Below are 63,649 nucleotides of genomic sequence, written 5' to 3' on the forward strand. Positions count from 1 at the left end.
ACCTTAGTTTTTCCATAGAAACTTTTTTAACTCACCCTTATTAGTTTGAAACTATAAAAGATCATTTTTATTATTTTTCTAAATTTATTATTTTTAGTTATTAATTATTTCTACATATTTCTAAATGTGAACTTTTTATGGATGTATATATATGTGGCATATAATAATTATTTTACACATTTGCATGAAGTTGTTAAGAATTAAATAAACGTATATTCATATGTTTTAATTGTGTGTATTGTACTTAGGTACAACTCCATAACAGAGAAGATGTTGAGAAGCTAATAGCCGATCACAAGACAGATCAAAAGCTAATTGTCCTTGACGTTGGCCTAAAACATTGTGGCCCTTGCGTGAAGGTATACCCTACGGTGTTAAAGTTATCAAAACAAATGGATAATGCAGTTTTTGCAAGAATGAATGGAGATGAGAACGATAGTTGTATGCAGTTCTTGAAAGATATGGAGGTTGTTGAGGTCCCAACCTTTTTGTTTATTAGAGATGGAGAGATATGTGGGAGGTATGTTGGGTCAGGGAGAGGGGAGCTTATCGGAGAAATTCTTAGATACCAAGGAGTTCGGGTCACGTACTAATTACCCCCTCCTTATGGTGAAGATCGTTAATTTAAACAGATTTTAGATGATTGTATGCTATAATATATTTAATTACATAATATTTATGAACCCTATAAGTAAAAATATAAAGATATTGTGTTTGAAAGAAGACAAAGCTCAAGACGTGTTAAAATAAAGACTCTCGACCTGAACGTAAAAAAAGGACCTCATTCACCATTAAAGGTTCATCAGGATTAATGTAGAAAAAAAATGATATATATCGTGTTTTGTTTATTTTATAGTTGAATGTTTTGCATTGGACCTCATTCACCATGAAAGGTTCATCAGGATTAATGTAGAAAAAAAATGATATATATCGTGTTTTGTTTATTTTATAGTTGAATGTTTTGCATTGGAAGTCAAACTTAACAAATGAACGAAGAATGATTTTCACAATGTTGATGATATATGGTTTTCTAAGGCCATCCATAATGGTCTTCACAACCACCACCGTCTTCCACCACCACAACTCTTCCCCTTGCAATCGGGATAGTGTGCACGGGAGGAAATCGTGGTCAAAGCGAGAAAGAATACAAGAAGGAGAAAGAATGCAGAGAGAAAGAGTTTGTGGTCAAATGTGGTGGTGACCACAATCCTCCACGACAACAAGCAACCACGGAGGGTGGGGATAATGTGTACGGCCGTTGTTCGTGGCCACGTCGACCTCGACGAGCCTCGTGCGTGCTCATTATACCTGAAGACCTAAAGTCAAAAACATTTTTTAAATTGCGTTTAAATAACAAAAATGTAACACCCGAAATCTGAAAGGTCAAGAAAGGAAAGGAGAAAACCTAAGTTAAAGAGGGTTGACTCGGCGAGTCTAGGAAGGAACTCGGCGAGTCGGAGCAGGATCCGGGTGTAAAGTAAGTGACCGACTCGGCGAGTCGGCAAGTGGACTCGGCGAGTCTAGTCTGGGTTGGGAAACCCTAATTTTGGGACTTGGTACCCTATTTAAGCATCTTATTCTCTTCCCTAGGGCTCATTTGCGGCCCCTATAGTCCAGAACTAGAAACCCTAAGCCTCCATTGTTGCTCATTCAAGCTTTCTTGCCATTTTGGGTGATTTGAAGGAAGAAGGAAGAAGACACCCATTGGGGATTCAAGGATTGGCAGTAGATCCAGAGTTTGTGACGTCTTCCAGAACATTTGAAGGTAATGAGTCGCTACCTTCCCTCTTTTGCATATAGATCAACCTTTATCATGAGATTTGGGGCTTTTAGGACAAGTTTATGAACCATTTCGAGTTAGAAGCCCAGATCTGAAGTTGCTACTTCAGATCTATGTGTATATTGGCCTAGTGAATGATAAAGCATCAGTCTATGGGTTGATTGTTAAGCCCCTTTGTCTCAAACCCTAGTTTATAGTGTTTTGAGCCTAGATCTCCTTAGCTACACGTAAAGTTTGCCACTTTATGTAAGGAATAGGGTTTAGAAGAGTGGATCTATAGTTTGGAGTCCATGCATGACTCAAAAGCCTCTGAATATATGAAGGACTGAATAGACTCGACGAGTCCTTCGAGTGGACTCGGAGAGTAGTATGAAGATGGAGATGAACTCGACGAGTTGGACGAACAACTCGGCGAGTCTGTTGAAGATTGCCTCGGACTCGGCGAGTTTGTTCTTGGACTTGGCGAGTCAAGTCGCGAAACCCCAACCCCTTCGAGTTAAGACTCGGATCAATGAGTTGAGTGGGGACTCAGTGAGTTGGTCAGGTCAGGACTCGGAAATCGGTAGACTCAGCGAGTCAAGGGCTGACTCGGCGAGTCGAGTCGCGAATGAAGGGGTTTCTGAGCTTATGAAATCGGCGAGTCAGTAGGCTGACTCGACGAGTAGGGTCAACCCGGAAGGTTGACTGTGACCAGGACTTTGACTTTGACCATAGTTGACTTTTAGAGGACTGTCAGACTAAGTGTCATATTGATATTGGTAGCTCGGAGAGCTGGAGGAGCAGCAGATCAAAGGATTGTCGGTTAGCAGCCAGAGGATTATCGGTAGAACTCAGCAGTTCAGGTGAGTTTCCTTCCAGTAGGAACGGGTCTACGGCCACAATGCCGGCCCGATTAGCTAGCAATAGTTTTCGGACTTCGGTCCGATGCAGTAGTTAGTATGTTTGATGCCTTCGTGGCTCAGACAGGATTTATGTGTTATGTGTTCCGGGCTACGGCCCGATGCAGTATGCAGTATATGTGTGTTCATGCTAGTTGATACGTTTATGTTATGCTTTGTTCAGTGAGTCCGGACTTCGGTTCGATGCAGGGGACAAAGTCCCAGTCAGTTTTCCAGACTTCGGTCCGATGCAGGGGGCAAGACCCCAGTTAGTCCGGACTTAGGTCCGATGCAGGGGATAAGGTCCCAGTCAGTTAGTCCGGACTTCGGTCCGATGCAGGGGACAAGGTCCCAGTCAGTTTTCGGACTTCGGTCCGATGCAGGGGGCAAGGCCCCAGTTAGTCCGGACCTTGGTCCGATGCAGTGGGCAAGGCCCAGTATGTGCTTTATATGTTATTGTATGGTATGTGGTAGATTGGAGGAGCTCACTAAGCTTCGTGCTTACGGTTTTCAGTTTTGGTTTCAGGTACTCAGTTTTCAAAAGAGGAGTTCGGGAAGATTGCAGTGCACACACCATAGTCAGTTAGCCTGGGAATGTTTGACTCTGATAATGAGATTATGTTTTGAATTAATACTCGAAAAATTATGTTATGACTTATGATACAGTTTTTATAAATATGATTTTAGTAATGTTTTTAAAGAAAATTTTAGTCGTGATTTTTGGGTCGTTACAAAAAAAAATCAAGTAATACCCAATATTTTAAAACTCTATAAAAGTTAGACAACTCTCAAACTCTTGATCATTTAGTTTGGTTAGTGGCTAATACAATATAAAATAAGATCCCATATATGTTATATCTTGGTATATCATTTTGATGTCAAGCTATCTTCCTAATCTTGCTACTAATACATGTACCCACAACTAAGGGTGTAGCATTTGGACCGGACCAGATCGGCTCTTGGACCAGACTGGTTTCGGAGAATCTTGTGGACCTTGGACTGGACCAGTTTGAAGCTAATCGGGTCCGGGTCCGGTTTTCTGGTTCTTATACCCGTTGAACGGGTACAACTTTAGGTGTGGTCTAATAGACTTGGTCCAAGGTCCAGCAATTTTTTGACAAACCGGTGTGGTCTAAGATTCGGTTCGGTCTGGTTCGGTCCAAATGCGCACCCCTACAGTCATAATAGATAAACTAACTTTCGGTAGGGCTTCAACACGTTGTACCGGTACTACTTGTATAAAAACCGAAAAATTCAGACCTAGAAATGGACCTGATAAGCCTCAACAGGTCCGGTCGAAGGTACACTAATTTCTGCCAAACCGATTTTGTCCAAGATTTAGTCTGATTTGGTTTGGTTCGGTCCAAATGTTCACCCACACCTCTTAGTGTTCGTTCTTTCATTTGGTCTAACAAGTAGGGCTTCAAGACAAGGAAGTTTGATCAATTTCTTATATGAAAAGGCCTTGTTGTTATTTTTCAAAATATTATGGGGTTCATTTTGGATAAAAAGTGTCTATACCACCATTCGATTCTCTTACAACAATTGGTTATCGATTATGGAAAAGTAATTTTAGACTTTTTCAATCACTGTTTCTCATTGATGGGTTTGAAGATGTGGTAGGAACTCGTGGAACCAAGACACTATCATCGAATAATCACATGATTATTTTTTTTTAAATAAAACTGAACTTCTAAAAAGTAAATTGAAGTCTTGGTATGTGGAACAAAAGAAGATTCAATGTGAAAAAAAAAAAAAAAAAAAAAAAAAAAAAAAGATGACGTTCGGAAGAAGCTTAGTGACATTTATGATAGCTAGATAAAATAGTTATGACAACCAACATGAACATGCAGATTAATTCCATGAAAGATTTGAGAGATATTAAACGCATTGAAAACATCGATGTAGCTCAAAAGTCTAAAGTGAGTGGGGGTATTGAAGATGATGAAAAATCTAAATATCTTCATGGACTTACTAGTAGAATGAAAAAACAAATTTGATTGGTGGCATAATGGTTGACATGGAATGTGTTATAGACCCACCATGTGTTAAAGTTAAACACGAAGCTGATTCTTATTAATCCTCAACCAGCACAACAAAATGTTTTTTATTAATCTATCCGTTCAACTTATTGAATATCCTTTTACATGATTGGAAACAAAAATCCATATAGGATCGTCGGATTGATAAAGCTTGTCCTAGACGACTTCATGTTTGAGTTTTTCAAGTGGTTTTGGAAGCTAGTTAAGAACGATGTTAATGTAGTCATGCAGTTTCAAGAAAACAATGTCATAGCAAAATGGTGTAATCCATATTTCATAGCGTTAACCAAGAAGTTTCACGACCTATGATTTATAAAATAATATAACCATTAGTTTTATTGGTTTCCAACATAAAATTTATGTATTTGATGTTATTAGGGATATGATTAGCATGGCTCAGTCAGCATTAACAAAAGGGCATCAAATTTTATACGACAGTTTGATGTTAAAGGAGATAGTCGAATGGTACAAATTAAATAGATTAAAACTAACGGTGTTTAAGGATGATTTCAAAAATGCTTAGTGGGAACGAAGGTAGCTCATGTTACCCCTCAAATTTTTTGGGGGAATGAAAAATTTTTGAGAAAATTTTCAACATAGTGCAATTTTTCTGGTGTGTTACTATTAAAGTTACGTATGATACCTCTACATTTTTTTATTGCCCGCTACTTCTTGGATAAAGTCTTTCATATGGGTTTTTGGTCTAAGTGGAGAGGTTGGATAAGGTGTAACACCCAGACTAAATATTTCATTGATAAAATGTATAATTAACTATTAATTTATGAATCACAATGGATAATTTCCATGTTGCTAGTTCGAGTGGAATCAAAATCAATCGGGTGGTGGCCTGATCTGCCATACGGATGTATTTTCATGGATAATTTCTTTGTTGCTCGTTTGAGTGACATTAAAATAAATCAGATGACCAATACTATTCTCAGGGATATGGTGTGGGTGATATGGAGCTATAAGAACAATCAGATCTTCAACATAGCGATGTTCACATCTCATCACATTCGTCAATGGGTTATAAATTAGAGCTTAAAGTGGTGTTAATGTCAACCGACAAAATTGGTGTATTGACCCTAAAAAAGATTTTATCAATTGAATGTACTCTAGTTTCTTGCTAACCTCTGATCAATAAATCTTTCTTCTTAATGTTTAAAAAATATATTTATGAATAATTAATTCATTAGTAATGACTATTATGATATAAAAAATGGAATTAAGTAATCTAGCCATATTTGAATTTGAATAACTCAAAAAAATAGTTTTTAGCAAAAATAATCGGTCCAAAATGTGCATTCCAAACGATAAAAGAAACATTTTTCTGAAAAAAAAAACATTTCAAAATGACATTTCAGAGTCTAGACTGAAATTTTGGATTTCGAAAAAATACATTCGGAATTTCAAGAAATCTAAAATCTGATGAAAATTTCCAAAATTTCGAAAAAAGAAATCGTTTTTAGTTATATCTAACAAAAAGTTAAACTAATATAATAAATATAAACTATATATGATAACTGCATAAAATAAGACATTTTATTGAAAATTGAAAAACAATGACATAAACATTGCGAAATGGATATTTCAAACATAAATGAAAAAAATAATAATAATAACTCCGGAATTTGAAGTCAAACTCATAATGCAGCATTTAGAATGGAACATTTTTTGAAAAAGTTATGAAAAAAAGTACTCCAGAATATGAACAATAATCTGGAATGAGGCATCCAGAATAAGGCATTTGAAAAACTCATTAGATTCCTTAATTTCCCAATAAAAATGTATTATAGGGTAAAGTTATTAAATCAAAACTATAATGAAAAAGAAATAACCAAAATTAAATTATGTACATACGATGAAACTTGAGGGGGGCAAAATAGGAATTTCAAAAAGTATAAATGATAAAACGAAATTTGACATTTGGACAAATACGGAGAAGGGAGAAAAGACCGGGACCAAAGATGTAAATATGGGATTGAATCGATTGAATGCATATCAATTACGGGATTCATGCTGTCAAGTGTCAAACCCAGTCTTACTTTTATTTCGTGTGAAGCGACCTTATGAACCCCGATGCAGTCAAGTTAAATCTATCTCTGATTTATATCATTCGAAGTTTCAAACAACAAGATGCTAAAACATTACATGATTAAAAACACATTAAAAAATATAAAGAACACATAAATTTATCGAATGTAATCAGTTTGTCATTGGAATAAACACGTCAAAAATAATTTAGTGTGGGCCCACAAAATCTAATTTGTTGGTTATCTACTTATCCATTATACATGACCAAGTACAATACCTTGCCCACTAACATTCTCTTTAAAGTTATCATGAGGGTATTATATTAGATGGGATAGCCTGATTTAAAAAATCGTCTGAATGTAATAAATAAACAAAAGCAATCTGCGTTTATTGGTTTGTTTTAAATCAATTGAATGTGAGAAATAGTATCTAATTTTATTGATTTCTTTTGAAACCCTATATGCTATAAATATTTCCAATTGTAATATCATCTGAACGAGGTTTTCCAGCCACGCGTTGCGGTGGAAGTTTAAGCATTAATTTTTCAATATAATATGTTATTTTAAAGTTTAATTTTCACATTTTTTGATAGATTTTATTTTACAATGTTATTGGGAAATACATAAAATGTGTATTTTGGTATGTTCTATTTGTTGAAGGATAAACAAAGACAAAATATACAACACTTGTAATATAAACAAAAGCCAAATATGCAAATTTACATAAACAAGTTTATATAGCTCTAAATGCTCACCTAGTAAAAGTAGGATGCTCTAAGGATCCTACTTCCATTTTTAACACCCATATCTTGAACTTAATGAAAAAAATAACTCGCACAAAAAAAGTTAACCTTAAGTATGTGTTGGGAGTATCAGATCACCAAAATTAGATGGTGTAAATTTTTTTACATAAAAGAACATTGAGTAGTACTCAAATTTAGGGGGAGTGCGACGTTACATTTGACTCTCACGACGTGAGCAAATGATTCTCACGACATGAGACGCGATGAATCGACGAGACACGTGACGGGAGAGTGCGACGCGTGGTAGGAATATGTCTGGACACTGCTCACGACGTGAGCTAATAATGCTCACGATGTGAGAGCTTGCAGAGTATAAAACGAGTGTTTTGATGTCATTTGGAGGATTTTGACGCATTTGAGCGGAGATGCTGCCCGGGAGTCGTTTACGTGATATCATATCGGTGGAGTTATACCGATATACGTGTGATACTGGCCGAGTTATGAGACCGTGGAGGTATAATTTACCACGTTATTATGTAATTGTTTTATACAACATTATTGTTGGTATTTGATAGATTTGAGTATATGTTGTGTATATATACTCATATCCGTGATATGGTGTTGTTACGAACCTGTTGGTGAGATTTGTAAGTAAATATCATTGTAAGATAGTTAGTTGGGACTGTCAAGGTTATAAACCCTAATCTACTGAAATGTCCCGATATGGTAGATTTGGTTATTGGCTTATGGGGTAAGCCTAGTATTGATATATTATTGTATTTAATGAGCTTGGTGACAAATAGTCGTGAGGTGTAGTTAAGGGTAAATTATAACAGGTTCTAAGGAACTTGGAAATTGTTGGTTAGGTACCAGTTTGTGACGGACGCGAAAGTTGTATAGGTCAAGGACCGAAGTAGTGTGTCAACCACGTGATCAGGTGAGTAACACTACTGTAACATCTGTTGTTGTTGGTACCTGCACATTTTGGTATATGTGTATTGGTGATTATTATGATATTATATGGTACCTCGGGATGGTATAATTATTTGAATATGTTATCTCGGATTGGAGATATGGTACTTGATTAATTAAATTGGTTATAATGAAATATTGATATATTGGTTTATATTTATCTCGGATGGGAGATGAAATATTGATATATATTGGGTTATATATATCTCAGATTGGAGATAGTATCATTTGACATGTTTGGGCTTAGTGCTTTACTAAGCATGGGATTATTATGCAAAAAGATTTATGTTAGATCTCTTAGGAGATATTGTGAATATATTTGCCTGATGAATTATTTGTTATTTGGATTATGTGTTTTTGTTATTGTAGTTGTTATTTACTAAGTCGTGAGGCTTTTAACCTAATGGTCGTAGGTTCAAGTCCTGTTATACCCAAAATTGTTTGTAAATGTTTTGCAGGTTAAAGATTGTAGTGCCCGGCTCGATCCTGTGCTTGCTGCCAGCACGATCCTTGTGATAACTTCTTGTGCTCCAATGTGCCAATGTATACCAAAATCTTTTGTAAACATTTTTATAATTATGGAATGAATTTTGGGGTATACCTGGTGTGAAAAATCTGGGGGTTACATTTGATTTCCTGATCCTTGTAACATGGTCAGTCCTTATATTCACCATGATCATGTTTAGCTCCCCATGCTTCAATCTTTTACTTTCCATTAGTTCCTACAAATATGATCAAATGTGAGTACCACATCCAGTATCAAGACCCCAAGAGCTAGAATTCAACATACTACGGAGTTCAATCATAAAAATACCTGAAGTGCCAATTCCCTTGGCTTTTATCTTATTCACATCTTCCGGTTACTTCAGTCAGCTACATCTCCGATGACCCTTTTCTTGGTAGTAAAAACATAACCTCTTTGTGATTGATGTTTGGTGCTATCGCAAACTTGGTTTTTCTCTTAAGAGTTTGGTTGGAAGATATAACCTTGGTCTTACCCTTATGGTGAGAAAACTTCTTCTTCTTATTAGCACCACCATTCCCAGTGGTCAAGACGAAAGTAGGGGTTTTGGATCTCTTAGTATTAAGCATGATAGCTTCGGCAGTTTTCAACATGACATGAAGCTCCATGAGGGTCTTGTCTAGGTTTTTCATATTATATTTCATAATGAACTGATGATACAAACTAGAAAAGAGTTAAGGACCATGTTAATGGCTAACTTTTTTGGAAACTTGACACCCAAGTTCCCTAATCTGCCAATGTACAACTTCATTTTATGAACGTGTGCACATATAAAATTCTCGTCTTGATGTTTACAATCCATCAAGGAAAAGGCTCTCGAAGCTATTTTAGAGCTCGGAAGACATGGTTTCCAACATTAGGAAATCTACTTTAGTAGATTCATCATAGTGCTTGTTATAAGCAACCACTTCTTCTTTGGATGAGTATCATCCAGTAAGGGGACATATTGGTCGAGGACATACTCTTTGTGTAACATCCTATTTCGGATCGTCCGTGATTAGGGTTCGTGGGCTACAAACCGGGCATGAGGAAGTCTCAGGGTTGTGACAAGTGCTAGGAGCGTAGGGTATCTCGTCACCTTCCCGTAGGTATGAGGTTCATTGGAATCGGAGTTATATCGAGGAAGTGATGGAAGTTTGAAGTTGTGGCAGGATGGGTCCCTTATTTGAGAAAAGTGGCAGCTGAGTACGTTGGACGTACATGTGTGTACGCTTAGCGTACTCATGTGTGTGAAATTAAAGCGAAGTCACCCAGTACGTTGGGCGTACCAGAGGATACACTGGGCGTACTAGGTCCAAAAAGAAACCCTAATATTTTCGAGTGTCCCTATTTAAGGAACATTATGTCTTCATATCCAGCCACCATTTCCAGAATTCAACCCTCTCAAAACCCTAATTCCCATTCTTTGAGCTTAAGTGTCTATAGTGAGCTTATAAGTGTTCTTGTGGGATTTTCGGAGTGAAAAGGGAGCATGGAAGAGAATAGAGTTGGAGTCCAGGCTTTGTATCTGAGCTTTTCTGTGGATGGAGCATTATTTAAAGGTATAAAGCTCAAAGCTTTCCCATCCTTTTGATTTGTTCATGATATGGTCCATTTTAGGGTTTTTAGTCCCAAAGCTTGAAACTTTATGAGTTGTTGCACTCCAGAGCCTAATGTTTGTCCTTTAGAGTGTTTCTAGTGGGGAGGATCCATAAAAATGAGGTCTTAGACGTTGGAATCAAGCCATGCATGAGTTATGAGCTTTTTGAGATAAGAGAGTGAGTGTTTTGGGTGTTTGTGACCATTTCAGCCATGCAAAGGCTTAAAGTCACTGACTTTATGGAGTAAAAGCCATTAGGGAGTCCAAATCTGGGATTTGAGTTGATGTCTTAACTGATTAAGACCAAATGAGTAGAAAAAGTGACTCTGGGGAGTATGTTGAGCGTAATTCCTGTACGCCCCGCGTACTGCCCCAGTGTCCCTGATGGCAAATCTGGATTCGTGAGTACGTTGAGCGTACCAAGAGAGGTATGCTCCGTGTAACCTCATTATGGACTTTTGGGCTAAGCCTCATTTTGGGCCTTGAGTGTTGGGCTTGTTGCAATAGAGGTTCGAACCAGAGGAATATGTATATGTGCTTTGGGCCCTTGAGTTGGGCTTGCCATTTAGATTTTAGAGTTTAGGCCTCAAGAGAGCCCATATATTATTGGGCCTTGGTGGGCCCAATGGGTTTTAGGTTAATGATGGGCTGGTTAGTGGACTACCTTTAGACCTAATGAGTGATAGTTTAGACTTAGTTCCTAATTGGGTTAATTGTGGGTTTGGCTCAGAGTTAGAGGTCGGTGCGTAGCAGCAACGTTTATAGGGGTTGCTCATCATCCGAGGTAAGTCTTCTCACTATACTTACCATGAGTGGTATCTTTGTGTGACTGAGATATCTTATGTGTTTATATTAAGAACTGAGATATCCTGCATTATGTCTTTGTGATTAATGTTGTGTATTATTCTGTGCTTACTAAGTTAGGACCGGAGGGTCCACCCGAGTTATGGGACCGGAGGGTCCCACCGAGACACATTGACCGGAGGGTTTTATTGTGTTATAGCCTCGAGTGGCTAATGATCTATGCGTGGTATTTTGGGGAACTCACTAAGCTTCGTGCTTACCGTGTTATGTGATATGTGTTTCAGGTTTTTCTCAGGATCGCGGGAAGGTGTCGGCTTGATAGTACACACCAGAGAAAGAGTTATATTTCGAGGATCCTGGATTATTAATCAGAAAATTATGGAGTTGCGTTGTAAATTAAATAAATGAGTTTTTGTGAAATGAGATAATTATGTGATTTATAAAATGAAAATTTTTTTTGAAAATTTATGTTGTTACACTTTGCCCTCGTACCTTAAGGTGATCCTTAAAGTACGAATCCAGACCAAGTATTTTTTTACCAGTAAGCTTCTCCCTTGAAAGGACGAAGAGGATTAAAAAGTTTTAGTGAGGTGGAGGAGGAGGTAGAGGAAGATTGATGTTGTTCTCGTTTAACATCTACAAGACATAAGTTTAGTTAGTTTCAGTTTCATCCTCAAAATAATTATTAACCCTAAATGAATTATTAATTAACGCTAGGATCCATATTTGGCTTCGCAGTGTGTAAAGGGATGGCATAAACATACCACAAATTTATTTAGGTAGACAATGCACTTTGTCAGTTTCAAACTCTTTGAAACTCCTAGATCGTTTAATATTCATTGACATTCATTGGCATGTTAATCTCAAATTATGTGCATCTTGATTTATGGCATGGATATCGCAGATCAAAGAATAGATGGTGAATCAACCATGCAAAATGATGGGTTTCACACAAAATAACATCCTATGTGCTCATGCAAACCCTAATGCGTGGATCTAGGCTTCTCTATTGAACATGCAACTCATCCAAGACTTCAAAACCCTAGATCTAGTGTATATAATTCGAAATTAACATAACAAAACAGATCTAGATGATTACCTCTTCTTGAAAGCTTGAATCTTCTTGTCCTTGGAGCTTAGAGTCACAAATATCACTCCTCTAATGGCTTACAAACACCACAAGCAAGAGGATGATCTTGGAGAGAGGTTGGAGGCTCTAGAATTCGCCTCTGGCACTATTGGGAATAGGGTTCGCCGATTTCTGAAGCCTAAGGGGTTTATTTATACTTGTGCTGCTAGGGTTTCAATCAAAACCCTAATTGGATAGCTTAGGCCTTAAGCAGTCCAAAGAACCTTCCAGAATAAAAGCCTTGGACGAAATTTAGATGGGCGCCCACTCTAATTTCGTCCACCCCTTAATTCCAAAGGATTCTCAGCCCAAATCAACTATCACACAATTGACAGTTCCAGTCCCCTTTATTTAATTAATCTCTTTTAGCCACATAATTAATTATGAATTAATTCTTGTCTAATATTAATTAAACTATAGGATTTCTCTTTTAATATATTAATCATATAACATATTAATAAATCATAATAACCTCTTTATTCATAAATCATCCTATCATGTTGCTTTGGTGAAGGCAACCCAAAAGTGACATGTAGAGTTGATATTCGGAGTTGTGCTGTGTTCATCTATCTTTTCAGACTAAGAAGTGAGTTTTCCCTCACTGTACTTGTGGGTCGAAGACACCAATGGTGGCCCACTAGGTTATGAATCATGGTATATAGGATGTTGTCATTTGATATAGTAATCTATAGATATGCTTGTTAGTCCGTTGACTGGTTACATGATTATTTGTTTAGTGGTTATATGTTATATGTTATGTATATGCCGACATAATATGGTTGGGTTGAGGCAATGCTACTTTGTGCGAAATCCAACAAACCTGGGAGCAAGCCAGACATAAGTTGTGGGCCCGAGAGGCAAGCCAGACTTATATTGTGGGCTCGGGAGTAAGCAATGATTTCTCTTAATTTAAAAATGAAAATGTTTACCTTGATTTTGGAATGTTACACATAAACCCTAATCCAAGGTTAATCCTTATTAGCATTTGGAGTTGTGGGTCTTACTACACTAGAGCGATTCAACTTTGGGTCCTTCATCCTTTGCAAGAGTTGGAAGTTACGAAATCGCAATCAAAGCAACAAGTGGTCAGTATTCCATCTTTTATTCATTTTTAAAGTAGGTTGCTATAACCTGTAAAACCCGGATCCTATGGCGCATGTACACATAGGTTTCTGTTTTGATTATGTTGCCTTGATCATGTGTATTGATGCCATGAAAACCCAAAAGTAGTTTGAGAGTCATTAGGTTTTAGTTGTTTGCACTACTTTGTAAAAAATCAAAAACCTGCAAATCCAAAATAGTGACGGATGAGGTGCAGCCCCTTACTGGACGTGGCACGTTTGAACGAGTTTTTTGAGATTTCAGATTTATCTATTTTTTCGAAAATTTGGGGATAAACCTTTTGATTAAAATATTATTTTAATTGTTTAAATATGAATTTCAAATCCTAGATTAATTTGAAATATTATTTAACAAGAATTTAAATTTAGATATGTAATTAATTTAATTTGATTATTATTTAAGGTTGAATTTAAAATTTGAATATATATCTTGAATATTATTTAATAAGAGAATTAAATTACAATATTTAAAATGTTTAAATTTACTATATGGTATAATTACTATATGTATAACACTCATATAACATGTTTCCTCACATGTTTAATTAAAATATTATCGTTGAACCAAGACTAGGCTCACCCGCTCTAATACTATAAGAAATGTTTAAGATGCTCTCCATGATTCCGAATGAGGCCAGTTTCTAAAAGCATCATTACTTACCATCCTCACCATTTTTTTGTATTTTTAGAGTGGAGTTATAGAACTGGTTCGATTGGAATTGTTAAGGATTAAAAGTATTAATCAAAGCAGTAAAAAAAAGTTCTCGTTTTATATTAAAAAATGTGAGTCTTGTGCCACCCATGAAAGCACACGTTTTATGTATAATTTGATGGCGGAACGTATGTGGTTACTTGGCATGTCATGTAACATCTTGATTTTCAGGTATTCCATTTTGACCCTTGGTTGGAATTTTGTTTGCAAAATTATTTCCGAGTGGCATTTTTGTAATTTTGAGCCATGCTTGCGTATGCTGGGCATACGTGGCCAAGGTGAAAACCCTAAGTTTTAGGGTTTGGACCCTATTTAAGCATCATTATAGCCCCATACCCTTTTTTTTTTAACTCTAGCCTCCATCTCTCTTAGCCTCCATTTCAAAACCCTAAAGTGTGTGAGTGTGTTTTAAAGCTTTGGAGTGTCATTTGGTACCATTTTGGTGATCTTTGTAACGCCCGGGTTTCAGGGCTAAGCATTTTTGTCAATGTAATAGTCTAGGTCAACTCTTGTAACTCTTTTTGAAGTAATAAAGATGAAATATTTGAGTATTATGTGAATTATATGTGTTTATTATTTAATTATAAATGTATAATTAATAAAGAATAAAAATGAGCGTCAAAATTAAAGTGTGAGATAATCCCGATATCTCTACATAAAGTTGTAGAATATGTCTCAAGGTTTCCGTGCATATAAGGAACGCCAAAATCCGAGTTATAACGAAGAAGTTATGACCCGTCGAAGTTTCACGACAGAACCGGCACGATACCGGGAAGCGTGAATAGTGAATTTACGATAGAAGGAGATTTAGCCTTAGTGATCTAAACAAAAGTCGTAGAATATGTTAAACTAAGAACATCGATAAAAAGAACGCCCAAATCTGACTTCGTATGAAGAAGTTATGAGATTTTAAACAGACCAATCCTGTCCCGGCTTGTTAAAAATATAACTTTAAAAATAAAGTCAAAATTAGCCGACGGAGTCTAAACGAAAGTTGTAGAGTACGTCTTCACCTACGCGTGGATATAAAGAACGTCAAAAACGGAGTTCGTATGAACGAGTTACAAATTATAATAGCATATTTACGTATTAAAATAAAGTATAAATCATGTATACGTACACATATATATATACATATGTATATATCATTAGAAAGGTATCGGCGATGCGGTCATTATAAGACTAATGTTGAGTTCTTTCGACATTAGTTTAGTACAAATATCATTAAATCCATTTATAATAGTATTATAGAGGGGTGTTTAGTTGTTTATATAACTAAAAGGTCATTAAGTAATTATGGAGGGTAGTTTTTGAAAATTCAATTAGTATAAATAAAAGCCTTGGGCTCTCATATTTCTTGCACCATTCTCTTGATTCAAGAGTCTTTCTCTCCTTATCTCCCGAGCATTTCGGTCCCTCGTGATTCGACTTCTCTTTCTGTAGTTTAGTATAGTAAGGTGAGCGCTGAAGCGCTGCACAAATCTTTCTTAGAAAGATTCAGCGACGAAGTTCTGCCCCTGCAGAGCCTGATTCCTAGCGGAGTATGGATGACGACCACGGACTCTTCTAGACAGTCCAGTGGAACACTAGCAGGCTCGCAACCTGTAGGTGTTTGTGAACGATATGTTCACTGGTGTACTCCATCCCCCACATGGTTGCCTTTAGGACATTTATTGCTAAGGAATCCCCTTAGCAGTAGTGTCCGTCCCGATGATGATCCTTAGGCTAGGTCCCTTATGATAGGTGTTTAGGGACGTAAAGTGAGGATAACGGGAACGGGTAATCGGGTTATTGTTGATCAATGAAATTAATAAACTTATTTATTGTGGGTTGAAAACCCTATATGCTCACCAGGCTCCCAAGCCTGACCCACTCAGTTTTATGTATTACAAGTAGTGGCGCATGAGGGATTACGGATATAGGCCTGTAGATATGAAATAATGTAGTAAGGCTTATATTGTACTGTTTATGCTTTTGATCTGTACGAACATGACATCCCGAGTCTTTTAATGAAATACATTTCTATGGAAATGCTTTTGATAAATCTTTATCATATTTTTGTTTTGGGACAAATTCCGCAACACTTTCATTTAAAATGTAACTCTGATTTTTAAACAAAGCATAAACAAACCGGTCTTTTCTGGCCGTGATTTTGGGGATGTCACAATCTTGGTGGTGAAGGAAGACTCTTGGAGTTGTGGTGTTTCGCTTAAGCTTTTGGATCCAGCAACTACACTCCCTTGTGCATTTTCTGGAGGTATAAAGCTCCAACCTTGATGAGTATTCTTTTAGAACTTGCTCTAGCTTAACATTTGCACCTTTTGTCCCAAATCTTGGCCCTTGTGAGTATGGAATACTCAAAGACCTTCGAGTTGTCTTTTCAGATGTTTGAGGGTATGTTAAGTCATAAAAATGTGATCTTGGGCATTAGTTTCCTTCCATGCATGATCTAGGTTGTCTTAATGAGTTAAGAAGTTAGGGTTAGATTTGATCACTTATTATCCATGCAAAATCATAAAGTTGGAAACTTTATGATAAAGGACATCTTAAGAGGGTTAGATCTGGATTTTGGTCGAAAGGGCTTAAAAGATTAAGCTCTTAATGGAGTGGGAGGTTAGCAGATGCATACGCTGGGAATACCATAGGGTATGTTGCATGTACGTGGTCAATCCCTCGACTTTTGCACAATGCGTAGTCCGCCCCACATATGTTATGAGTAAACCCAATGTACTCATCGAGTTGACCCAATTGACTTTTGGCTTTGACCTGGATTTTGAGCTACGAGTATTTTAGGTATTTTTAGTTGTAGTCTGAGCTTTGGTCACAGTTATTTGTAAAGGTGACCGATAAAGTTGGTTTTTGGAGCAACATATTGTTTAGCTTTTTCATCTGTCTATGAGGTGAGTCTCCTCACTGTATCCATGGGTCGAAGGCACCAATATCTTCCCATTATTTGGTTATGTAGAATGCTAGCCATTATATGATATAGTTTTTTATGTGATCGGGTTGAAATACACCCATGGTGGGGCCCACTATTGTATGATCAGGTTGAAATACACCCCAGGGCGGGGCCTACTATTGTGTGCCGGGTTGAAATACACCCTAGGGCGGGGCCGATAATGACATATTTGGGTTGAAATACACCCCGGTGAGAGGCCCCATGGCGGGGCCCATATTTTTTCTTTATTTGGGTTGGAATATACCCCAGGGCTAGGTCCAGTTGTGATGTTTGGTATATGTTAATTTGGGGAACTCGCTAAGCTTTGTGCTTACAGTTTATGTTTATGGTTTCAGGTACTTTCGGTTCGAAAGGGAAGGGCCCGACGTGATGGAACTGATGGGTTTTGGTCCTAAGAACATCCTATGTGCTAACCCTAATGCTTGGATCTAGGTTTCTCTATTGTACATGCAAGTTATCCAAGGCTATAAACCCTAGATCTAGCATATGACAATCAATATAACATATAATTAGGGTTTAGATCATACCTTGATTGTTATGTAGCAATAACAATCTCAATTCCTCTTGAATTGACTTTGGAAGGTTTAGAGTCACAAGTGCCACTCCTCTAATGGCTTACAAACACCATAAGCAAGTGGAGAAGGTATAAAGAGAGAGGAGAGAGGTAGAAATTCGTCCTTAGATGCTCTAGGGATCAAGTGCACGAAATCCTAAGGCCTTAGGGGTCTTTATATAGGGTTGGGATTAGGGTTTCAGTCCTTATCCTTATCTAGTTACTTGCCCATCAAGCAACCATAAGATAAGCCTTGAAAATCCCTATCTCTTGGACCTTGGACGATTTTAAGGACATCCTTATCCTTGAATTCGTCCATCCTTTAACAAGGATAACCATTGCCCTATTTTGCAACTATCACATAATTACGATCCAGCCCCTCTAGTTTAATTAATTACACTTGATCACAAAATTAATTCTTAATTAATTATTGACCAATATTAATTAAACAAATATGATTTCTCCTTTAATAAATTATTCTTATAACATATTAATAAATCATAATAGCCCCTCTCTTTATTTATTTCTCCAATCAAGTTGCTTTGGTGAAGGCAACCCAAAAGGACCATGCACCATCGGGTCAAGTACATACCAAAATAGTTATGGACTTAGACACTAATCCAACAGGAACAACATTTTCCCCTCATGATTTCCTAATTTTGAATAATTATACTCTGACATTTTGATATTTTACTTGGTGATGATTTTCGAAACATTTAATGAATGAAATTATTGGTATTTCAAATGAAAATTTGTATCACTGTTTTTGGGCGGTTACAAATGGTATTAGAGCTAGGGAACGAGTCGATATGTTCAACAGGGACGTCGAATCCTATCTTGGGGGGTGAAGGTGAGTTGCACCTGATCCCACATCATCTTGAAAGGAAAACGAAACATTTCCTTATAAGGGGTGTGGATACCTTCCTTAATACAATGCGTTTTAAACCCACGAGGGCAGCAGATCCCATAATAATTCTATAGTTAGGCGTGCCTGAGTGAGAGCAATCCAGGGATGGGTGACCTCCTGGGAAATTTTTGTGTCGGGAGCCCAAAGAGGACAATATTGTGATACGTGCCAGAGGGGGATGTTAGATGTCATTGCTCAATTATAAGTTAAAATGACGGGTTACTCATTAAATTATTGTGTTGATGGACCATGTGTGGTTAACCGACACGTTAATGTGAGAATAATTTGAATCGATGGGGCACACGATTTTGTGTTGGATTAGTGTCTAGGCCCGTAACTATATTTGGTAAGTACTTGACCCGGTTGTGCATGGTCCTTTTGGGTTGCCTACACCAAAGCATCATGATAAGATGATTTATGAATAAAGAGGTTATTATGATTTATTAATATGTTATATGATTAATATATTAAAAGAGAAATCATATAGTTTAATTGACCTTGTCTCAAACTATTGTCCAAAAAACCCAAAATACCCTTAGGTCAAGCTTGGTTAAAACCTTGGTCAAAGGTTAAATTCAACAAGTCAAGAAGTCAAACTTTAGGCTGAGTACGCCCATCGTACTCAGCTCGTAGGCATTGCATACTGAGCATCCAAAAACGAGACTCCACAAGAGTACACACATCATACTCAAAAGTACGCCCAACGTACTCGATTAGATGACATTTTTCCATTAAGTGCTTATCCTCTTAATTCCTTTCGTCCAAAGCCCAGATCTAGTCCCAAATAATGTTCTAAATCATAAAGTTTCCAACTTTATGACCTTACATGGCTATTAAGTGCCCAAACCTTGAAAGCCTAACTTCTTAACCCATTAAGACATCATAACCTTTGCATGGAAGGACTAGAAGCTCCAAGCTAACATTTTTATCACTCTAGACACTCTAAAATCTCCAAAAGGACAACTCCTTTGGTCTAGAGTAGCTAATACTCAAATAGACCAAGATTATGGGGCTAAAAAGCACAAAATTCCACTTCTAGCAAGATTATTGAAATAACCAACAAGTTCAGAGCTTTATACCACTAAATGAAACATAAAGGCAAGATGCTTTTGGATCCAAAGAGTTCTTAAGCTTCTAAGGTAAATCCACTTTCTTCTTCCTCCTTCAAGAACACCAACAACACACTCTAAGGCTCAAAATGCTCATAAATATGGATTAGGGTTTGTAAGATATGAAGTGGGATTGTAGGCTGATGAGGGAAGGAGTCTTAGAGAGTTAATGATGCTTAAATAGGGTTCAAACTCTAAGAATTAAGATTTGGCCTTCAGCCACGTACGTCATCAGATCCACGTGTTTTATTTAAGTGCCACATTTTACCATTTTACAAACAATTTACATAATAAGGATCAGAATGTAAATACATGGAAATCAGGTGTTACATTATGCAAAAATTCAATAACCCTAGAAGAGAGGTTATAGTTTTCGCAGAGATGAGAGGGGGAGAGAGTATGGACGATTTTGAGAAGGTAACAAGAAGTTAGGTTTTTTATCACTAACAGTCTATTTATAGGCAACAGATAAATCCTTAGGGGTTTCAAAATCTTAGGATAATCCTTACCTTATTCAAAAACTTGTCATATCATTATCCATGGATAAGCAGGATCGTCCCCGGTTATGATCCAAGAGTTGCTAGAATATTCCATTTAATCTCTAAGAATTACTTAATATTCAAGCCTTTTAATTAATTAAAACTATTTAATTAATTGAAAAACAATTTCCAATTAATTATTAATTACTTAATAAATTAATAACTTATTTTTCTCCATTTTCTGTGTTATAAAACCAACCCAAAATATCATGTTATTATTAAAAATATTATTAAAGAATTAATGACCTTAAACACTATTTTCAAAAAAAAAAAAAAAGTTAGGGTTTTTATTTGTTGATGGCTAAAAATGGATAATCAAATATATGAATCGAAAATTGTTTTGCTTAATAAATGATAAAAATACCATGCTATAGATTACAAACTTGTTCTTCAATGCTCGTTTTCTCAAAAACTACGTTTTTTGCCATCCAAAGTCGAGGTAATCCAAGATAATGACCTAAAGGGTAATCTATAACCTTGAAAAATATGCAGACCAAGTAAGGTAGTCGACTCGACCGAGTCAAGTCTATCTTAGAAATCCACTCGATCGAGTGGATATATTTCTTCTTATCCGACCCGACCAATTATATTTTAACTTTCACATTCAGTCAAGCAAGTGGTCTTCAAACGGAACAAGAATGATTTTTTTTCAATGACTCGGCCAAGTGGAGGCCAAAACAAATGCCCGTACAGTCGAATAGCTTTTTGTTTCGCTCGTTTTTTTCAAATTTTCAATTCAACTATAATCTTCATGAAATTTGAATTGAAACTCCTCATCAATATGCTAAGCATACTCCAAGCTGTGATGATCAAATTAATTAAAATCAGTAAAATAATGTTAAAAAGTTAAGTAGGAGAATTTTAGTCATTTTGTACGTTACACTAAACCACATGGACCTTTTTCGAAACAAAATAGAAAGTTAGAACCAGATTGTGAATACAAACTTTTGAAACCCATCTAAACCGATTTTGATGCAAACGCAATTTTATCCCTTTAATCCATCAATTCTACCACCTTGAATTCACTCCGACTTTTAATATAAAAATTCAAAACTTGTAAATTTTCTAAAAACTGTATTATCTAATTTTTGGCATAACTTGTTGACGAGATCCATATAAACCGTCTTTTTTTTTTCAACATTTAAAAAGGCTTGAAATTTGGATGGAGGAAATTATTTCCGAATACTATATATACATGTTTACGATTTAAATATTAAAAAAAAAACACAGATACAGAGAAACTTTTCTCTAACGACTTTGATCGTTTCTCTGTCTCTCTTTATCTCCTCCGTCGGCCGTCGCAACGGTTTCCCGTTGCTTAACGGCGGCGTCGCTGCATTGCCTTCTCCGTATATAATAAACGATCTTCATTTTGTTAACACTCTTCAATTCCTTCAGATTATCAGTAATCCGTAAGTACATTTTCAATTTTCACTTCATTAACGATTAATAGCGATTGAATTTCTAAATGATTATCGCATTATGTGATTTTACGATCTCATTTCTTCATCAGAATTTCTTTCGATTGTACTTTCAATTTCAACGTTAATCTCGTCTTCATTTTTTTCTTGCTACGTATGAATTCGTGATTCGTGTAATCGGTGAATATATAAACATCATAATCTGTATTAATTGTGGAAGGTCGTAATTTGGTAGAGTTTTATCAACGTGCATTTGCCACCAACGAAAACGTGTCAATAACCGCTCGTAAATGCAAAACGTGGAAATTTCGTTATCTTAAATTTTATGTCGATAGATGCAGATAAGATGAAGAAATTTGCAATCTGTAGTTTGATATGAATCATATGATTGTGGTTTTCTTAATTTCGTGGCTTATAAACCGTTTTCCTGATAGGTGTATTTCTGTATTATACGAATGTCTGGAAAATGTTATATGATTCTATGATGTTTGGTAATTATAGTTTGCAGACTCTGTGAATTTTAACATTCAATTTCTAGGTTTCTTATGTTTCCATTTGAAATTCAAGAGTTTCCTCTTTGTTACTATACGCTTTCAAATAGGAAAGAAGGTGATTGAAATTCTATAGTCTATCCACTTGACTGAATCTGTTAATCATATTGTTGGGCAAGAAAAAGAAAGGAATAAAGGAAAACGAGAAAAAGAGTTTTATGCAGTTTTAATCCCGAAGTAATCACACACTTCATTGATTATCTATAATAAATGCTCTAATAGTTGATAGGCCAAAAAGTTTAATGAACATATTCACATATTGTATCTAATTTCTCATGTTACTTCATCATTGATTATCATCATTGAGTGTTCATCTCCTTAATCACTGTATTGCTTGTGACAGGGCAAGATGTTGGGATATATGCTCAACCGACTCCTGATGTATGTTTCGATCAAATATTCTTTTTTTTTTCTTAACATAATATATAATCTCAACATAATCAATTATAATTCTCTTAAATTATGTGCAGCTTGCTTCTTGCATATGCATATCCAGCTTATGAATGCTTCAAAAATGTGGAGAAGAATAAACCAGACCTTGAACTACTTCGTTTTTGGTGCCAATACTGGTATCATAATCGTATCAAGACAAGTTATTTACTTATTTCCAACTTTACCCTCTAAAACTAAAACCATATGATCACAACATTTCAGGATCTTAATCGCTGCAATGACTGTTTGGGACCCGTTTGGTGATTCCATAATCGGATGGTATAAAAAAGATTTTTTTTTTCTTTTTTTAAACATAACTTTCATATTCTTATATATAATATATATTGATATTTCTTGTTGTTTTAACTTTTGGTTTTCACTTGTGTGTTTTAGGCTCCCAATGTATAGTGAAGCCAAGTTGGTATTTTGCGTATACTTGTGGTACCCCAAAACAAAGGTATATATATATAATAATAAGAACTATTAAGATTTGTTTTTAATGGAAAAAAATGTATAGGAATGAAAATGTGTTGATTTGATGATTTCAGGGGACAAAATATGTGTATGATACTTTCTTGAAACCATATATCACAAAGCATGAAGCAGAGATTGATCGAACCTTGTCGGAATTGAAAACTAGGGCTGGAGATTCTGCATCTCTTTATCTCTCAAGAGTTATGAGTTATGCTCAGACAAGGGCTTTTGATATTCTTCAAATAGTTATGTCACAATCCATCCAAAGACCTCCTCAGGTATATATATGTTTCATTTCACTCTTCTTACTTTTTTTTCTTTTCAACTCTTCACCTATAAATGGGTTGGGCTAAAAATGTGATATTGATACTATTTTATTTTGATATGAAATTACAGGCAGCTGCAGCAGCTCCTGCTCCAGCTGCACAAGCGGGACCAGCAGCTGCTTCTGCTGAGTCACAAGATGCTGCTGGGGCTCGTAACAGGTTGAAGAAAACTGGCGGTGCTGGTGCAGCTCGCTAAATCTGAGGTATTATATTATATGACGGGTCATCTTCTCCACGTGTTAGTCTGCAAGCTGTGATTATTTAGGCATTGGAGCTTGATGTAACCTTTTTGCTCTCTTTATATATTATATTATATATTATTCATTTACTAAATGTGTATTATTTGTTTGTCAATAAAACAATATTTATACAATGTTGTTTTGACACTATATTTGTGAATATATATCGTCCCTCGAATATTGTCTACACCCAAAAAATAGTAGTTTATAGAAAATGAATGATTATCGATTATATTATATCAAAATATTTCATAAACCAATCATATGTATTGTATTGTATTGTAGAAATGGGTTAATATTATCATTGTTTTAAAACAGAATCATCATATGGTAAGCAACTAAAATTTTGTGTTTATAAAATATCACTATTTTAATGGTATTCTCGAAAAAAAAGTAGTTGGTTACTCATCTATTATATCTATTATAGTATAATATAGAAACAAAAAATTCATGCAGTTAGGTTTTAATTTAATGTTTGTTTGGTAATTTAAAAAAGCCATAAATTTTTTTACTTATTATTTTATAATGCTTTATATAAATACATGTGATTGTAAAATTATGTTTGTAAATGTGATTTGTGATAATGTAATACATCCTAAATAATTAATTATGATTTTAAACTATAAAGTCAATTTTTATGTAATTTTGTTAAATATTTGAAATTTTATAATTGTTTGAAATTTAAATATATGTTATTTGATGTTGAGTTGTTAAAATAAAACACATAATTTGAAACCGTGAATAAATTGTCAATATTTATGGTTCCGTGTCATTTATTAATGATTTATAGATGGATGTTTACTATACGTAACAATAAGGAACACAATGAGTCTTTTATATAAAAAGATATGGTTTCTTTACACATATTGTTTTTAGTGAAAGGGAAAAATAGAAAAACTAAATGTAACCTCGTTGCTTTCTTTATATATTATATCATTCATTTATAAAATATGTATTATTTGTTTGTCAATAAAACAATATTTGACATTATATTTGTGCACATATATATCGTTATGTTGTCGAACACCCAAAAATATCAAGAAATTTTGTGTTCATAAAATAAAATATCAAGATAATTTTAAAACATATGGTAAATAACTACAATTTTGTGTTCATAAAATATCAAGAAATTTTATGAAATAACCAAATTTTAAGAGGTGTTTTAAGTAACTAGTTTATAACCCTTTGCGCATCTGGTGGTCATTTTACAATACTCATAATTTCGTGGCAAAATACTTAAAACACCTCTTAAGATTTGGTTATTTCATTAATTTCTCTAAAATATCATTATTTTAATGGTATTCTTTCACAAAAAAATAATAATTGGTTACTCATCTATTATATTTTTAAAAACCCAATAGTGTTTTATAAAGTAACTAATTTATAACCCGTGGAAACCATGGTTACAAAATTAATTCAACTTTCATAGTAAAAATTCAAAGTTATTAATCAGTTATTTTAAATAAATTATTAATTGAGAGATTTTTTTAGTTATATAAAATTATAATCATTGATTTAAATAAATATGTGAAATTATATCACTTTATAATTTGTATTAACTTTATTTTAAATTTTATTTTTAATGCTATTGATTTAATATAGATAGAGTGAGAAATTTAAAATTTAAAATTTAAAATGAATAATCAATAGGTTGACAAATTACAAGTATTAATTAGGAGACATAATAAAGTGACACATAACAAAAGAAGAATAAAATATGTATTAATTAAGAGATTTAATAAGATTACACATTTCAAAAGAAGAATAAAACTATTTTTTATTAGAATATGGATATAATTAATTACTCGTTTAATGACATTAACCCTGTATAAAAACAAAAACTTCATGCCAATTAGGTTTTAATCTAATGTTTGTTTAATAAATTCAAAAGCCTTAAATTTTTTTACATAGCATTTTGTAATCCTTTATATCTTTACATAAATACATGTGATTGTAAAATTATGTTTTTAAATGTGATTTGTTATAATGTAATACTAGGTGTAAGACTCATATATTACATGAGTTAATTAAAAAAAATTAAATATAAAGGTCTAAATATTTAAAAATTTTGGATTTATAATCAAATAAAAATAATAATTAATTATTAAAATTGATTTTTTTATATTTTAAATTTAAATAAATAAACAAAATAAACTCATAAGCTTTAACTTGGGAATTTTGAAATAAGAATATAAGTCCATTAATGAAATTGATATTTATTTATTACTATATTTATTATAATTATTACATTAAAGTATTATGTGGAATTTATTAAAATAGATAAACCCATAAAATGACATGTGGAAAAGAATTAATTCAAAATAACCACAAAATGACATTTGCCAAATTGAATAAGAGTGTGACATGTAACAAAAAAAAAACTTTTATTTATTAGAGTAGATGTGACTGTAAATAATTAATTATGATTCTAATTTGTGAGGTCAATTTTTATATGATTTTGTTAAATTTTTGAAATTTTATAATTGTTTGAACTTTAAATACAGGCTATGTGATGTTAGATTGAAATGAAAAAAATATTTTTATGTTGATTATATGTGCATCAATTGAATTTTTCCAAAGCCTGATTTGAATACATGAATAAATTGGCAATATTTATGGTCTCGTGTCATTCATTAATGATTCATATGTGGATGTTTATTACACGTAACAATAGGAAACACAATGGGTCTTCTATATAAAAGGGGTGTGATTTCTTTACACATGTATTGTTTTTAATGTAAAGGGAGAATAGAAAAACTACATGCAGCTATTATGTTGGCTCAACAGAGATTGTTTTGTCTACACAAGGTCCTTGAACATCTTTATGTATTTTTTTTTTCTTTGGTCCGTTTTAGCCAAGTTCACCGGTTAGATCATCTGTTACATTGTAACAGGAAAAAGTCCAAGGAACTATTGACCACAGGGCCGATCCTGAGAATGTAAATATACTCAAACGCCCAAGACGAGTCAAAGAAAAATGGACTCCAACGCCCCTTATGATGGGTGTGTTGGTACATGTTAATGTTGACGTCGTGAATGAGCTTGACATATTAGTAATGATTATGCTAATTTGTTATATTACCAAGTCAATAATTACGATTAACAATCCCAACTGACGAAATTTTGATATTTTTTTTACTAAGAGATCCTTCCACTTCCATTCTTATTTTGTGAAGATCAACATCAATCTTAATTTTTGTATGCTACCATTTTTTTCTCAACATTTTCAATATTAGTCATAAATTTAGTTAAAACTAGGAAACGGTGGAAGACCCGTTTCTAGTTTGAGTTGGTTAGTCCGTATGTATCCATTGAAGATATAATTTTTCTTGGACTTGGTGCAAGAGCGTGATCTTTTTTAGTTAAACAATTAAAAAGAAAATATAATAATAATAATAATAATAATAATAATAATAATATAAGACAAAATTATATAAACGGTCTATGTGGTTTACCAAAAGTCAGAAGTTCAATCCTTGTGGTTTACTAAAAGTCAGAAGTTCAATCCCTGCAAATGTTCTTTTGACAAACTCAATCCTTGTGGTTTCTGAAACTTGAGTGAATGGTCCTTGAGCCTAATGACTTCATTGCCCTTTCTTAAATTCTTTTAGGTTTTTCTTAATTAATTTCAACTTAAAAAGGAATGGAAATTAAAACACCCCCACCTTCATTTATAATGTTTATGAATTACTTATTATTAGAATATGACATTGATAATGTTTTATTTTGACATGAAATTGCAAGCATCTCCAGCTCCTACTCTAGTTGCACAAGCGGAACTAATAATTGTGATCGGTGAGTCAGAAGATGTTGTTGGGGCTCAAAACAGGTTGAAGAACAATTAGTTTATGTTACATTATAAATTTATAATTTTTATGAATTACTTATATTAAAATATGACACTAATAATATTTTATTTTGACATGAAATTACATGTGACATCCCCAATTTTCATAACCGAAAAAAAAATTATTTACACTTTCAAAATTCAAAATATCTTTATTTGCGAAAATCCTCAGTATATTACAATCCTTGTTAGTACAAATGATTATCTCAAATTTATAGAAACTTTAAGGATGTCATAATCGATACACTGCATATATTACAGGATAAAGACTTAACGGTCCTCAACATTATTGCATGTATTCTCTTAAATCACTCAACATCCCAGTCAAGTCTTCAACAGTCTAAACACCGCTACTTATGACGCATATAAAATGGGTAGGTTAGGTTAGGAAACCTGGTGAGATACTGATCCATGCATGGATCATGAAAGCCCAAAATATGATGGATTAGTGATTACTAGTGGGCTAGAAGGTGGTTTGGGCTCAATGGTTGGGTTGTGCATGGTAACCCACAAATTGAATTAGGGTTGCATGAAGACTAGGTCAACATTTTTAAGGATTCATAAGTGCTAAAAACGTTACTATTTGCTTCATAAAGCCTCCTAGCCGTTTTTGACACTCTTTGGTGGATTAGGGTTACACTTTAATGCTTATGATGACTCATTAATGCTTCTTATGGCTCCTTAATGAAGCATAGCCGTTTTTTTTCATTCACAAGTCTCATGGACGTTTTTTTTGTGTTCTTTCAAGAGTTACCTTAATTTCTATTTACTAGTTTTAATGAATAATTGGTTGGTTGGCTTGTAACCACCAAATTTGTAATAAAGGCTTCATATAAAGCCAAATTATGCATGGAAAAAGTGTTACACGAATTTTAATCAAAGAACCATTATTTTCACTTTGAATTATTGTTATAATTCTCAAATTATCTTGTTGGGACGTGTTCTTGACTTGATAGGAACTCAATCCAATAGGTCTTGGATTGTTTTCATCGGTATACAACTTAATAGGTCTTGAGTTGTTACTAATCTATCTATTTCTTTCCACTCACATATCATTTGTGGTTGCTATTCTCTCTTAATTTACCTAAACACTACCCCACTCACTAAATCAAGCCCATACAAAGTGCTAAAATCTTTTTTGGGCAGGTTTGTGGTTGTGTACCTTGATGATATCTTGGTATATAGCAAGAGCTTGGAGGATCATTTGGTGCACTTAAAACAGGTTTTCGAGACGCTTAGAGCTCAAAAAATCTATGGGAAGCAAGAAAAATGTTTGTTTTTGGTGGAAGAAGTGGCATTTTTGGGTTTTGTGATGTCAAGAAATGGCGTGTCTGTGGACCCATCCAAAACTGAAGCAATCAAGTCATGGCCTATTCCTACTAATATTTCTGAAGTTAGATCATTTCATGGTCTTGCTTCTTTCTATAGAAGATTTGTTCGTGATTTTAGCACCATTGCAAGTCCCATAACAGGTTGTTTGAAGAAAGGAGTCTTTGCATGGGGAGAAGAAGCTCAAAAGGCATTTGAGAAACTCAAGGCATTGTTGTGTGATGCTCCTATTTTGGCTCTTCCTGATTTTTCTCAACCATTTGAAGTGGAGTGTGATGCAAGTGGAGTTGGTATTGGGGCTGTTTTGATCCAATCCAAACGTCCTATTGCTTATTTTCTGAAAAGTTGGGTGGTGCTCGTTTGAATTATTGCACTTATGATAAGGAGTTTTATGCTATTGTCCGTGCTTTAGATCATTGGAGTCATTATTTGCGTGCAAATCATTTTATTTTGCATTCTGATCATGAATCCTTAAAGTACATCAATGGGCAACAAAAGTTGAGCACAAGACATGCAAAGTGGGTGGAGTTCTTGCAATCCTTTCATTTTTCATGCAAATACAAGGATGGCAAAAGCAATGTGGTGGCTGATGCACTCTCGAGGCGTTACTCATTGTTGGTGACTTTGGATGTTCGTTTCTTGGGATTTGAAACTCTAAAGGACCATTATCAATCTGATATGGACTTTGGAGATATGTTTTTGAAATGTGCAGGTGGTCCTAATGGTGAATTTGTGATTCAAGATGGCTTTCTATTCAAAGGCAATCGCCTTTGTGTCCCAAAACATGCAATACGGGAGTTGTTGATTCGTGAAGCTCATGGCGGTGGTTTGGCTGGTCATTTTGGCATTACCAAAACTTTGCAGGTGCTTAAAGAACATTTCTTTTGGCCGAAGATGTTGGGGGATGTAACTAACATAGTGGGCAAGTGTGTTACATGTCATATGGCGAAAATAACTTTCAAGCATGGTGTTTACACTCCTTTTCCGGTTCCTATTCGTCCTTGGGAAGATGTGTCCATGGATTTCATTATGGCTTTGCCTAGAACTCAAAGGGGGAAGGATTCCATTATGGTGGTGGTGGATAGGTTTTCAAAAATGGCTCACTTTGTGCCATGTCATAAAACAAATGATGCATCTAACGTGGCTGATTTGTACTTTAAAGAGGTGGTTCGTTTGCATGGTATTCCTAAAACAATTGTTTCTGATAGGGATTCCAAGTTTCTAAGTTACTTTTGGAACACTTTGTGGAGGAAAGTTGGTACTAAGTTACTTTTTAGTACATCCCATCATCCACAAACGGATGGGCAAACGGAGGTGACTAATAGAACTTTGGGTACTTTGTTGAGAGGGTTGGTTAGCAAAACTCAAAAAGATTGGGACATCAAACTTGCACATGCTGAATTTGCCTATAATCGTTCTCCTACTTATGCTACAGGTCACTCTCCTTTTGAGGTGATGTATGGTGTGAATCCTTACATGCCTTTGGATTTGATTCCATTGCCAAAGGATGAATTGGTTCACAAGGATGCTAATGACAAGTTGAAGGCCATGATGAAACTACACCAACAAGTTCGTAAGAAGATTGAAGCCGTGAATGAGTTGTACAAACAGAAGTCCAACAAGCATAGGAAACCACGTGTCTTTCAAGATAGTGACTTGGTGTGGGTGTATATGAGGAAAGAACGTTTTCCTAACAAAAGGAAAAACAAGTTGATGCCAAGTGCTGAAGGTCCTTACAGAGTGGTGTCACGTGTCAATGATAATGCTTATAAGGTAGATTTGGGAGGAGACCATGGAGTGCATGCTACCTTTAATGTAGGAGATCTTTCACCTTATCTTGATGATGATGGACTTGATGGATTGAGGTCAATTCCTTTCAAAAGGGAAGGGGATGATCCATGCATGGATCATGAAAGCCCAAAATGTGATGGATTAGTGATTACTATTGGGCTAGAAGGTGGTTTGGGCTCAATGGTTGGGTTGTGCATGGTAACCCACAAATTGAATTAGGGTTGCATGAAGACTAGGGCAACATTTTTAAGGCTTCATAAGTGCTAAAAACGTTACTATTTGCTTCATAAAGCCTCCTAGCTGTTTTTGACACTCTTTGGTGGATTAGGGTTACACTTTAATGCTTATGATGACTCATTAATGCTTCTTATGGCTCCTTAATGAAGCATAGCCGTTTTTTTTCATTCACAAGTCTCATGGACGTTTTTTTTTGTGTTCTTTCAAGAGTTACCTTAATTTCTATTTACTAGTTTTAATGAATAATTGGTTGGTTGGCTTGTGACCACCAAATTTGTAATAAAGGCTTCATATAAAGCCAAATTATTCATGGAAAAGGTGTTACACGAATTTTAATCAAAGAACCATTATTTTCACTTTGAATTATTGTTATAATTCTCAAATTATCTTGTTGGGATGTGTTCTTGACTTGATACGAACTCAATCCAATAGGTCTTGGATTGTTTTCATCGGTATACAACTTAATAGGTCTTGAATTGTTACTAATCTATCTATTTCTTTCCACTCACATATCATTTGTGGTTGTCATTCTCTCTTAATTTACCTAAACACTACCCCACTCACTAAATCAATCCTATACACGTATCAGATACATAGGGTTTTCAATTCTATAATGTTTTAATGATAATATCTCTAACCTACAAAACCAACTGTTATCATCAATATTGATATATCATATCTATAAGACCATCTACCTCCCAACACGTCAATCCTCACGTATTTATCCTATACAACGATCTTAGAAGATCTAACCTACAGGATCAATATGGACAACAAGTTGACGATACTGCTTTGGGGATTCCCTAGCAGCAGACGAGTATCAATAAAGACATCAAATGAGAGGAATGGAATAAATCTCATTGTTGAACCTCTATTCAAAAATACTGCAAGACAATCAAGTCATGGGTGGTTATCGAGATAAATATTCCTAGGAGTGGTCTGGCCCTAAGGTATTTGTACTTGAAGTACTACCCCCAAACTCACCCTAACTGGCAAAATAACATCAGACATGCCTAGTATTGGTCTATTACTGACGCACCTTAGTTAGCAGTCTACAAAGTGCCTTAAATTACTTCGTGAATGGAAACGCTAAAACCCAAAGCTCATAAAAAGAAGAGGGAAGGGATTACGAGTATATTCTAATCTAAGTGTATGAGATGATTCATAGCCTTCAGATCTTAAGAAATCGCTAATCGTCTTCATAAGTGTTTTCTAGAATTGCCCTTAAATGATGTACAATGCTATTTTTGAAGTTTCGAGAGTTGCGAGACAAAAATGCCATCACAGAAGTGCTATATGCGATCGCAGTTTTTGTTTTTTTTTCTTCACATGACTTATTTCGACCCTAGGAAACTACAATACATTTATGCGATCGCATATATGAAAATTATGATAGCGTTTTTTCTTTTTGGCATGTTTCGGTCGCGATTCTTTAGTTTCTGTAAACACGAAAGTTGTCCAAAATTTTGTCTAGTTTCAGGAACATTTTAAATCTCATCAATCAGAGTTACGAGTCATGAGATAAGGTCAAAATACTGACAGTGGGTCAAAGCTTCCAACAACATCATTTAGGATTTAAGATTATACTAATCTATCTTTGTAAAATCAATTCGATCAAATGTTTCTTGACCAAAATAACTTCTAAGCATTCCTTATAATCATCCTTCAGTTCTAACTCCATTTAGGCTCCAAATATGCATCCAACTGCTTTCCAAAATACCGCTCCACTAGAAATATCTGAAAATGACACAAAAAATGCTAGCAGTAGGAGAATTTTGATAAAATGCATGAGCTGAACATTATTTAAACTAATTACATGCAAATGTACAAAATATGATGCTAAATGCTAATAAAAACTACCCTAAAAGACGCATAAAATGGCATCTATCAAATCTCCCTAAGTTTGAACCTTACTTGCCCTCTAGTAATAAAAAGATTAAACATTATAAAGAAATAGAAAGACATAGATGAACTACAAATAATTTAGAATAAAATAAAGGAAATAACTTGAACTAAAATTACTTCACTTTTTTACTCATGTGATCAGATTTCACACCGAGAAAGCTCCAATGAAATCACTACCTAGACAATAGTCTCAATACCTTTATTGTATATTTAGAATTCATATTTAATAAGTCAACCCAACCTTCAGTAAATAATTTTTACGCTGAATTAAATTTGTGATAATAGTGTATTTTTAAAAATAATTTCATGAAAATCCAGTAAACGTGGTAAGCTCCATTATGGACAGAAAATCCATGCTTACCTTTATGATTCCACTATCGAGGGATCAATCTTATTATATCACACATCTTCTTTCTCTTGATCAATTCTTCAGATTTAATTTTGCTTGCTTCTTGATTTCGACTTGAACTTGACTTGGATTTTGACTTTGAATTTCAGATCGATTTCCTTAAGTTGCTTGATGTACCATTTCTAACAAATATATTGATTGGATGCAGATTTTACTTTGAGGCCCACCATATCTTCAATACTTCAAAAACGATAATAAATTGTGTGGATATAACAAGAATTCTCTCCTAACCTCAAAAGACACATAAACTATAAAGTTCAGTACTTCAAGGAAAGAAATGGTTATTCAATCTCGGTTCTTTTTACAATATTTAAGGATGTTATATTTAAAACACTGTTCATTTTTCCATCCCACATTTTCATTGTAAAAATTATCCGACTCTTATGTTGGTTCATATTTCAAAAACATTTAAAGCACTTTCTGATATGAAAGATAATTCTTAAAATTGATTATAATGAGACTGTTATTTTTGGGTCCTATCACACTTCATTTTTACAGAACTATTGAATGTAAAAAATATCCTCATCTCATCTAAAAATTTTTAATTTTTTTATTTTCTATGCAAAAAATAAAAACTAAAATAACTAGAAATAAAATCTTTTTAGGTCTTTTTTATTACGAATATAGAAATATAAAAAGCAAAATATTTATTTGAATTTTTCAAATTTTTTATACAAAATGCAAAAAGGAAAATAAAATTTGAAAAAATTTAACCCAAAAAATGAAAATTTTAAAATTTATAACAAAAAATGCAAATTTTTACTAACCCCCTTCCCAAGCTTAAAATGTTGCAATGTCCTCAATGCTCAGAGAGTAATGAATAGCTCAATAAACCATATAAAAACAAAAAGGGTACAACTAGGAAAGAATGCACCTGATGGATTTGCAGAAATCTACTTTCGACGAAGACGTGGCGGAAAATCTAAATTTTAGCAACTTTGAAGATTCTCTGATTTTGGAACTACGACCATCTCTTTATTGAAAGCATAAAAACTAAAAAGTACTCATTAGGTTGCCTCCCGAAAAGCCGCTCATTTTTAAAGTTGTTGGCTCGACTTTGCCCAACCAGATTTGTTAACTGGTATGGTTGGGACTTCTTTGAAGCTCAACTTTTTACCTCGTGACTCCAGATCCTTTCAACAAACCGGAAAGACTTCATATTTTATCCAGATAAGTTTTCTATATTTTTAAACTTCTTTCGTTTTTTGATCTTCTTATTTCTAGAAAGCTTCTCATTTTTTGATTTTTCTTTTCATAAATCTTCTCAACAAAAATCATCACTTTTTCTTTGATCCTTTTTCCAGAAATCTTATTTTCTTCTTCCCCAAGATTATCTTTTTCTTCCAGCTTCTTTTCTGATGTTTCTTTAGTAGAAATCAACTAAACCGTCACCTCCCTAAGCTTATTTCGTTTCATCTCCTTGGATGTATTTACATAAGTCTAGGTTGGTATATAAAGATTAGGATGTGTATATATATATATATATATATATATATATATATAGGAGAATTATTGGTGGGTGTTATGAGTGGGATGTGACATGGTATGTTGAGAGATGTTTGACTTGTCGGAAAGTCAATGTTAAGCATCAAAAGTATCATGACAAGTTTTCAGCCATTAAAGTTTTTTAGTATGGAATTGTTAGCATATCACCATGGATTTGATCTCCAGGTTACCAAAGCCTCTCAATAATGTGGATACTATTTGGGTTATTGTGGAAGGATTAACCAATATTGCTCACTTTATAGAGATTCGCAAGAGTTCCTCATTAGAGAGTCTAACCAAAATTTATGTCAAAGGAGTGATTGCCAGTTATGGAGTACTAGGTTCAAAAATTTCAAATCGAGATGTCAGGTTTACTTCTCGGATTTAGAGGAGGTTTCACAAGGATTTACATTATGTTATTATGTTATGGAGTTTTGTAGACGTGGGTTCGATTAACAAGGTGATTGGATTAGTGGAGGTGTAGTGGCAACTCTGGAAAGGTTTTGAGTGGACTTGGGAACCCAAAAGGGATGTGTGGAATATCCGAAGTTATTTGCAAAAGCGAATATCGAGGACGAAATCCAGATAAGTAGGGGAAAGTTGTAACACGTGTTTTCCGAGTAGGTTTTAATTGGCAAGTTACTTATTTAAAGGTTTAAGGAAGTATTAATTTTATGTTAGGACATGCCGTGTATTCTGTAGGTCACAGTGCATTGTTGCAATTTGTCCAAACCCTAATCACTGGACTTGATCCCTATTTAAAGGCACTAACTCCTAATTTTTCTTTCTTATCCGCCTCCATCATCCAAAAAAACTATAAGCTCAAACCCTAGCCTTTTTCCTTGATGTCTTGAAGATTTTGTGTAACTTAAAGAAGACACTAGTCATTTAGTGCATAGGGAAGCAAGATCCAATGAAGTTTCAACCTTCTTGTCACTTTGTATTACTTGTAAGCAATAAAGCTTTAACCTTTATGTGTTTTCTCCATAAATATAGTACTTAGAATTGTTTTGGGACATTTTTAGTCAAGTTGGTCCCTACTTGCTTGGAGTTTCGAAAACTCCTGGCTTTTAAGTTGTTGAATGATTTCTCTGGACTTATTGAGATGAAATGAGAGCACGTGTGAGCTCTTTTTGAACCATGAAAGGAGCTTTAACCCTTTTGGGGCCTCTTTATTTATATAGGGTTCGTGTTTGATTTGTTAGCGGCGTGGATATGGATAAAATTGGAAATTTTAACCATTAAGAACCTCATTGGATGGTTTCTAGAATAGTTATGGCCTTTGACTTAACTAATTAAGTGCTTAGTGAAGAAGTTGGTCTATCTAGTAAGCACAAAACGTCTATCCTTGGACGCGACACATGGGAGCATGTCTAGCATGACTATCTTGTCCTTTAGTAGACACGACACTTATATCTGTAGGCGTGATGCGTCGGTGCATTGACCGTTGACTTTGACTATTAACCAATGACTTTTGAACAATTTATATTTTGGTCAAACTTGGATGTATATGAGTATTAGACTGAGGATCGACATTTTTTTGGTATTAGGTGGTTTGTGTTAGCTGTTTGTTTGAGGAGACTACTTTTGAGATTGTGGTTGCTAGATGCATGTGAGTTTTCTCACTATATTATAGATATGGGAGTACTGTTAAAGTACATATGTATGATTATACTATAATAGTATTTTGTATGTTGATTGATAGGTCATATGATATGTTCTTATGAATGGTATGAAATGATGGCGAATTAGAAAAATACATGAGTCTATAGGTAATAACAGATCATTGAAAGGCCATGAGTCTACATATTGTAACGCTCTATTCCGAATCGATTCCTAGTCTGAGGTTGTGGCCCAAAGAATCGGTCATCATAAGGATTAGGGCTTTTAAAATATAAGATCTAGGTCCATTTGCGTGCGAGTGATGCATTAGAAGTGATTCGGATGTTCGGTTCGTGTTTTAGAGCCTAGGGGTATTTCGGTAAAGTGTCAGTTTCGGCTTTTATGGAAAATGAACTTTTGTTCAGAAGGTCTTAAGGAAGGTATGAGTTGATATAATTGTAGGGCTTCTCATCACCTTTTCGTGGATATAAGGATCGTCGGAATCGGGCTTATAACGAAGAAGTTATGACCTTTTAGAAGTTTTGTGGTTTTCAGGACTTAGCCAAGTACACGGGGCGTACACAAAGAGTACGCGGGATTTACTAGTGAGGAAGGCAGTACGTGGGGCGTAACTTGGAGTACGTTGGGCATACCATATTTACGCTGGGCATACGCCAGTTAGATCATAACCCTATTTTAGGGTCTTGGACCCAATTTAAGCTCCTTATCTCATAACCTAACCCTAATATCTTCAACCTCCACCCTCCAAAACCCTAGAAATTGACCCTTAGCCCTCATTTGAGTGATTTTGGAGCTTGGATGGCCATTAGAGGAGTATTTTGATGATTTTGAAGAAGGTGTTCATTCTTGAAGACTTATTGAAGAATATAGAGCTTTTGGATCTAGAACCACACCAGCTTTTGGCTCTCATTTGATGTATAAAGTATTAAACTTGGTGGTTATTTCCTTAGATCCCTTATGTTGAGTTTTTGGACCTTTTTGGTCCCAAGGATGAAGCTTTATGGTTCAAATTCGATTCTTAGGCTTAAGGTTTCCACCCTTGGTGCTATTTGAGCCCCTAAGACAGAAAGTTGCAATCTTGAAGGTCTTAATGGGTTCATGCAAGAGTTAAGACCATTTTTATGGAAGTAGAATGCTATTTGGTCTTTTGGAGCATGTAAAGGCATAAAGCTGCCAACTTTATGCCTTAGGACTCGCCAAACGACCTAGATCTAAGTTTGGGATGTAAAGTCTTCAAGTATTAAGTACTTAATTGATTTTGTGCATAAGTTGGTTGTACGTTGGGTGTACTATGTAGTACGCTACACGTACAACCTTTCGCCCATTACACTAAGCGTACAGAAGAGGTACGCTGGGTGTACGCTCTCAAGAGGACTTGGGCCTTAGTGGACTTCAGACCTTTGGGCCCTAATGATTTTGGGCTTGGAATTGCTGATAGTTAGGACCGAATGTATCTTTGGGCCAATTCTGGAATAGTTGGGTCTATTGGGCCTTGTGGCCCAATATAGAAATGGACTTGCATTTGTGGGCCTTAATTTGGTCCAAATCTTGGGTTAGGTTGTTGTGGGCCTTTGTGGGCCAATTGGAAACATGATTATGGACTAGGGAAACTATTGGTCTTTAGGATAAGGCCCATTAGAAAGGTTTGGGCCCAATTTAGAAAATTGGGCCATAGGTGGGTCATAACTGGGTTTTGATGATTATGGGTTATTGGACCATCGGGATGCTAGGTGTGTTGGACTGAAAAAAAGGATTTAGGCCTCATGGAAAGACCATATAGAGGTTTGGGCCCAATTTGGAAAATTGGGCTGTAACGCCCGTGTTTCTGGGCTAAAGAATTAATAATGGTGTAATAGTCTACGTCAACCTTTGTAACTCATTTTGAAGTAATAAAGAGGAATTACGTGAATATTATGTGAATTATGTGCTTATTTGCTTGATTATTATGATTTAATTAATTAATAATAAAAATAAGCATTGAAAATAAATATTAAATAAAGTCGATATATTTTAAGAAAGTTGTAGTGGTCGAAACAAGGATTCCGGAGATATAAAGAATACTGAAATCCGAGTTATAACGAAGAAGTTATGACATGTCGAAGTTTCGCGACGGAACTGGCACGGCACCCGGAAGCGTAAAAAGTGAATTTACGATAAAGTGATTTTTAGCCTTAGCAATCTAAACAAAAGTCGTAGTGTTCGTTAAACCGAGAGCGTGTATAAAAAGAACGCCCAAATCTGACTTCATATGAGGAAGTTATAATTTTTCTAAGTTTCAGCTTAGCAGTAAACAGCTAAAAACTCGAATTTTAGATCGAGTGATTTTTAGCCGACATAACTTAAACGAGAATCGAATGTCTCGTCAATAGTAGTACAACGGTAAAAAGACAGACGAAAACGAACGTCGGATGAAGAAGTTATGAATTTTTAACATATTTTTATGTCCCGGTCTGTTAAAAATAATAATATAAAAATTAAATTCAAAATTAGCCGACGGAGTCTAAACGAAAGTTGTAGAGCATAATTTCCCCTACGCTTGCATATAAACAACGTCAAAAACGGGGCCCGTATGCGGAAGTTATGGATTTTAGAAGTTTGAGACACAAAATTCGAGAAAAAAATGCTAAAACCGAGGAATTTCGCATGGCTGGGGTTCGGCCACGCCACCCTCTCATGCGAGCGTACGTGGTGCCCCTTTGTTGATTCGTCTGAAGCATGGTCCGGTAGAAGTTCGACGTGTGTCGCATACGTGGAGGTGTCCGAAGCGAGCCACGTGTCGCCTACAAGCTTCTAACGCGCCCTTCACATCCGAGCCTCGCAGCTGCCGCGTGGCCTTCGCACCTACTGACATGTAACGTCCCAAAAATACGAGCCAAAAATTTCATTTTTAAAACATATACTTAGCAAAACATTAGAAATAAAACGTTCACCGATCATATCATTTCGTAAAAGATATCATATGTCTGGAAAACATTTTATAAAAACATAATAATGTCAGAGTACATATCCCCATGAAGATCTCTTAGTGCGGAATACAAGGCATGTGTGTGATGTGCCGCTACCGCGCCAGCTTTTTCCCCTTCGAAGAAGAGGTACCTGAAACCAAAACTGAAACTGTAAGCACAAAGCTTAGTGAGTTCCCCCAACATACCACATTCCGTACAATCACATAACATACATATACTGTCAGGCATATATGGGTGCCCGACCTACCCCTTTCGGTCCTCTCGACCGGATACTGTCTAGTATATCTGGGAGCTAGCCTCCCCTTCGGTCCTCTCGACCGGATACTGACCAGTATACATGGGAGCTTGCCTCCCCTTTGGTCCTCTCGATCGGATACCGACTAGCATATCTGGGTGCTGGTCTCCCCTTCGGTCCTCTCGACCGGGTACTGGGGACTATTTCACCCCCTACTACTACCACATAACACATATATCACATAATCTATCTAGCATGGCTGGGCATGACCGCCCCTTCGGCCCTATCGACCGGTAATCTGGGGGACTATCTCCCGCTACTGTCACTAGCACATAGCATCATATCATACTAGCACAATAACATATCACAGGTAGTAGCAACCCTAGATGAATATCACAGAGACAATCATCTATCTTACAATTCCTACTGGTGGGCCGGCATCGTGGCCGTAGATCCACCGCTACTGGAAGGTAACTCACCTCAAAGTAGCTGCTGATCTGCGTGGGAACTGACTGTTTTCTGCTGCTGCTGCCCCGGAAATCCTCCGGCTATAATTCCCACGAAACACTCAGTCAAATACTGCTAACCGACCTCGGGGTAAAATGACCATTTACCCCTAACCAAGCTAAGAGTCAAAGTCAAAGTCAACTTCCAGTTGACCCGACTCGTCGAGTTGGCTTGCCGACTCGGCGAGTTGTCCCTATCCCTTTGTCGGACCATAATCCCGTCTTCACTCGTCGAGTTAGGCATTGACTCGACGAGTTTTCCTTCTAAACCAAAGTCCAATAGTCCTTCATCCTACTCGCCGAGTTGTATGAACAACTTGCCGAGTCTGTTCTTAAGGCAAGAAGATTGCCTTGGACTCGCCGAGTCAGGGCATTGACTCGCCGAGTTCCTTCATGGGTGAGTCTGGCTTCCGACTCACTGAGTCACACCCCATGACTCACTACTCCACTCCGTAAACACGAAAAGGGGGAAAACTCGGGGACTCGCGACTCGACTCGCCGAGTCCGATGAACGACTCGCCGAGTCTTTCACATGAAAATACTATATACTCAATTTTGCTCGAATCCAGCTCATGCCATACATAAATCTGGGTTTCTAGGGCTTGATTAACACGTAAAGTTTCCAACTTTACGTGTAAATAAACACCAATGAAGGTTTTAGGGCTCAAAATGCACTAAAAGAGTAGATCTAGGGCTTTCATGCAATATGACTCCATAAAGGTAGCAGATCCGAGCTCCTGGAGCTCAATCATGCCTAGATCTAAGGGTTAATCAACTTATTACAAACCCTAATTCATAATCAAGCTTGGAAATGGCTCAAGAAGGACTTTACTGAAGCTAAAAGGGACTATATGCATGAAAAACAGAGGGAAACAGAGTTATACCTCAAGGAAATCACTGAAATAACACCAAGATGTCTGGCTTCCTTCTTCTCTTCTTGATCTACTCTCCTTTCCTCTCAAAATCTTCAAGAAAACACACCAAAGCACTTCAATCTCACAAGGAACAAGGGTTGGACGATATAGGGAGCTCTGAGGGTGAAGGGGGCGAGCTTGGGGGCACATAAGATGACTTAAATAGGGTGCAAACCCTTGAAATTTAGGGTTTCATCAAACAGCGGGGACTCGCTGAGTCCAGAATATGGACTCGCCGAGTTGCCAACTTAAACGTGTTCCAAATCTCGTCTCTACTCGGCGAGTCGGGCCTACAACTCGCCGAGTCCAAAGCTGAAAATGCAAAACACTTAGATAAAATTTACATACTAGGAACCAGGTGCTACATGACACCTACCCTCTCCGAATCCGAAGCCTCCCCTATAAATAGTGCATGCGAGATCTCCCGGCTAGATTTAGAAATTTGGCATTTTTCACCCCTAAACTCATATTTCCACTATTTCAACCTCCCCCGAAGCCCCGATATCATTTCCAACACCCAAAACACGCCATGAAGTTCCCGAAGACCCGGAAAAATTTATCTTTTCGGTTTTGAAGCTCCAACCTCGCAGAGCCCGATTTTTCATTAAATCCCCCGGTTTTATCAGAAACGATCATTTTAAGCAACGAAGTGCTGCCTGATTATCATTAAATCAAGTGAGTGTATAGTCACTTTCATCTTACATATAAATATGAAGTATTTTCTATAAAATACGTGCTATGTGTATATATATTGTTTGTTTATTTGAGATGGATGTTGAATGGATGTTTTATACAAGTTTTAAACTGTATATATATTTTTATCTACAAATATATTGGGTAAAACATGAGTAGATGAAATAGTTGATGTGTGTTAAAACGATGAGTGGCCTCGATGTTGTTGATGTTCCAATCATTTAGTGGAGTATGGATGACGACCACAGACTCTTCTAGACAATCCAGTGGAACACTGTCAGGCTCGCAACCTGTAGGTGTTTGTGGGCTTGATGTTCACCAGTGTACTCCATCCCCCTCATGGTTGCCTTACGAACATATATGGCTGAGGAATCCCCTTAGCAGTAAAGTTCATCCCGATGATAAAATCCTTAGACTATGTCCCTTGTATAGGTGTTTAGGTACGTAAAGTGAGGATAACATGAATGGGTAATCAGGGTTATCGTTGGTTGATGAAATTAATAAATTTATTGTTGGTCGATGAAATTAATAAATTTATTATTATTTGTGGGTTGAAAACCCTATATGCTCACCAGGCTCCCAAGCCTGATCCACTCAGCTTTCTGTTTTACAGGTAGTGGACCCAGAGCATAATTTGGATGATGATGAGGAATTTTTGGATCATAGGCCAGTAGTTGTAAATAACTGCTGTAAGACTTATAATGTACTGTTTATGCTTTTGGTTTGTATCAGAACATGACATCCTGAGGTTTTGATATATAATAAAAATACATTTCTTTAAGAAATGCTTTGATAAACTTTTTATTATATTTTGTTTTGGGAACAAATTTCGCAACACTTTTAATCAAAGGATTACTCTGATTTTATTATAAAAAGCGTAAACTAAATCGGTCTTTTATGGCCGTGAAATTGGGGATGTCACATGGACCATTGATGGATTTATGGACATTATAGTGTTGGGCTTTTGTTTTGGGTTTGGGCCTTAGTTTTGGATCATACCGGGCCAGAGGTAGAATGGTCATTTTACCCCATGCATGGATTAAGGATTGTGGTATGGGACCCAATTGCTAATTGGGTATATTGATCGGTATTGATAGCTTATAAAGTGGACAGTGCTACAACTAAGGATTTCCTTCAGGAACTTTCTGCATTCGAGGTGAGTCTCCTCACCATACCAATGGGTCTAAGGCACCAAGGTTGGCTCATTCAGTTAGTTGTAGTGTTTTATGTAGATTCACTACTGATATGTCTGGTATGCATGTATATGTGGTATGCTAGTGATTATGTGGTATGCTATTTGACTATGTGGTATGTGGTATGCTAGTTGTCTTTGTGATACTTGCATGGAAGACCATGGGGGAGCCCATGTCGCTTGGATGTAAGACCATGTGGGGGAGACCATGGCTTTTTAGGTAAAAACCATGGGGGGAGCTCATGTCACTTGGATGTAAGACCATGTGGGGGAGTCCATGGCTTTTCAGGTAAAGACCATGGGGGAGCCCGTGACACTGGGATGTAAGACCATGTGGGGGGCCCATGGCTTTTCAGCTAAAGGCCATGGAGAGAGCCCATGACACTTAGGTGTAAGACCATGTGGGGGAGCCCATTTCATCCTGGAGTAAGACCCTGGGAAGAGCCCACTACATCCTTATATGTTTATTTGATATGGCTTATGTGATTGATATGGTTTATGTAGCTGTTATAGCTAGTATGGATTATGTGGTTATGTGGCTTGTGTGGGGTATGCTCTAGGGAACTCACTAAGCTTTGTGCTTACAGTTTTGTTTATTGTTTCAGGTATCATCATTTTGGAAAGGAAGGGTCCGATTTGATCGCAACGCACACACCCGTGTTTTCCGCATTATTTCATTTTGGGACGTAATTTTGATACCTGTTTAACTAAGCAATGTTTTTGGAATGCTTGGATTTAAAAGATAATTGTGTTTTACTATAATAAAAATGAAATTTTTACCCCTGATTTTTGGGTCTTTACACATATGATGACAGATCGAAGATAGTTCTTGAGTCTACAAGTGACAACGGAACAACGATAGGCCGTGAGTCTTGCAGAACGACAAAAGGTCATGAGTCATCAGGTGGTATGCATTGTATGTGTAATGGAATGTGTGGTATATTGGGGAACTGACTAAGCTTTGTGTGTAGTTCTAAAGTTAAAATATTTTTATGGTTGTTCAAATGAGAAAGGAAAGTGCACGGTGTAACTGTATAATCACATCAGTATTATGATTATGTTTTGAGATGTAACATCCCAAAAATTTCAGCAAATTAAAACTTTTTAAAACAACCCATTTATTAACAAAAGTGTTTACAAAAAACATTGTCTCTAAAACATGATTTAAAATTGGAGTCTCCTAAGATTCAATTTGTTGTAAAACCAAAGATGTGTATGGTTACGCCTTCACCTTGCCACGAATCATCTGAAGGACCTGAATCCATAAACAAAATTGTAAGCACAAAGCTTAGTGAGTTCCCCTAAAGTACCACCACACAAACAGATAACATATACAAATAACAACATACTATGGGTCCAATCAACCATCGGGTAGGAATACCCCAGGCTCCTCAACCATCGGGTTGGAATGCAAATATACTATATGTCCAGTCAACCATTGGGTTGGAATACCCCAGGCCCTCAACCATCGGGTTGGAATGCCAACATACTATGGGTCCAGTTAACCATCGGGTTGGAATACCCCAAACCCTCAACCATCGGGTTGGAATGCAAACATATTATGGGTCCAGTCAAGTCAACCATCAGGTTGGAATACCTCAGGCCCTCAACCATCAGGTTGGAATGCCAACAGACTATGGGTCCAGTCAACCATCGGGTTGGAATACCCCAGGCCCTCAACATCGAGTTGGAATGCCAACATACTATGGGTCCAATCATCCTCGGGATGGAATACCCTCGGGCCCAATCAACCATCGAGTTGGAATGCCTCGACCTGTTGGCTTACGTACAAAGCAGAGAAGCCTCAGCCACCAATGAAACATATACATATATATCAGATAATCATATAATAGTCTACGACCAGTCAAACAGATCTACAGATCACTAAGCATAACAACATCTTATTTACTAGCATACTGATCTAACAGATCATAACAATACAATAGCATTCATAACAGGATATCAATCCAATGGGCCAACATTGGTGCCTTCGACCTGCAAGTACAGTGAGGACAACTCACCTCGCACTGTTGAATCATACAGAAAATCCCTGGTTATTGGCCGACAGATCCCCGAACCACCAATATCAAGGCAACACCCCATCAACAGCTGATCCCACAAATAGTCTCTGGCTGTAGATCCGCTAAAATCCACACGCATTTAGATACCACAATGACAAACCATCAACATCTAGTCCCTGACTCACACTATGAGTCCAAATTAGGGTAAAAGAGCTTTTTACCCTTCCTCAAGCTTGGCCCAAAGCCAAGGCCCAAACTAGATGACTAAAGGCCCAAAATCCAAAAATAAACATCTAAGGCCCAAATATGGAATTGGGCCCAATTCCTTTCATGGGCCTTTACCCAAGAAATCCTAACAAGTCACAACAGCCTAACCATAAAATCCAAATGGCCCAACATGGCCCAACACAACCAAGCCCAAAACCGAAGCCCAAAACGAAAGGGCCCAAGTCTACCGAGTACGCGGGGTGTACTCAGCCTGTACGCTTAGCGTACAACATGAAAGGCTTGTACGCGTGGCGTACATGCTTGTACGCCTAACGTACTCACCAACCATGGCCATCTTCCCAAATTCATCACTTAATCCATTAAGGCTTGGATCCAAACTCAGATCTAACTTTCCCAAGGTGGTTAATCACATAAAGTTGCCAACTTTATGTGCATGCATGGCTAAATGGGACTCTACAGCTCAAAAGAGCTTAATACTTGACTTAATACATGCATGGAACCAAAATCACCATAAAGTTTGCACCTTTATGCCCCAGGAACCCATGATATATCAGATCTACAATTTCAAGCTTCGAAAACGACTTGAACTCCTAATCTTCAACCAAAAGGGTCAAAATGAATGAAGAAGAAGATCCATGAAATGAAAAGGAAAAGTTTGGACTTTATACCTTCCAAGCTACCAAAAGGAGATGCATATGTTGGATCTAAAAACTTTCCTTTAAACAATAAGTCTTTAAGTTTCTCTTTCTTCTTCTAGATCCACAAAATGAACACCTAATTCTCACCAAAGGCTCAAACACCCAACAATGGAGGATAAGACTTGTTTTTAGGGTTTCTGGGGCTTTAGAGACTGATAAGGAGGCCAACCCTAAGGAATAAGGATGTTTAAATAGGGTACACACGATCAAAATTTAGGGTTAAAGCACCCCTCGTACGCCCATCATGTGAGGTCGAGGTTCGCGACCCTTCATTTTGGGTACGCTAAGCATACACCAATGTATGCCCAACGCACTGACCTGCGCACTAATACGACCCACGTACTTCCTATACACCCCGCATACTAGGGTTTCTTCTTACACCCTGAAAACTTGGACAACCATAAATTCTTTGTTATAAACTCAATTTCGACAATCCTTATATCCATGAAAAGGTCACAAGAAGCTCAATGCTTTAATCAACTCATACTTGCCTTACAATTTCCCTAACAAACATCCCATTCCCATCAGAGCCTGAGTTGACATATTACCAAAATACCCTTTGACTCCAAAACACAACCGAACACCTAGATCATCTAAAATACCTCACTTGCACCCAAAAGGAAACGATTTGGGACAGGGTGTTACATGAGACTTTTACTGGTTTTATGATTCAAATCTATTCAGGGCATGGCGTTAAATGAGACTTTCGTGCTCATTCTAACACTACCCAAGAGCTTATATGGCTTTGATGACTTCTATATGATATGCATGTCTTTCAGTTATCACCTATGGTTATTTTGTATGACAAGCCAAGTTCCATTCAAATTGACCACGATAATATTTTCACAAACACATCAGGACTATGTGTCATTTTGTTCGACATCATGTTGACACCTCTTGTCTATTACTCATATCCACCATTGATTAGAATAAAAATATCTTCACCAAAACTCTCTAACCAAACTACTGTAATCTCATACTTTACAACCTTAATTTGGTCTTCCATCAACTTTATTGATCTTGAAGGAGGTGTTAGCATTTGTATACATTTCTATATGCACCTCTTATTTAACTAGCTCATTCTAGATTAATATATATCTCCTTTATGTATTTTTGGTTGTAAATTATGGTTTTGATTAATAGAATCTCATTTTCATATGAAAGCTATATCGTTCATAAAATAAAAATAAAAGTAAATATAATTTGCTTTTTTGGTAATGAATTACTTAAAATGGAAAGAATTTAGAAAAAAATTGCAAGAAAAAAGATTTGTATTGCCGAGTACATTGTCTTCCCCCCATCCCACTTCCGGTGCTCTCTCATACCTCCATTTCATATTTTCACCCACCGCCACTCTCTTTCTCTGTTTTTCGTTTTTCCCAATCTCGCTCATGCGAGAATCTTCAATCTTTCCACCCCATTTTTCATCATCAGCCACTTCACTAACATAATTCACAAAGAAAACCCAATTCCAGGGCTACAAGATTTTCAGGATCTGTTTATTACCTTTCCTAGATTTCTATGTTTCCCAATTCGGAAACATGACCTACTGCGATTGATTTGATTTTCAAAACCGAGAAAAACAACATGTACGAGATTGATTGATATGAAAGGGGCTCGTTTCTCTCGTCTTTAATAATTGGTTGTTAGGGTTAAGTGATCGTTGTGGGGTTAGATATTCAATTTGAGATCTGGATGATAGATTTTGAATTCAAGATTGGATAAAGAAATTAATCGAGACAAGATGGATATGGATTATCATGGCGATATGGGTCGTCTTGACCCCGAATTGTTACAGCTAAATGAAGTGTCTTCTTTGGCTATCAAGTCAAATTCTTATGTTGCCGAGAAGCTGTTCGAGCAATGGCTTTCGCTTCCCGAAACCACTCTCTTGGTAATTATTATAATTTAATTTTTCTATTTGACGTAAAACGGGTTCTCTTGTGATTTTCCATTTCGATTTTTCATGTTTTCTTTATCATCAATTATTGCCAACAACAAGGTGACAAAATGATAGCTGATAATTGGTTCATTTTAATGCCATTATAGCTGTAGTTTCTTTGGTCTAAATTGGAATTTATACCATTTTACGTTTGGTGTTGAAGTAATGGTGGCTGATGTGTTTCTTGAACAGTTTATTTATTTCATCCAACAAGGTAAACATCAAAAATCAAAATAATATATTATTAGCTATAAATATATAAAATCTTCTTTTGTCATTTTACACATTGGTGAATATATCCATTGTTCATGGTTAATGGTGGATAATGATGATATGTTGTATGGTAAATTGTAGAATCTTTAGGGAGTAATAAACTGTCATTTCTTGTCATTTTCATCTCTGCTATTTGAAATACTATATATTCACTATGCTTAACAAAAGTAGAAGGTAAAGTAAAAGACAATCTTTTTCTTAACTATTTATATTTAAAAGGAAAACCACATGTGTTTTGCAGCTTATAAAGAAGCTTTGGGGATTTCTTGAATCATTGATTCTTGTTTCCTTATGTTTCTATGTGACTTTCTTAACTATTATTCATGACTTTGTGTATCGTTGTTGATTCCTGTTTACATGATAAGCATTTTTGTGATCTTATCAATTCCCAATTGAAGGTTGTTACATTTTCCACTTTTGCCCTTTTGGATATAGGTGAAGTCTTTGGTAAGCAAGGCTAAATCAGGGCTTACATTGAATGTATCTGCAGCAAGTTCAAGCCCTAAATCTGCTTGTAGCAACTCTGTGCCTCCACTTTCACCACGAAGCTCTTCTGGTTCGCCACGTGTCACAAAACAAAGGGCGGGCCCCTCTGTTTTAAGTTCTCCTTTGAAAGTAGTCAGCGAGCCAGTCAAAGAGTTCATACCTCAGGTAGATTTTTCTTTTTCTTTTTTTATTTTGTTTGTCAAATGATTTCTAACTTCTAGAATGTTCTAGATTCATTTAACTCAACTGAAAATTGTTGTTGGAATTGTAGTTTTATTTTCAGAATGGACGCCCACCCCCTAATGATTTGAAAGATAAATGTTTGACTAGAACCAATCAGTTCTTTTATGGTCATGCTAATGGATTATCATTGGAGGGTAAGTTTTTTTTATTTTTTACTTTTTACTTTAAATGAAATTATTTTGATACATTTTGGTAACTTTTTGATTGGATTAATAGAATTTAAGCCTGTTACAAAGGAAATATGCATGCTGCCATCATTCTTTTCCTCCACTCTTTTTAAAAAGATTGATGTTGCCAGCACTGGCACTGTAACCAGGTGAATTTTTTATTATTATTTTTTAATTTTTGTTACTTTTGGAACATTATATTTATATGATTTACTTTTGGAACATTATATTTATATATGTTTCCAGGGATGCATTTGTGGATTATTGGATTAATGGCAACATGCTGACAAAAGACACTGCAACTCAGATTTATACATTACTAAAGCAGCCTGATTTGAGATATTTAACTCAGGCAATTTTCGTTTCAAATTTTTTTTTTTAAAGAAAATAAATAATTTTAAGGAAAATAAAGTTTGGCCAACATTTGACTTGTCAACTATGCAATAGGAGGATTTCAAGCCCATACTTCGAGAACTTTTGGCAACTCATCCAGGGTTGGAATTCTTACAGAGCACACCTGAATTTCAAGAGAGATATGGTATATAATATATAATATATATAATTCTTTTTAGTTTTTATTACAATACTTGAATTTTTTAACATATTATTATTATTATGGGCAGCTGAAACGGTAATATACAGAATTTTTTACTATGAGAATAGAGTGGGAAATGGGCGTCTTACCCTCAGGGAACTCAAGAGAGGTAAATTAATTGCTGCAATGATGCATGCTGATGAAGAAGAGGACATAAACAAAGTTTTGAGGTGAAGTAGAAATATTTCTCACTTTTTTTTTTTTTATGAGAAATCAGAATAAGAAAGGTGTTTGTTTATAAAGTAAAGGGTATGATTGTCTTTTGGTACAGGTTCTTCTCTTATGAACACTTCTATGTAATATATTGCAAGTTCTGGGAGCTGGATACAGATCATGATTTCTTGATTGATAAAGAGAACCTTATCAGATATGGCAACCATGCGTTGACCTACAGGATTGTTGACCGAATATTCTCTCAGGTTTCTTTCCAACATTTTTATTTCAAAAGAAAAAAAAAGATCTAAATATTCATATATTTCTTCTTCATCAAATTCTGTTCTTCTTAGGTTCCAAGAAAGTTCACGAGTGAAGTCGAGGGTAAAATGGGATATGAAGATTTTGTTTACTTTATTTTATCTGAAGAGGATAAATCATCTGAGCCTAGTCTTGAATACTGGTATACCTCCTTTCTCTACCTTTTATTTTGTGCAATTTTTTTAACATCTTTTTTGTTTGCTGTAAATAAATTAAATTTGTTTTTTTTTTTTTTCAGGTTTAAATGCATAGATTTGGATGGAAATGGGGTGCTGACTAGGAATGAATTGCAATTCTTCTATGAAGAACAGTTGCATAGGATGGAATGCATGGCTCAAGAGCCTGTTCTTTTTGAGGACATTTTATGTCAAATAGTTGACATGATTAAACCACAGGTACCCTTTATTTTTTATTAACCAAAGTTTTATAATTTATACCATCATTTTAGTTTTCTTTTTAACTATATATGATCTATAATTATAGGAAGAGGCTTATTTTACATTACAAGACTTGAAAGGAAGCAAGCTCTCTGGAAGCACTTTCAATATCCTCTTTAACCTTAATAAGTTCATGGCCTTTGAATCCCGTGACCCCTTTCTCATTCGCCAGGTAAGCCATTCTATCTTTAGTAATATCATCAGGGGTAGAAACGGAAATAACATTTTCTGTTTTTAAAAAAAAAAAAACAGGAACGTGAGAATCCAACATTGACTGAATGGGATCGGTTTGCACATCGGGAATATATAAGGCTTTCAATGGAGGAAGATGCAGATGATGCATCTAATGGTAGTGGGGATGTATGGGATGAGTCTCTTGAGGCCCCATTTTGACTTCAATTCCAAACACTACTACTCATTCAGGTAATTTAATTCCATTCCATTACCCTCTAGTATTGTAATTCCATTCCTGATTCCATCATATTTTTTGGTGCAGGTGAAGTAGGAGAAGATTTATAAGTTAACTCGGGTTTCCTATCCTTACAGAAGGTTGTAGTAAGTAAATGGGGTTTTCTAAAAGAGATTAGTTACTACTTACTACACCATAACACGAAATTGACTCGAGTATTTTTGCAACTTTTATTTTTTAAGCATTTATTTTTTCGTTTAAATTAGTTTGTTTTTCTTGCTTGAACAATAGATGTTCTTTTTTTATTTTTTTTATTGCGGTTATAAAATTTGATCAACATTTTCTCAATGGGGATAGCAGCTTGTTTTTCAATGTATGTTACTATTGAATTTTATGTATGTAATATCACGGGTTCGTGTGTGCGTATGCTATGCTCCATTTTTCTATTAATTGATAAATGAGTTAATTAATTTTTTAGAGGTATTTTTAATATTTTTACAACCATTTCATATATGTTAAGGAATTTGCCACAAAATCACACACCAATTACATATAACCAACATATACTGTTGAATTTAATAAACTCGTAACTTTATTTAATAAATCGGTTTCATACAAAATACATATTTCCCTGAAAACAAAACATAATTATTTATTTTCTTTGAAGTTCATACATAAGTTAGAGTGAAAGATTCAAGCTATGGTCTATAAGATCATAATTATTATAGATGTTATTTTCGATAAGGAGGAAATATTTAGAAAATTATTTGTAATGAAGTTAATTTTGAATGATAAAACTATAGAAAGCAAACTGAGTTCTCATATACCGATGAAGTATTCTATTATTTTGGTTGGTACATTAAGGGTGTGTTTGGTACGAAACTTTTGGAAGCGTTTGGGAGCTTCTAGCTTTTAGCTTTTGACAAAACGTTCTAGTTTAAACAAAAAGTTTCGTTTGGTAGTACGAGCGTTTAGCTTTTAGTTTTAACAAAACGCTCCGATTCTAAAAGCTACTTCATGTAGCTTTTAACAAAACACTCCGGAGCCTTTGAAATCAATTTCCATAATTACCCTTAAAAATATATTTATATATATTTTTTATTTTTAATCAGTTGTCTTTTTATGTAATTTTATATATTTCAAAAGCTTCCTGCCAAACATTCATATAACAAATAAAAGCTATAGCTTCCCGCTACCAGCTAACAGTTACACGCTACCAGCTAACATCTACTTTTGCCAAACACGACCTAAGTCTACTTTTGTAGCACCCGCATCGTTACTTCGCAAGTTGGGACCTCCAAAAATAGCAAAACATATATTTTTCTAATGAAAATTTGACATTACCTTTGGACAAACTATTAAATCCATACATGGCCGGTCCAAACGTACATAAGGCCCGGGATGCAAAGAAAAAAATAGTCCTTTAAAAACAAATATAATAGACATTCAAAAGAAATATAATTTATTCTAATAACAAGCAAACCAAATTGTTTATCTTTTGAGTTAGTTTGAGTTTGAACCAACTTTAAGCCCTATATATATATATATATATATATATATATATATATATATATATATATATATATATATATATATATATATATATATATATATATATATAAGCAAATATGTTATATTTAGAAGTTACAAATTAACAAATAATTAAACAATTAGTTAAATCAAAAAGGGTATTTCTGGTTTTTTGCACTTGCAATTAAGGAAACAAAATAAATATATGTTGACCTAATATCTCTGCTTTATAACCAAAGAGTCGGGTGCTTCATAGTTTCACCCGATCACCACACACACCAACCCATCACTACCAAATTCTTCGTTCTTCAAGGAATCAAAGGACTTCAAGAAATCAAAGGGCTTCAAGAAATTATACAGGTAATTATAAATTTCTTTATAGATTATTCGTTCTCTCATTTTTTTCTTCACCCCCCACAAATAAAAATCAAGAACAAAATTGATTCGTTGACACTCAATAATACGCATGCTCCAATCGACAACCAAACACGACTTGATTTCTGATTTCACTAGTTAATCTTTCTTCTACTTGATTTCTAACCCTAAACACGACTTTGGGGATGAAGGAAAAAAGAAACCAGATTATGGGGATGATTTCTAACCCTATAGTCTGGTTGGAACTTTTTTTTTTGTTTATGTTTTAGTTTTCTCTCTAACAAGAAATTTAAAAAATTAAAAGTATAATTTTTATGTACAGAGTAGTGGTCTTGATTGGATAATTACCATAAATTTTTTATTATGGGTGTATTTGACAACAATTCTGTCGGAATGGAAGATCAAGTTCTAATGCTGTCAGAATGAAATCTCGATTTTATGGCATGAAATCTCAAATTACTCGTTAGTATTTGAAGGTATACACTATTTTATTGTAAATTTAGTCACATTCATGTATTTATTAATTATATATGTTGTATGTTTCATCAAATGGAGCATAAATATCTGAGCATCTGATTTTGCCCGCCAATTGTTTACTAAAACGCTTGAATCAAATATTTCAGCCAATTTTTTTGTAATCTTTGAACTATCATATATCTCTCATACTAGCTTGAAATGATTTGAATTTTTTTTTTCTGCATGTTCTCCTTTGTGTTAGCTACAAGTTAGGTTCTGAAGTCATTTCAATTAGATTCATATTGGTTGAGTTACAGTCCTTCGAACATTGGATGTTACAACTATATTTTTAGCACTTTTACTTTGTTCATAAAATTTTTGTGATCTTTGAACAGTGATATTTCCTACATTCTTGCTAGTAATAATATAACCTTTTTCCAACGTATTGTCCTCTATGTTAGCTACAATGTAGACTCTAGAATCATTGTAATTAAATTAAGTCGATTATTTGGATCAAGTGACTCGGGAAATAATTAATCAAGTGACTCAAGTATTACATTATGTTATAATAAATTAAAAGTCTTTAATGTCTAACACATATTAGAATTTATAGTTTTGTTCTTTTAGAATATACTAAAAGTTTTAATATTTTAAAGTTGATTATGTTTTCTTTATGAATATAGATTTTGAAGAGACTGTCATTGATGTGGAAAAAAAACATGCAGAACGAGAGTATTCTCGCAGAATGTATTCTGCCAGAATATATAAAGTGTTTCTTAACAATAATATTCTTTCAGAATGAATTAGTGTTTTTGTTAGATTTTGATGTTTTTATTTTTATTTTTTTTAATCATTCTTAGTTTTAATCTTTAAGAATAAATGTAATTCTTAAACCATTATTAATCATTTTTTTTCAAAATGAATGTACTAATTGTTTAGTCTTATTCTTTACGAATTAATGTAATTAGTGATTCTTAAAAAATAAAATCTGTAGTCTTTAGAAAATGTTATTCTTGATAATATGTTGTATAATTCTTTAAGCATATTAATTCTAAAAAATATATTGAATGAACCATATTCTGCAAGAATAAAATCGAAAATATATTTACTAGTTTATGTTTGACTCTCTATCATTCTGACAGAATAAAATCGGTTAGTATTAGAAATTATTATAGAATTAAATTTGAATTAATTAAAAATTTTAGATTTAAAAAAAGGAAATTAATTATCCCTTAAAATCCGGAAATTTCATTTTTTAATGTAGGTTAATTGACCAAAACACCTTTCTGCTGAAATTTGTGTGATTATATGGTAGACGTTACCTTATTGTAATATCGTAGACCTCAGATCATGATCATTGATTTTATTTATCTTTTGGTCCAGAATCGTGCTTATGGGCACATTAATAGATGTAAGAAACAAAATAACCTAACCTCTCTCTCTCTCTCTCTCTCTATATATATATATATATATATATATATATATATATATATATATATATATATATATATATATATATATATATATATATATATATGAGTTAGGTTCAAATGTTTTCACTATCTATTGTGTGAATGTATGATTGATTATGGACCAATCATTTTAGTTATTTTAAGAAATTAATTAATGCATATTAAATGCTGAAGATGTAATTAATATCCATTATATCTTCAACATGTAATATGCATTAATTACTTTCTTAAAATAACTAAAATGATTGGTCCAGAATCAATCATACATGCACACAATAGATAGTGAAAACAAAATAACCTAACCCATATATATATATATATATATATATATATATATATATATATATATATATATATATATATATATATATATATATATATATATATATATATATATATATATATATAATCGAATATGTTATTGTATGTTTCTTAGCATAGAATCACAACATTGTGATTTATCCACAAGAAAAGCTTTCTGATCAAGTACAAGCACAAGCATCATCTTCCTTGGGGGTATTGTGATTTATCTCTCATATGAATTTTTATTTCGATTCACTTTTTTATTGTCTCCTCAAAACCTACATGATGGTATATCATCTTGACTTCTTTTAACATCACAAAACAAAATCACACAGGACTAATGCTCTTTGTGATTCTATGCTAAGAAACATATAATAACCATATATAAGCTTTCACACAATAGCTTCATCATAATCAACTTTATTCATTATGACATATGCAGCAGCAAACACTTAGTTTCTTGAAAAGTCATGATGTTCAAACTCCTTTTCCTTATAAGATGTGTTCAAACAAATGACATGTCAAACCGTTTGTCCTTTTGCGAGTAATGAAGAAGCTCATTTCCTTAGCCATTTGTTAGTTAAACCATTTCATAAGACATATATTATAACAATAACCAAAGTTACTCTCATTACGCGGAAAGAGAAAGTACATTGATTCTATGGTGGTTGTGATAGATTTTTCCTGTAATAAATATAAAGTACAAGACTTTATACCTTTAACCAACGCTAAATATTGACTCTTCCATAAATTGATATAGAATACGCTACTTCCCGTAATCGGATTCTCTGAAATAAATTATTGACCCAACCATATTGCGACACGTTTGTAAATATTTCCATAAAAAAGTTGACTTACTTCGGCAAAGATACAACCTCATAAATTTTTCCTTAAATGCATATTTATTTGTTGACCATTTTTACATTTGCAATATATCTTCTTTTACCAATATTGTGTGTGTATATATATGTCATAAGGGGATATGTAGAATCACCAAACACTATGACGCGCTCAATCGTGAAATACCAATTTATGGCTAATGAAAGAGCAAGGAATACAACCTTGCAGAAGAGGAAAGTGAGTTTGTTTAAGAAGATGATTGAATTGAAGTGTTTATGTGATGTTGATGCTTGTCTTGTGATGTATGAGAAAGATGAAGTCCCACCAGAAGTCTGGCCTTCGCCTTCTGAAGCGCAACGTGTGATGCAAAAGTTTCAAAATTCAAAAATTTTGGGTGCAAGTGCTATGCTTGATCAGAAAGCTTTTCTCCAGAAAAGCATAATGAAAATGAAGAAGGATCTAGATAAAGAGAAAGAGAAAAATGTAAAATGTTCGATGTTAATATGCTTGTTTGATGAGAACGATCAAGAGGATTTGGAAGGATTGAAGGGTTCGATTGAAAGTGAGATCAGATTGGTTGATCTTATGATTAAGGATGCTTATGAGAAGGGGAAAGAGAAGATGGTTTAAAAACTTTCTTTTAATGAAATTTATGTGATTGATCTATAGATATAAAGCTATTAGTTCTATCTAAATAAAGCTATAAAGTTATTTGGTATACATTAATGTCATTAGTGTTTTGCTCTTATTTGTCATGCATGTGCTTAGAATCTTTTGGCTGTAGTTGTTGTATTCTCTGTTTGAAGCATTCCATCAAACAACTTGTATACATGTTTCTCTCTTTTTCATCGATTTAGACATTTAGCGACTCCCTTTGTGTCATTTTATCAAACAGTTTGTGTGCATGTTTCTTTCTTTTGCACAATCTAGCAACTCTCTTGCACCAATTCAGTAACTTTCTTTGGGGCATTTTATCAAACACTTTGTGTGCATTTTTCTTTCTTTCGCACATTTACCAACTCTTATAAAGCATTCGATCGAACAGATAGTGTTCATGTTTCTTAATAGAAACTAGCCAACTAGGCCTTACAACTTAAAGTTGAAAAGTACCCAGTTTGACAAAAAGCATTACAAATGCAAAGGAAAATCCAAAACAATTTTCCTAGACACAAACATGTTTATTACCGATTTAAATTATTTCTACTAAACATTATGACGAAAAAGTAAGAAAAAAAAACCTACAGAATCAATCTCCAAGTGCAGAAGCCCTAAGATCTTAAAACAATTTTCAGCAACAGGAAGAGAAACGGGGAAGAAGACAGATAAGATTCAAAATTAATCCACACAAATCAAGCCATGGATGCCTCATCAGGTCTTGCACGCTTTGAAGGACGTGGACTACATCCACTTTCCATATTGGATTTGTTAACTTCAGGTACTTCTATTTGCGAGTTTGACTTTTCCTTTGACTTCTCACATCGATCATCATTTTTTGAAGCTTTTTGTTTTTCAGTTGCAGGATCGTCTTCTTCATCTTGATTAGATGATGATGGCTTTAACCTTCCGTTTTCCATCTTTCTTTGTTGCTCAAACATCATTTGAAGGTATTTTCCTTGTTCTTCTATTCGTAACTGTAGGTTTCTTTGGATCTGAAAACAGAAATAGACACAATTTTCAGCCAAGAGAAAACAAATATATATATTTTTTGATATTATTTATTTGGCATACCTCGAGCTGTTCATGTAGTTGCTTTTGAACTTCCATCTGTAGTTTTAATGCATCAGTGAATCCTAAACTCCTGTCATCAAAACCATATAACAAATGTAATTATACAGAATAGGAAGGGCATTAACGTCTTTTCAACACACAAGAGAAAGAGAAAGAGAAAGAGAAAGAGACTAACTTGTTTTTAATATCCATAGCTACCATTTCATCAATAGAAGTAGCCTTTTTGTCTGATGTTCCTGCATTAATTTTTTTTATAAAAACGAATCAAGTATTATCCCTTTTCTAGATAAAAAAAAGATCAAAAATATTAGTGTCAATCCACATGTTCACAAAAACAATAGACTTTGGTCTGTTTTTATAATAAGCTGTTCAAGGATCACAAATCTTTTTAAGTTTTAACCCATAAAAAGATCATAAATATTTTCTAAAAATATACTCTGAAGGATTATTAATGATATAATAATAATATTATTACCTTCAGATAACTCTGGCTTGTACCTGGCTGTTCTATATTTCTGAAATCAAAGTAACAAAAAAACATTAAATCTGAAGTTTTGACTATTTTTATTATAAAATGTTGAAGGGGACTATTTTTAACTCCTTTGACCTCAAAAGTCAACATGTCAGACTCTATAGTCCCGGTTTCCTTTTTAGGGGCTGTTTATGAGTAACAATGTTTGTTTGGATAAAGTGTCTGAATGACATTTAATTGACCATTTTACCCCTACGTTCCGGAAACAGATTTCACAATATTCATCAATTCTAACATTAGTGTAGTTCAAATAATAAAAGAAGGACAACTATCTAAAACGGTTAGTGTCTTAATCCATTAAACCAAGTTTTTTGGCTTAACCCATTAAGTCAAAAAGTAACAGCCATATATAATAGTTTGTCCATATTAAGTGATTAACCAATAAATTGCTTCCACACATACCTGCAGATGGCTTTTCACATGATAAATAGTCAAACTTTCAATATTCATGAGCTTCAAAACTCCTTTTGGTGTAGCTCCTTCAAGGTCAAACACAAAAGTCAACAAAAACAATACACTCATAAGTCAAAACTAATTAAATACTAAAAAAATATAATACTAATACTTACTTTCACTACCACCAAGCTGATTAACTGCTTCAACAAAGGATTCATGGAGTTCTGGAGTCCAACGCATGCGAGGTTTAATTGAAGAAGAAGCTCCATTAGATGATGGACTACTCACAGGACACACTTCTATACTTGGCACTTGAGGCCTAGGAATTATTTGCATTTGCTGCATAAAATAGCAACCTACTTTACAATTTACCTTTTTACCCCTAATAGCAATATAACAACATTTCTTTACAGATTATAGCAATAAGAAGCATATACCTTTGTTGTATCTAGTGTTGGGACATCAACATCAGCCATGATGTCATTCCAATTTGGGTCAATTGTGTCATCAACACTCATTAATTGGTCAGCCCAGTTCTGCCAATCTGTCCCCCTTCCACCACCATGGTCGCTGGCTGGAATCAAAGAACTTCCGGCGACATTATTTCCGGCGACATTTTCCGGGAAGTCAATGAGATCTTTAAGTGATTCTGCAGTCCATGAGATATCATCGGTTTGACTGGTGTAACCAATTAATGACATTGATTGTGAATTTACGAAATTGGATGTTTGGAATGATGACATTGTGTCAGCTGAAACCACTATTTGGTTTTGATCAGGGAATAAAGTGTTTGTGTTTATAATGGAATCGGATATTTTTTTGTATTTTCCTTCGAAACCAGGGATAACTGGATTAGAAGATGACATGGCTCTTGAAACACCCATATGATCATTCAGCTGCTTTTCACCAGATTGTTTTAAGCATACAGGGGTGTATGTCCATTTTTGTCCATTCATAAAACCAGCTTCACTTTTTCTTAACTTTCTGTGTTAAGTAGTTCTTTCTGCATTGAGTCAAGAGGAAACACTGGATTAAATTTTGTCCCAATGTGCTTTTGATGTGTAGTGTGTATCATCTTTACTAAAATATAGTGTTTGATTAGTTGGGTTAATGAGTTCAGAATTAAAGAAGGTGAAGTACAATTGACAATTGAAAAGGCAAATTAGCTTCAAACAAAGGCAGACCTTTATAAGCCACTACATGGCTACAACAAGAACATTATGATGCTAAAATCAACTGTTTTGATAAATATTCGCGCACTGAAATCCAAAATCAACTAATATAAAGCACAATAGTTGGTGTAAACCTAATATTTGCATCGATTATATCGACAATCAAAAGCTCTAGGATTAAACTCGAACTAAGTGGGTTAGATAACAGAAGGGAAATCGACTGCTCGAATTTCTCATATCTGTTCCCCAAAATCACAAATTTAACGAAAACCTACAAACAATATTCAATCGAATTCAAAGAGAAAAGAAAGGCTATTAAGCTTCAACCACATAATTGAACCATAATACGATCACCGTAGCCAAGTAAGTTGCCGAGATAGGGTATGTGCAATATAATCATATTCACCTCAATAATCGATTCAATCTTTTCGCTTTTGAGGGTACAAGATTTCAATAAACGAAGAGAATAACAACACAAACCTTGATTTCCGCGAAGAGTCAAACAAAGATTGTCGTAAGCAACGGGGACGTACGGAGCAACGAAAGCAAATTGAACTCCCCAATCCCCAATGAATGGAATACAGAATGATTAGAGACACATAGCACACGTCTTTGGGGTTCTTTACGCCTATTTGTACACTGCGGTTGATTGAACGATCTTCACCGTTGGAATAGATGACTTTTGAGTGGATGGAAATTGGACGGTGGGGATTTGAAGGTGTGTAGATGATCACAACTTGCGAGAAAACAGGGGATCAGGCTGATCTTAATGGAATGAAAAAGGGTACTCATTGGAAGTGGGACTTATTGATTTCCGAATCAAAAAAACATATATATGAATCCCAACAAAGTTGTAAGAATATAATAAATTTAAAATAATTTTTTTTTTAATTTTATAACAAAATAAAATAGATAAACTTGTTTGAATGGATTTTATATCGACTTCTACGATAATAAATGTAGATAATTTTATGACAACATGTTAATCTCTAATGAGTTCTAATTTCTAATATTTCTCATTTTATGATATTTTTTAAATAAATAATATCTACGTATCAATTTATGATTTTTTTTAAATTTTAACATTAAAAAGTCACATAATATATATATATATATATATATATATATATATATATATATATATATATAATATCAAATGTAATAAATATTATATTAAATTGTAATTAGTATGTTTCTTCATTCTTTATTTTAAAATTTTATTTTATAAAATACTTATTATTTATATTTTAATATTTTATTTTCTTTAATCAACCTGTGTAACACATGTTTTACACCCTAGTAAAATATAATACTTGTGTATATATCATATATGGAAAAATAAGTGGGTGGGACACTTATATGAAGGATAAATTTTCATATGATTTAAGTTCATCTATAATTTATTTATTTATTTATTTGTAATGAATAACCTAATTTTTAATATCACAAAGTGAAAGATCTTATGTATTTAGATATGTTTTGATATCAAAGGCTTTGGCTCGGACAGTAGGAGTGGCCTTTCATTTGTGAGAAGTTAGGGGTTTGAACCACCTAGGTGGTATATATGGATTTAGGATTTAATTATTATTTGTTGTTTAAAAAATATATATGCTTCGATGACTTTTAGTTTGTTTTATAAGACAATTGATTATTTTATTATTGTCATTAATCTATTTCTTAAGGATTACACCTTATGTGAGATGTGTATATTCTATAGGTGTAGCAAACATAAATAAGCAATTAAGGTTATATATGTAACAAGCAATTATTATTGCGAGTTAAAATATGTCTATGTCAAGTTGGTTTGACCTATAAATATTTTATTTTTGTTGTTTTAATTTTATATGTTATTAACGTATTAAATAGGACCATAGAAGTTGAAGGATTAGCAGAACTTTTCTTAGTTTTCTTTGAAGTAATTTTGAAGGTTGTTGGCATGTTTTATTTTTAATTAAAATTTAAAGTGTATTCATTTGATTCGTTAGAACTTAGAAAGATATAATTCAAATCAACTTATTTATATATATACATGATTCCAAGTTGTCTCCTCTAACTAATCTCATACATGATGTATTTATTATTATTTTTTATTACGGTATTGTCATATTAAAGTGTGAATCATAGAAATGATTTAAATAAAAACCATAAAAACTAAAAAGGTTGAAAACCTTGAAAACTGAACATTTATATTTTATATTATTAAAATATGAATATTATAACATGTTTTTTATATTGAAGTTATATCGCTGTTGGTTTATAATCGTAAGGTTTTTAAAAAAAACTTTGATATGATTTTAAATAATAAACATATATTAAATATATAAAAAGAGTAAAAGATAATAATCATTAAATTATTAATGACCAGTTTCGCATGATTGCTAATCTTTTTCATTTAGTTCATAAAACAATACATTTATTTTTTTGACTTGGGCTATGTTTGATATGTTTTTTATCGGGTATGGTGTGAGACAAGACATAACTCGGCCTGAGTTAGGTCGTTTGATACCCCCACTTGACGTCTCTTACTCGATCATACATCTCTTACTCAATTAAGAATTTAACTCAATCAAATCTACTCAATCAATAATAATTAAACAACCCCTAAATTACAAATTAGTTCCCATGTTATGATTTTTTTTTTGTTTAAGTCCAAAAATATTATTTATTGTGTAATTTTGATTCTTAAACTCATAGTTTCACAACCCTTTTGATTTATAAGTCGGTAGATTTAATTGTCAAAACTGTTAAATTTGCAAAAATAAACATTGCACTTTATTTTCATTTTTTTTGTTTCCATATTCAATACACATGATTAGACCGTAATAAAATTCATCTTTTTTTGTTAATAAACTCTAACAAAATCAACCTAAAATAAAACAACACAAAACTAAAATTAAAGTTTTAATACCAAAAGCAAAAGCAAATCAAAAGAATTTCCATGTTACATACAACAATTTCAAGACATAAAAGTGATATCAACATGTTTTTTTTTTTTTGAACAATTGAAAGATTTTATTAAAAAAAGACTAGCAAAAAGCTAGTAAAAAATTACACAAAAAGAAAGGGGTTTTGAAATCAAATTGGAACTAATATTAGAACTACATTTTTTACTTTTAAATCAAAGAAAAACATGATTGATATATAACCCAAGATGAGCTCCTTCTTGAAACTCTTATCATTAAACAAATTGTCATTTCTATATCTCTAGATAATTCATTTCCATATCTCCATATAATCCACCAGGTTGTTTGCAACACCGCTTCAAGTATCTGCGTTTTCTTCACATTGATAAGGAAATCTATTACAATTTTCAACAAATCAGAAGGGGAAAGATGAACATGAATATCCAAGTCTAGCCACTTGATTATCAATTTTCATGTTTTATTCGCTATATCGTAATCAACAAACAAGTGACGAGTAGTTTCAATATTTTGTTGACATAGGGGGCAAAGTGTAGATGACACATTAACTCCTTTGGCTTCCAGACTCGATCTCACATGAATTCTATCCATCAGAAGACGCCAAGAAAGAATATTAACAATTTTATGAACCAATTTATTCCAAAAAAGTTGGTTCTATCTTTTTAATGCAACATCAATTCTTCAAGGTATTTTCTAACACCTTTCACCGTGAAAAGACCATCATCATCAAGGTCTCAAGAAATAGTGATGTGTTCCAAAATAGAACATAAATTAAGAAATTGAGCGTTTTTCAGAGGAGTTGTGATCGACGTTATCCAATTCCAAAACCATTGATTATCATGTTTGCAATCAGCAACAAAATTGTTTTTGTGAACTTTGATTTGGTATAAAGCATATGTAACACCCGTTTCCAGAAGAAGGTTGGCTATAGACTTAAGGAATCAAAAATAGGGTTTTTGGATAAAACCCTCAGCCACAACGTGGTGCCCACGA

At 34.5% G+C, this 63,649-nt stretch overlaps 5 protein-coding genes across 5 annotated transcripts in view; 4 read left to right on the plus strand and 1 right to left on the minus strand.

Annotated features, from left to right (window-relative positions):
* The window catches only part of CDSP32 (chloroplastic drought-induced stress protein of 32 kD), a 2,069-nt gene extending 1,365 nt beyond the window's left edge, over positions 1–704 (plus strand). Inside the window, exon 2 of the mRNA XM_079018629.1 lies at positions 249–704. Coding sequence (XP_078874755.1) covers positions 249–593 — 345 coding nt within the window. The 3' untranslated portion in view covers positions 594–704. The remainder of the gene's footprint in view (positions 1–248) is intronic.
* A 20,887-nt stretch (positions 705–21,591) lies between these two features.
* On the plus strand, positions 21,592–24,013 carry LOC145073779 (putative HVA22-like protein g). Its single transcript, XM_079020271.1, has 7 exons — positions 21,592–21,795; positions 22,699–22,736; positions 22,826–22,924; positions 23,010–23,066; positions 23,181–23,244; positions 23,336–23,539; positions 23,658–24,013. Exons 2-7 carry the CDS (start codon positions 22,705–22,707, stop codon positions 23,781–23,783), a joined length of 582 nt encoding a protein of 193 aa, XP_078876397.1. The 5' UTR covers positions 21,592–21,795; positions 22,699–22,704; the 3' UTR covers positions 23,784–24,013.
* Positions 24,014–47,167: 23,154 nt separating this feature from the next.
* Positions 47,168–51,357, plus strand: LOC145072701 (putative serine/threonine protein phosphatase 2A regulatory subunit B''delta). The gene is made up of 13 exons (XM_079019166.1): positions 47,168–47,799; positions 48,556–48,771; positions 48,878–48,983; positions 49,066–49,165; positions 49,263–49,368; positions 49,464–49,554; positions 49,640–49,781; positions 49,883–50,030; positions 50,118–50,227; positions 50,324–50,480; positions 50,569–50,694; positions 50,775–50,945; positions 51,019–51,357. Exons 1-12 carry the CDS (start codon positions 47,650–47,652, stop codon positions 50,913–50,915), a joined length of 1,593 nt encoding a protein of 530 aa, XP_078875292.1. The 5' UTR covers positions 47,168–47,649; the 3' UTR covers positions 50,916–50,945; positions 51,019–51,357.
* Positions 51,358–56,069: 4,712 nt separating this feature from the next.
* On the plus strand, positions 56,070–56,537 carry LOC145075710 (agamous-like MADS-box protein AGL80). The gene has a single exon (XM_079021849.1). The coding sequence runs from the start codon at positions 56,070–56,072 to the stop codon at positions 56,535–56,537; it is 468 nt and encodes a 155-aa protein (XP_078877975.1).
* A 402-nt stretch (positions 56,538–56,939) lies between these two features.
* LOC145072868 (myb family transcription factor PHL13-like) lies at positions 56,940–60,372 on the minus strand. The gene is made up of 8 exons (XM_079019353.1): positions 60,216–60,372; positions 59,001–59,566; positions 58,737–58,902; positions 58,570–58,646; positions 58,111–58,150; positions 57,811–57,871; positions 57,636–57,705; positions 56,940–57,556 (listed from the first exon to the last, which is right to left on the minus strand). The coding sequence occupies exons 2-8, from the start codon at positions 59,517–59,519 to the stop codon at positions 57,257–57,259; spliced, it is 1,233 nt and encodes a 410-aa protein (XP_078875479.1). The 5' UTR covers positions 59,520–59,566; positions 60,216–60,372; the 3' UTR covers positions 56,940–57,256.
* Between the last annotated feature and the right edge of the window lie 3,277 nt (positions 60,373–63,649).

This window comes from Lactuca serriola, chromosome 9 (genome assembly GCF_051521515.1).
Source record: "Lactuca serriola cultivar US96UC23 chromosome 9, Lser_US96UC23_V15, whole genome shotgun sequence".
In the NCBI taxonomy this organism is placed as follows: domain Eukaryota; kingdom Viridiplantae; phylum Streptophyta; class Magnoliopsida; order Asterales; family Asteraceae; genus Lactuca; species Lactuca serriola.

Bases quoted from the DNA above. Each gene is read 5' to 3' on its own strand.
- LOC145073779 (XM_079020271.1), top strand. From the start codon at position 22,705: ATGTTGGGATATATGCTCAACCGACTCCTGAT. The intron at 22,737-22,825 runs GTATGTTTCGAT...AATTATGTGCAG, and splicing joins ATGCTCAACCGACTCCTGAT to CTTGCTTCTTGCATATGCAT. The intron at 23,540-23,657 runs GTATATATATGT...ATGAAATTACAG, and splicing joins CCATCCAAAGACCTCCTCAG to GCAGCTGCAGCAGCTCCTGC.
- LOC145072868 (XM_079019353.1), bottom strand. From the start codon at position 59,519: ATGAATGGACAAAAATGGACATACACCCCTGTATGCTTAAAACAATCT. The intron at 58,151-58,569 runs GTATGTGTGGAA...CTTTGATTTCAG, and splicing joins ATGTGAAAAGCCATCTGCAG to AAATATAGAACAGCCAGGTA. The intron at 57,872-58,110 runs GTAATAATATTA...AAATTAATGCAG, and splicing joins CAAGCCAGAGTTATCTGAAG to GAACATCAGACAAAAAGGCT.
- LOC145072701 (XM_079019166.1), top strand. From the start codon at position 47,650: ATGGATATGGATTATCATGGCGATATGGGTCGTCTTGACCCCGAATTG. The intron at 49,369-49,463 runs GCAATTTTCGTT...ACTATGCAATAG, and splicing joins ATTTGAGATATTTAACTCAG to GAGGATTTCAAGCCCATACT. The intron at 49,782-49,882 runs GTGAAGTAGAAA...CTTTTGGTACAG, and splicing joins GACATAAACAAAGTTTTGAG to GTTCTTCTCTTATGAACACT.
- LOC145075710 (XM_079021849.1), top strand. From the start codon at position 56,070: ATGACGCGCTCAATCGTGAAATACCAATTTATGGCTAATGAAAGAGCA.